General features: G+C 45.4%; 4 protein-coding genes across 12 annotated transcripts; 2 read left to right on the forward strand and 2 right to left on the reverse strand.

Moving 5' to 3' along the window:
- The first annotated feature begins 1,403 nt into the window (after positions 1-1,403).
- HAS3 (hyaluronan synthase 3) lies at positions 1,404-13,638 on the forward strand. The gene is made up of 4 exons (XM_069497765.1): positions 1,404-2,160; positions 5,845-6,480; positions 9,499-9,600; positions 10,548-13,638. Exons 2-4 carry the CDS (start codon positions 5,845-5,847, stop codon positions 11,469-11,471), a joined length of 1,662 nt encoding a protein of 553 aa, XP_069353866.1. The 5' UTR covers positions 1,404-2,160; the 3' UTR covers positions 11,472-13,638.
- Positions 13,639-14,231: 593 nt separating this feature from the next.
- Positions 14,232-26,157, reverse strand: DERPC (DERPC proline and glycine rich nuclear protein). Of its 7 annotated transcripts, XM_069497770.1 has the most exons (5): positions 26,056-26,157; positions 17,714-17,771; positions 17,331-17,448; positions 16,384-16,926; positions 14,232-14,734 (listed from the first exon to the last, which is right to left on the reverse strand). In XM_069497770.1, the coding sequence occupies exons 4-5, from the start codon at positions 16,703-16,705 to the stop codon at positions 14,658-14,660; spliced, it is 399 nt and encodes a 132-aa protein (XP_069353871.1). In that variant the 5' UTR covers positions 16,706-16,926; positions 17,331-17,448; positions 17,714-17,771; positions 26,056-26,157; the 3' UTR covers positions 14,232-14,657. The 7 variants fall into 7 exon arrangements, with proteins under 7 accessions (XP_069353871.1, XP_069353868.1, XP_069353872.1 ...); XM_069497767.1 differs by lacking the exon at positions 17,714-17,771 and having other exon boundaries at positions 14,232-15,933; positions 15,973-16,926; XM_069497771.1 differs by lacking the exon at positions 17,331-17,448.
- On the reverse strand, positions 16,702-17,764 carry CHTF8 (chromosome transmission fidelity factor 8). Its single transcript, XM_069497773.1, has 3 exons — positions 17,714-17,764; positions 17,331-17,448; positions 16,702-16,926 (listed from the first exon to the last, which is right to left on the reverse strand). Exons 1-3 carry the CDS (start codon positions 17,734-17,736, stop codon positions 16,702-16,704), a joined length of 366 nt encoding a protein of 121 aa, XP_069353874.1. The 5' UTR covers positions 17,737-17,764.
- Positions 26,158-26,202: 45 nt separating the features above from the next.
- On the forward strand, positions 26,203-57,036 carry UTP4 (UTP4 small subunit processome component). Of its 3 annotated transcripts, none has more exons than XM_069497800.1 (17): positions 26,203-26,244; positions 27,038-27,198; positions 29,903-30,094; positions 31,316-31,400; positions 32,853-32,942; positions 36,323-36,534; positions 42,755-42,926; positions 43,033-43,124; positions 45,139-45,235; positions 45,960-46,024; positions 47,130-47,252; positions 47,721-47,877; positions 50,009-50,115; positions 51,806-51,901; positions 54,013-54,198; positions 55,604-55,714; positions 56,837-56,998. In XM_069497800.1, exons 2-17 carry the CDS (start codon positions 27,040-27,042, stop codon positions 56,951-56,953), a joined length of 2,061 nt encoding a protein of 686 aa, XP_069353901.1. In that variant the 5' UTR covers positions 26,203-26,244; positions 27,038-27,039; the 3' UTR covers positions 56,954-56,998. The 3 variants fall into 3 exon arrangements, with proteins under 3 accessions (XP_069353901.1, XP_069353902.1, XP_069353903.1); XM_069497801.1 differs by having other exon boundaries at positions 26,221-26,262; positions 56,837-57,036; XM_069497802.1 differs by having other exon boundaries at positions 26,221-26,262; positions 27,092-27,198; positions 56,837-57,036.
- Positions 57,037-59,473: the final 2,437 nt, after the last annotated feature.

A 59,473-nucleotide genomic window follows, 5' to 3' on the forward strand; every position in this document is an offset into this window, starting at 1 on the left:
GATGCTAATTACGGGCAAATCCTCCCTGGCATAGACTGCCACAAAGGTAAAGACTCTCTTATCTGCCTGATAACACCAGGTCCCTGGCCCTGCAGATCAGAAAGAGAGAGTTTGCTCCCCAGGGGAAGCCATTTAGGGAGCAAAGCCAATTGGCATGGGCAGAGCGCTTATTGTCCTGATGTTGCATCTGGACCTACTGTTCATTTCAGAGGTTCTAATTGACTAGCGAGGTTGTGCTGAACCAGCCCCGCCTGGGAAACTTCCTGGAGGCAGCAGAGTAGGACGAGCAATAAGCCTATGGGACACTAGAGCCTTAGAAACTAAGCATGAGATGATCCTGGACCAGCCCCAGGGAAATAAACAGGCTCCCAGAGAAGTCATGTTGCTCTTGTGCTGAGGGCAGAAAGGATCTTTCCAAACTGGCTGCTCCATTCCTTGAGCTTCTAAACAGGTCACTTATAAGCAGCCAGTTGGCTGGATATGACTCACCAGACGCATTTTGCCTGGCCCACAGAGGGAGTTTTTTTCCCTTCAACATTTGACTTAATTGCCAACACTTAAAATTAGGAGATTTCCCATAAAAAATCTGGATTTCTGGCTTCTCTTAACAACAGAGCACCTGGCCATGCTGGGCCCTCCCTCCACAGGGACATGGTCCTCTAAGTGGGCCATTTGCTCCCCACCAGATACATGCATTCATTTTTGCCCCTGCCCAGCCCTTGGTTGTTTTCCCTATTCTAAAATTTTGCAGATTGCAAATGTGGGGGGGAGGTAGGATCAGATAGATCCTCAAGTCTCCAGCAACTCTAGGCTCTGTGATACCTCTGGATGTGGAGGAAGTGGTCCAGGGCTTTGGGAGTCCCTAATGCAATAGGGACAAGGCATTTTTCATATATTCAGACTCTGCTCTCTGAACTTCTTGTCACTGAGTGCTCTGCAGCAGTCCCCAACCTTTTTGGCACCAGGGACGGGTTTCATGGGGGGCTCTAGAGGGGAGGCAGAGCTGGGCACCGCGGTTCTAGAAGGGTGGGCGTGTAGAATCCATAGCATGGGCAAACGATGCCACTCTCTGGTTGAGATTAACTGCAGCTAACATTTACTGAGCACTCACTCTCAGCCACCCTCTTCAAACCTCGTAACAATCCTCCTAACAACCCCATTTCTGGGATGATGACACTGAGGCTCACTGCCACACTAGTGGCAGAACTGGCTGGCTGACTGCAGAGGCCCTCTCTCTCCATCTCTGTGTACTTTTATGAAGGAGGGGCTCTCGTAGGGCCCCTCAGGCGGTCTCAAGGTCAAAACACATTCCCATTGTGGATTCAATACTAGTTTGAAAAAAAACACTTAAACCCTATAGCGCATGAATGATTTTCTCAAGCAAAAGTGTGAAATAATTTGATTTTTGTAATGCAAGATGGGAGTGGGTGGAGTAGGTGTGCCTGGGGTCTTTGCTTGCCTAGGACTGAGGAGTGAGCTCAGTGGCCCAGAGTGAGTGAGGGTGGGCAGTCCGTAAGTCCTCTTGAGAGGAGCAACTTATAGATTGCAACCCAGGTGCGTATAGATTCGTTGCAACTTGGGAAGTAATGGAAATGATCTCAGGTGTGTTTGGAGGACATGTAAATTCACTTTTTACCAGTCTTTAATTAGAGTTTCTCTTAAAGTTTTTTTGAGATGTAAAAAGTCAGTGTCTTCAGCTGGTTCTACACTTCCTTCCTCTAATAGCAACTCCCCGGTCTCAACGACCCCACCCCACCTCACTGCGGTCTAGAACCATGTTTCAGGTACCTGGAATCTACTGGAGATAAGGTCAGTTGGGAATCTAGGGGTCATGAATGTCGGCAATAAAGGTGCAAAAAAGGGGAGGAGGATTCGTTTTGGCTTTAAGATACCGGAACCTCCAAGGTTCCTGCAAAACCATTTGCAGCTTTTGCAAACAGCCTTAAAGTCATCAGCGCCCCACTGCGGAATTCAAAGCTAAGCTGTCACAATTGTTAACACCTTCTTTGACCAGCCTTTTTATATTTGACAATTATTCTCTTCTGCTCCTTGCCAGCAGGAAGGTTCCGCTGTGTTGGTTTTAGGGAACCCCGTACAGCGAACAGCTCCTTGGCGTGCAGAAGTCGGGGAAGATTTCTGTCGGCTCGCCCGCTTTGCAGGGTGAGTACGTTTTGGGGCTTAGAAAGCGGGGCGTGGGGGCGGGGACGGAGAGTAAGAATTTTGGAAGTCCCAACGTGTTATCTTTAAAGTTAACCACGCTTCGGGTTCTAGGTTGGGCACAATGACCACCTCCCCTGGGCAGCTGGCCCCGGGGCGAGCGCTGAGCAGCTCGGCCTTCGGCCCCATTGGCGGAACCCAGTTTCCAAGAGGGAGCAGAGAATGCGAATGTCTGCGAGCCAGAGGAGCCGCGTCCACGCGGGACCCGGCGTCCCCGCCGAGCGCTGGCCCTGGGAGCTCCTGGGACCGAGCTGGTTAGGGGATGCGCCCTCGGGGAGCCCTCCCACTCTTGCCAACTTTCCCGGTCCCAGGGCCGGAGGAGGGCGCCTCTCCCGGCGGGGACGCGCTCGGTACTTAAAGGCGGCTCGGCGGGGCCGGCGCTCGTCAGTCTGAGCGCGCGGCGGCGGCGACCGAGGCGGGAGGCGCGGCGGCGACCGAGACGCGGGAGGAGGGGCATGGAGCCGCCGCGGGCCTGCTGAGCACCGGAGCGCGGGCAGCCGGCGGCACGGTGAGCGCGGGCCCGGCTCGCCGGCCGCCACCTCGGAGGGGCGGGCTGCACGGGGGCCGCGCTGGGCTCCGGGGTGCCTCTGGCCGAGCCCCGGGACCCCCACCAGCTCCCCGCCCTGCGGGCGCCGCGTGCGGCGCTGGGAGGCGGGCTGGGGCTGCGGCAGCTTCAGGCTTCCCGGCGCGGTTCCTGCAGCCCCCTCCCCACTGACCCCTCCTCCCTTTCTTCCTCCATCCTCTCCCCCTCTGGCCTCTCCTCCCCTCCTCCCCTGCAGCTCCCGGTTAGTGAATGAATTAGGAGGCGGACAGTGCGGGGCACAGGGCTGCTGGAGTACCCCTCCCCCCCACCTTCCACGCTCGCCCAGGGGTGGCACCTGTCGGGGCACCGAGATACTTGGCGTCCCGGTTCCTGCGGGTCAGCCGGGCCACGGCAGGCTGTTCTGCGGGCGTGGGCTCCCCTCCCTTGCCGGCTCGGAGGGACCGGAGGGCTGCCGGGCGCTAGAGAAGGGGCCCCCGCCTCGCGCACAAGTTTCCATTCCGCCGCTTGTGGGCCCCGCGGCAGGGCGCACCTGTCAGCTAGAGAGACGCTGCAGACCAGGCGGCCCCTCAAAGTTGGGGGTGTGTGTGGACAGAGAGGCGTGCGTCCTTGGCGGGTTTTCTCCTTTCGTCGTCCGGGGGGCCGGTCTTGAGGAGCGCCCCCAACCTCGTGCCCTTGAATCGCGACTGCGTGTTAGCCTGCCTGGGCCGCGTTCCCCAGGATGAGCAAAGCGTGTGGGGACGAAAGGCAGTCCACGTTTTAAGATCAGCCCCCCACCTCCGCCGGCTTGGGGTGACACATCCCCTGTCTGGGGAGGGGGACCCTCAACCGGAGCCCAAACCAGCGCCTGACTGCACGTGGGGTATCCTGCTGCGGGACTTTCTTGGGTCCTCTAGCGGATAGGCTGGGGAAGCAGGGTAGTGCCTCTGATTTCTGCGGGGGAGGGGTCCCGCCCGGGGAAGGAGGGGACCGGCGACACCGGGGATGCTGCCTTTGTCTGCAGGCACACTTTGCCAAGGTAGCTGGGGCCCCGGAAAGATAAGCAAGGCCTTTTCCGACAGTGATTTCTTGGGTTTTCCGTTCCTTCCCCACTGGGTCGTGGGAAACCGGCGCGTGGGTGTGGCCGGCGCCGCCTTTGCCAAAAGGTGAGGCTCAAGTGGGGGCGAGAAGCGTGGCGAGAGCCTTCCCAGCTGCTTTGACCTGGTGGGCACCGCCTCCGGCACTGCACCGAGGCGGGGCGCCAGCGCCCGGCAGGTTGCTGGGCTGGCCTCCGCACCGCTGCCCCTTCCCGGAGCGCAGGCGGACAGCGGGGGCCCCGCAGGGCCCCCTCGGCGCGTAAGCCCAAGAGGGGGGACAGGGCGCTCCAGGGCCGTGGACGCAGGCTTGGGGGCGCCTGGGTTGCAGGCGCATGCAGTGGGGGGAGGATGAGGGAGGGCTGGGAGTCCTGCAGAGGAAGCACGCGGCAGGCTCCCGGGGATGGCGGGGCAGAACGCCGGGAGGCCGTGCTTCCCAGAGAGGCCAGGCTGCCAACAGCTCTTTCCGGACCGAAGCTGCTGGAAGGCTGCTGGTGCCTAAGTCTTGCGCTGATTTAGGCAGTGACTGCGTGTTCCTCACTCCTCCTATGTGAGAGGTGTCCCCTGACAGGAAGGCGTGTTTGTGTTGGGGGCTCGATTTCCTGAGACCCGGAGTTGGAGCAAGCTTTGGAAGTGAGATGTTACTGTGTAGACCTGGGCAGAAACGGGGTTCTCCAGATCAGGCAAGTGACAAGGAGAGGAGGTGGGGGCCTGGGTCAGAATGGAGGGCAGGGAGCAGTCCTTGTCAGCCTCTTCTACCTCCCCCCCCACCACCAACGTTCCACCTCCCCACCCGGCTCTGGTGGAAACCACAGTCAGCGTGGCCACTCGGGTAGCTCTTCAGGGCTGAAGTGTTTCCATTTTCAGGAAATGATTTACCTGAGACATGAAGCAAGAAACCATTAGAGCCCCCACTGCACTGATGGGGAGACTAAGTCTCAGAGCACGGGCAAGGTCAGGCAGCCAGGAAGTAGCAGAGCATGTCTCAAGACCGTCTCTGGTGCCAAGTCTTGGGCTCTTCTCATTGAAACACAGCCAGTTCCAACAGGGCAGATGTTAGTAGCCCTGACATGGTTGCGAACAGAAACGTGGCGTCGTTGACAGGAGTTGCCAGGCAGGGGGACGAACACACAGGGGCCGCCCCGCGCTGGGGTTCCCCAGGCAGCCACCCCTCCAGGCTGCTGCAGTGGTGGCTGCAGTTCCCTCTGGTGCTCTAAAGAGCTGGGCTTCCAGGAGAGCTGTCCACACCCCAGCTCTCATTTCCTCCTCTTTCTCCTGTCTGCGTCCCCCCCTTCCTTTCCCTCTTTCCTGCCTCCCACATAAATGAGAAAAAGGTGAGGCAGCAGGGAATGCAGGCGAAGTTTCTCTTACTGATTTTTGCCTTGAGAAAGGGAAGACTTCACTTCTCCCTTCCCTTTGTTTCCTGCTGTTTCTTTTTCTCTCTGACTTTCTTCTTGGGCCTTAGGATAGCTGTGCTTTCCTGGTGACTATCCTGTCGCAGGACAGGTACAGGGTAGGGAGACACTCTTAGGCCCCCGGCTGCCTCCCTGCCCCTCCACTTCCCCTCCCTGGCCACTGCAGCCCAGGTGCACCCCCTGAAGCTTGCCTCTTTAGAGCTTTGAGTCAGGCAGATGCCACTTCCGCCATCTACCTGCCACCAGGTGTCACATAACTCACTTTGGGCTTTGGCTTGTCTCACAATAAGTGCTCCTGTAAGTGCTTTACACATGTCACCCATTTAACCCTCAAAGATGCTGTGAGGTTAGTACTGCAATCCACATTTTACAGATGAAATAACTAAGAGGTCACAGAGATAGCCAGTGGCAGAGCTGGGATTTGAACGCCAATAGTTTGGCTTCTGAGCCTACAGGTCTTAGTCATGCTCAGTAAGTGGTAATGGTTTTTATTAGTGGGTCGTTTCCCCTGTTCCAGGCCTGAGAGAACGCCCATATTCCCATTGACTGGAAATGCTGCCTCCTGCCTGACCCCACATCTCCTGCCTTCTCCCGCCAGATGCCGGTGCAGCTGACAACAGCCCTGCGTGTGGTGGGCACCAGCCTGTTTGCCCTGGCGGTGCTGGGCGGCATCCTGGCAGCCTACGTGACGGGCTACCAGTTCATCCACACAGAAAAGCACTACCTGTCCTTCGGCCTATACGGGGCCATCCTGGGCCTGCACCTGCTCATCCAGAGCCTGTTTGCCTTCCTGGAGCACAGGCGCATGCGGCGGGCCGGCCGGCCACTGAAGCTGCCCTCTCCGCGGCGGGGCTCGGTGGCGCTCTGCATTGCTGCGTACCAGGAGGACCCTGACTACTTGCGCAAGTGCCTGCGCTCTGCCCAGCGCATCGCCTTCCCTGACCTCAAGGTGGTCATGGTGGTGGACGGCAATCGCCAGGAGGACGCCTACATGCTGGACATCTTCCATGAGGTGCTAGGTGGCACTGAGCAAGCTGGCTTCTTTGTGTGGCGCAGCAACTTCCACGAGGCTGGTGAGGGTGAGACGGAGGCCAGCCTGCAGGAGGGCATGGACCGCGTGCGGGATGTGGTGCGGGCCAGCACCTTCTCGTGCATCATGCAGAAGTGGGGAGGCAAGCGCGAGGTCATGTACACGGCCTTCAAGGCCCTTGGTGATTCGGTGGACTACATCCAGGTAAGGCTGTCTCCCTAGGATGTGTGTACATGGGGACATGTCCAGCCAGCCAGGCATACTGTCCTCCAGGAATCTGAGGTCCCCTGTGTTGTTTACACCCTTCCTCTGCACTGAAGGCAACAAGGCATAATGGTTCTGCCCAGCAGTCCTGGGTTGGAATCCTGGTTCTGCTGTTTCGTGGCTCTATGACCCTGGGCAGATCTCTAAGTGCTGTCCCAGTGATAACAAACAGGTGCACGGCATTGGCGTCACACCAGGCACAGACGTAGGCTCTTAAAACATTAGCTCTTTCAAGCCTCATAATACTCCTAGGGGGTAAGTACTGTTATTTCTACTCAAGAAAGGGGAAACCGAAGCACAGGCTAAGTAACTGCCTGATGTCACACTGCTAGTGAGGTGCAGAGCCGGGATGGAGCCCAGGCGGCCTGCGGCAAGGCCACTCTTGTCGGTGGTACCACACTGCCTCGCCACGGACAGCATGGGGTGAACCTCTTCATAAAGAAGCACAGTGAATAGCAAAAGAAGCTAGGCTCAAAAGCACTCAAAATGTTTTTAGTTATGGGCCAAAAAGTCCCACTCTTCCTAGTGTCAAAATCATGTCCGTGAGGTGGAAGATGGCGGGACAAGGCGTGAAAGACCTACCAGCTTCACTTGGCAGCAACACTGGCCGGGCGGGGCCTGTGAACCAACCCTGCCCAGCTTCTGGTCAAGGTGGTCACGGACATGCGCCTGGGCGTTTTGTGAGGCTGACAAGGTTAACGTGGCTTCAGTTTTCAAATAACAAAACTTAGAACTGACAAGATTAAAGCTCACACATTTCAGTACAAAATTCAATAGATATTTCAGCAGAAACTAAGACCCAGGACCCCAGATTTCTGGTCCAGAATTCTTCACAGCATCTGCACAGCCTCTGTCTCTGCCCCTCTCCACACCTGCCAGGGGAGGGTTTTGCCTGTCACTTGATAAATGCTTGAAAGAACAGTGGCTGTTCTGGTCGCCCACCTGTGTACCAACTCGGTCTTGCTAACATCGTGTCGAGTCCTCTAATGCCACGTACAGTTTCTATAGTGTGCCCACCGAATGTTAGCTTGCGTAGACTTAGGAGGTGGTGGCTTTTTTGAAAGTTGTATTCGCGTGAGAGTTGATGCCTTACCTTTTTCTGTCTTCCTAGGCCCAAGGACCTCCTCAGCCACGTAGGGAGGGATGAGAGCCGAGAGGGCTGTTTGATTCTGCGGTTCACTTGGGGTCGTGGGGCCTTTGTGAAACTTTCCTGGGGACCCAAACGCTTAGGAAAAAAAGCCCTTTGAGCCCTGGCACATGCTCAAGCCTTGAAATGAGCATGTGACTTTGTCATCTATTCCCTTGAAGCACAGGATCCCCCACACCCTGCTCCGCCACACATCTCCCTTTCCATGTCACCTCCTGTGTGCGCTGGTGGAGCAGCAGATAGGCTCACACACCTGAGCCAGGCCTTTCTCTTTATGGCCCTGGGATCCTGCCTGAGGCAGCCCTGGGCTACAGCCAGCGAACGCTTGATGGCTTTCAGCCCGTCTTCCAACAGCCCTGCTGAGGGTGTGTGGCCTTCCCTGTCTGGGAGAGGACCTTGCTCTAGCCAGCGGGGGGACCCAGGCAGCACAAGAGCACCCCCTTCCCCAGCCCTCCTCAGCTAGAAAGGCCTCCCTGGGGTGAAGGAACCTAAGCTGCATATGAAGAGTGGGTGAGGGTTGGGACAGGAAGTGGCAGTGAGACCAGAGCACTGGGAAGCTTGGCCTGTAAGCTGAGGAGGCTCCCTGGGCCCTTCCCAGGCATGGACCGGGACATGAAGACATGTCTGGTGAGGCGATAGGGAGCACGTGTGAGGGACCCAGCCTGGTAGGTCCCGAAGCCGCCTTCTGCAGCTCGTCTGTGACTACCCTGTCTTCTAACATGGAGAGAGAAAACTGGGTAGAGTTGGAGGCAGTCTCCTTCCTGCAGGCTGATGGGCTCTCACTCAGCAACTTTAGTAAAAGGATTTAGGCTTTTGCAGAACAGGGTTTTGGTTCATCTCTGGATGATGTCCTCTGCTCTGAGAATAGTGACCACAGAGCTCAATCAGGGGTCGGTAAACTGCCCGGCCCCTGTGGTTATCTAGATTCTTTGTACTACTTCAAGTAATTTTTTAGAAAACAGACAAGGTTCATCAACAAAGACAAAGTCAGCCACCAGGGTAAGCATTCATAGCCCAGGTTCAACTGATGGTGGGATCACTGTTGGAATCGGACTGTGAGCCTTGAGGCCGACTGGAGGCAGCTGCTGCCAGTGTCCGTGCCATTCAGGGTAGATTCCAGGCCAGCGCAGCGCTGGGCACGCTGTGCTCTGGCCTTAGAGAGTCGGCCAAGGGAGTGTGTGGAGAGCGCACAGGCGGCCTGGCAGCCGTGCTGTGGTCTCACAGAGGTGCCTGTGAGGAGGCAGAGCCTCACCGCTGGGGCTGCAGATTGTCCAAGAGGCCAGAGGCTGAAATGGGGACCCTGCTGTTAACAACCCTACGGGACAGCCTCAGGCAGTGGCCTCTGACAGGAGCCATTTGTTGGCCTTCTGAGGAATGTCTGCTGGCCCTGGTCTAGCCTGCTGTGCCTGTCATCTGATTTCAGTGACTTGTTCCCCTCTGCCCCGGGACCCCAGAGAAATACTGAGATCATTTCTGTGGAGCCCGGCTCTGTAGAGGCTAAACACTTGCCCAGTGCTAAGCACCTTTCCGTTTCCAGGCCCAGCATCTCTCTTCTGGGTTTCTCTCTCCGAGCCTAGTGGCCGTCAAGCCTGGTGTTGGAACTCTTCTTTTCCTTACTTTCCTGTTTTTCTTCTGGCCCCTTCTATTTGGCATAGATCTTCTGCTAGTGGCCAGAAGTGAGTCATGTAAGGGGGTTTATGTCACTTAGGCAGTGCACAGCCTGGGGGTGGGGTGGGGCATAGAAGTGCACAGGTGTGCATGGACGTCCAGGCCCGAGGTCAAAATGGACCGACAGTGCATTCCCTCTGCAGGTGTGCGACTCCGACACTGTGCTGGATCCAGCCTGCACCATCGAGATGCTTCGAGTCCTGGAGGAGGATCCCCAAGTAGGGGGAGTCGGGGGAGATGTCCAAGTAAGAAGTAACCAGGGATTCCTGGGGGTGGGGGTCTGGACTCTTCCTGCTTCCTAATCCAACAGCAATATGCTTGGGAAATGGGTGTCTTGTTTTCCTAGTATTTGGGGGAAGGTTTCCCTTGGACAGTTTTCACTGGTATCAAAGGGCTCACCTCATTTGCCAGCCAACCTCTTCCTACGTTTTCCGGATGCGGGGACAGGGGTATCAGTAGGTATGGAGAGAGCCTATAGTGCACGGAGGGGCAGAGCATTTTAAGGCCATAGATCCTAGAGGGTACTTCCTTTCTGGCCGGTCTTCCATCTGAACACAACCAGAGGTGGTGAGAGAAGTTCTACTGACAGGTCTGGGCCAACTAGCGTCCTTCCCCACCTCACACCCCCTGCAACTAGTCATCAATGCAACAAGATTGTGCCTGAGCTACAAGACAACAGTAGCTCCAAACTTAGACCCTTGGGAAGCCCTTGCTCTTAGGGGATGGGCCGAAGAGCTGTGGGCAGTATGGTAAGAATAAGGGGCCAGGTCTTCCAGAGGATACTGCAGACAAGGTTCCGTGTCTTCCCTAGAAGCTTTCCAACTGTACGGGGCTCAGGACACGTGCCTGGGGTAGTGTTTTCCATCTTTCTCAAGCCCTTTTCTCTGCCACCACCATTAGCTGCCTCCTGAAACTGAAGATGGCTTTGACTGCTAGAGCAACTCAGCTGGGAAAATCAGTGCAGACGACACAGTAGGGAAGTGGAACGGGTGCTGGGGACAGTGAGTACGTGTGTCGTTGGCTCCTCTGAGCCTCAGGTTTCCCAGCTCCAGCAGGGCTAGCACTGATGGTCAGGAATTTGAGCAATGGGCCACAGAACCCAGGGCAGGGAGGCCTCAAGGTCTCTGGCATCTGTCTCCTCTGGGGCTTACATCCTCAGGTAAGGAGGCCCAGCATCTCTATTCCCTTGCAGATCCTCAACAAGTATGATTCGTGGATCTCCTTCCTGAGCAGTGTGCGGTACTGGATGGCCTTCAACGTGGAGCGGGCCTGCCAGTCCTACTTTGGCTGTGTGCAGTGTATTAGTGGGCCCTTGGGCATGTACCGCAACAGCCTCCTCCAGCAATTCCTGGAGGACTGGTACCATCAGAAGTTCCTCGGCAGCAAGTGCAGCTTTGGGGATGACCGGCACCTCACCAACCGAGTCCTGAGCCTTGGCTACCGAACTAAGTATACAGCACGCTCCAAGTGCCTCACAGAGACCCCCACTAAGTATCTCCGGTGGCTCAACCAGCAGACCCGCTGGAGCAAGTCTTACTTCCGGGAGTGGCTCTACAACTCTCTCTGGTTCCATAAGCATCACCTCTGGATGACCTACGAATCGGTGGTCACAGGTTTCTTCCCCTTCTTCCTCATTGCCACGGTCATACAGCTCTTCTACCGTGGCCGCATCTGGAACATCCTCCTCTTCCTGCTGACGGTGCAGCTGGTAGGCATTATCAAGGCTACCTATGCCTGCTTCCTGCGAGGCAATGCAGAGATGATCTTCATGTCCCTCTACTCCCTTCTCTACATGTCCAGCCTCCTGCCAGCCAAGATCTTTGCCATTGCTACTATCAACAAGTCTGGCTGGGGCACCTCTGGCCGGAAAACCATTGTGGTGAACTTCATTGGCCTCATCCCTGTGTCCATATGGGTGGCAGTTCTTCTGGGGGGGCTGGCCTATACAGCTTACTGCCAGGACCTGTTCAGTGAGACGGAGCTAGCCTTCCTTGTCTCCGGGGCCATCCTGTATGGCTGCTACTGGGTGGCCCTCCTCATGTTGTATCTGGCCATCATTGCCCGGAGATGCGGGAAGAAGCCAGAGCAGTATAGCTTGGCTTTTGCTGAGGTGTGACACAGCCCCCAAGCAGAGCGGGAAAAGTGCAATGGGTAAGGGAGGGAAGGGGAAAGAAAGAGAAAAGATGGGGGAGGGAGGGAGGAGGGAGTGTTGTGTTTTAATTTAATGGTCCAAAGGACAAATCTAAAAACGCAAAGAATGGTGACTGTAGTATGGCCTGGGCAGCTCTACTTAGAGGAGGCAACACTGAATTCTCAGGCTCAGGGTAGAGGGGGCTTGTGTGGTTTCAGGCTGCCTGTCTGCCTGCATCTGCACATAAGCAGTGGCCTCTGGGAAAGACCCTACTTCTCCTGGGATCCAGAGGGAACTCAGAAGTGTGCTAAACCAAATAAGTTCAATTCAGTGTCAACTTCTCACTGGTGCGTGAGCAATGGCAGCCTGTGGGAAGAGGTTCTCCTAACCAATCTGAATGCAACCAGAGGTGGTGAGAGAATTTCTCCTGAGAGGTCTGGGCCAGCTATTGTCCCCCCACCCCCCAGTCATCAATGCAATAAGACTGCGCCTGAGATACAAGGCTCCAAAGCCTGATCTTTGGGCATCAGGAAACAGGGTCCAGGAATGGTGCTTTATGTGATGTACCCCACTCCACATCTCAACATCCCAGGGATGAACCAAACCAGCAGGCAGTTAGCATTGAACTGCTTTCAAAAGTATGTATTAAAAAGGAAAGTTTGCCAGGAAGAACAAAGAGGTGGTGCTAAAGGCCATGGGCTATATGAAGGCCTTGGGTGTTCCACCTGAAAATTGCTCGACTTCTAGATGGATTCTTAGCTTGTCTGTGGTCTCTGCTGGGGAGATAAACTGTTTTAGCCATCCATCAGGAAGATTAAACCCCAACATGTTTAAAAAGGAAGTGTGAGGTCTTAAGTATTTTAACCTGTATACTCCTGAATTCCTCTCAAATTCAGCTCTGATTGGAGGCAAAGAGATCTTCCTCACTTCACTTTCTTCAAAGGCACATTTTTTTTTTTTTTTTTTTTGGTATAACTGCAGTCACCTCTTCCACCCTTGTCGTCATGGGTAAATTTTTCAAGGTGGCAACTGGAGCAGAGCCTGGGCTCTTACAAGACCCTCTGCTCTCAGCGCATATGGGAACTGCTAAGAGCTTCTGATCAAATTGGCTACGGTCTTGGAGCTGTTTGGACAGACTCCTTGGCAGCCGGGTTAGCATGCATGACTTTCAGGCTACTGTTCTTGACAATCATCTCCAATGGAAAGCTTTTCAGTGCTTCCAGATTGAACCCTCAAATTCAAGCTAGTTATCTTTGAGACTGTCCATTCTCCTCGGTAGTTTCTCCAGGGAATTCTGTACCCAGGTTGCAGACAGTCACTCCTTTTTCAAGCTTCTTTCCAGAAACCAAACTAGGAGATGGAATTGGTTCCTACAGCCTAAGGTTCTTGCTTTTTCATGTTTGTTGAAGCTGTTTGATTGAGGGGAAAAGCCATTTTCTAGTGACTTGCAACCCACAGACTTCTCAGCATTCGAGTTTAAAACCTGGGATCTTGACTAAGCCTCTGACTTAAGGATTGCTTGCTCCGTCTCTCGAAACGTCCATTTTCAGAGGGGCCAGCCAACTCCTCAGAACCAGCACCAAGGTGGAGAGCAGCTGAGGGGGGCAAGCCTCCAGTGTACCCAGGTGCTTCCAACAAAGAAACAAGGTGTGCTCTGAGCCACAGATGGGCAAACCCTGGTGCTTTCCTTCATCTCCCGGGAACTCGAGGGTTTTCCAGGTGTAGCCAGCAGCTGCCGTATCACACAGGCCTGGAGTTGCTTTTAAGACTGATGGCTGATGTCAGACCCAACCCATAAAGGCTGGGAGACAACAGGCATTGGCTAAAGGCAGTTCTGCTGGCCAAGAAGTAAACTATTTTGAGCACTACAACGGAGGAAATCCTGTCAGCCAACTGCAGAGCTCAGACTTAACTAAGGGCTTGTTTTTCTTCAGCTTTTACTTGAACGTTAATGTAGGATTATGGACGCTGGAGGGAGAACTGCTGGCTGTCCTACCACCAGCTCTGCCTTGCACTGCGGTCATCAACTTTCCTCTCGGATCAAAAGCAGGCAGGTACAGGCAGTGGGCTCACAACGTTTGACCTCGACTGGTTTTTCTAAGTTATTTTGTACATTTTTCAGCAGCAAAACCAAACTGGGTCTTCAGCTTTATCCCCGTTTCTTGCAAGGGAAGAGCCTTTATACAATTGGACGCATTTTGGTTTTTCCTCATTGAGGATTTTAATCCTCTTTTGTATTGTTTCTACAATTTGTAAACATATTTATTTTTACCTGCCTTTTTTTTTTTTTTTTTTTACTTTTCAGGTCAAATTTTTTATACTGCACTTATTTGTCAAAATAAAGATTCTCACATAACATTGGTATCTGAGCTACGTCCTTTGTGCTTAATGAAAGCTAGCTCTTTATTCCAGTTCCAAAAGAGAGACTTGAGGTAGAAACAGTCTTGTCAGTGGGACTCGAAAGTACAAAAGGTTGTCACAGCTGGACGGGGGGATACAGTAGGCCCACCCCGATACCTGCATACTCATGGTGGTTTAACTTTTATTATACAGGCAGAGTCTTTGGTGAAATAACTGGCAGATGAGAGCGCCCTTGCTAAGGCTAAACACCAAAGCTTGCTTCCTCCTGGAGTAAAAGCATTTGAACTGGCAGGTAACGTAATACTGCGGCCAAGCTGAAACAATGAAAAGCAGAGTAAACTTCCTCCCCTACAGAACAGGTAACAAAATGGAGTGACATCAGCAGCCCTCTCATCCCGTTTATTAAAGAAACAGTAAGAAAAGATACAATGCAGGAAAACCACCAATCATCCTTTTATGTCAGGCTGAACGAAGCACAGTGATTTCTTCCCTTCATCCCCCACCCCCACCCCAGTTCTCGTATTCCCATCCACATCAGTTTAAATTTTGAGGTTCTTTGATTGGGAGTACCAGTGGAGAGGGATGAGTAGAGGAGCCTTAAATCTGGCCGTCTCTTAAGTCCCAGGAGAAGGGAGCTGCAGGCCCAGTCAGTCAAGCAGAAACTGCATCTGGTGGGTCTTTAAAGTGGTTGTCCACCTCCCTGTTCTGTGTGTAGGCCCCCAGGGAAAGGTATGGCAGTAGAGGATGACCAGGTCCAAGCTGCCCAGGTCAGAGCTACCGAAGCATGGTCCGTTCACCAATGCAACATTTCTAGAGAGCAGTGAGCTGATTCTCCAGTGCCGAGCAGGGGACTACATATGAACTGGGACCTGCAGGCCCATGTATCCCTGAGGAAAAGTCCACAAGAACAATTCAAGAAACTAGTAAGAAACAAGGGGCAGAAAGCTGTGGGACAAAAGCACAGCAGGCTTCTGGAAGGCTGGAGAGCCTTTCTCTCAAGGCTAGGATTATTCCCACCTGCCGCAGTCCACGTCCCACAAATAACATTTCACCTTCAGTCAAGAAAAAAGCCGAGGAAAAAGATGGCTCATTTTAACTTGAGCCCCAGGTATGTTGTTCAGACTGTAGCTCCGTATCTACCCTTTTATCTAACAGACAGCCCCTGCCCAGAACCACAGTGCCTGGAAACCAAGGTGGTCCTGGAGGGAAAACAGTGTTTAAGGGGGTAACATTCCATTTGGGTACATTGCAGCCATTGGACCCCCTGGTCTGGGAAAAGCAGCTGGATTTGTGCCAGGGAGGCTCCCCACTCTAGGAAATGGGACCAAACTCTTGCCTGCAGGGCCATTCATCCTTGGAAAGGAAGATGGGTTGAGACCCAGGGTCCCAGCTGGCCTTGCAAAAGGAGCCGGGTTGATACCCACAGGGCCTGCTGGAGAAGAGCCCAGGTGCCCAGCAGCTGACCTAGGGAAAGCGACTTGACCAGGGCCTAATGGGCCAGTAGACCTTGGGAAAGTAGCTGGACTTGGACCCTGCAAGCCAGCGGCCCTTGGGAAGTTAGTTGGGTTGGGGCCTAGTGGTCCAGAGGCTCTTGGGAAAACTGCTGGACTTGAGCCCTGGAGGCTAGCAGACCTTTGGAAGGTAGCTGGGTTTGATGCCAACGTGCCAGAAGACTGAGAGAAGGCAGTTGGGTTCAGTCCCCCAGAACCTACGCCCCTCGGAAAGGGATTGGCATTTACCCCCATGGGGCCAGCTGGCCTTGAGAAATGACCTGAATTAGGGCCTATAGGGCCAGGGGCCCTTGACATGGGAGAGGGATTTGGCCCTGGAAGGCCAATTCCCCGAGAGCCTGGACCCGAGTTTGGGCCCATGGGGCCAGGTACTCTTGCCATGGAAGATGGGTTTGTGCCCATGTTTCCAGAAGCCTGTGAGAAAGAAGCTGAATTTGCTCCTAAAAGACCTGCTGCTCTTAGAATGGGGGCAAGATCTAGGCCTTGAGGTCCAGCCATTCTTAAATTAAGACCAGATCCTGTACCCAAGAGGCCACCTCCTCTGGCATCCAGATTAGGGCCTGGGCCCAGGCCACCTGCCCTTGGGTTGGGCCCAAGACCTGGACCTAGGCCACCTGATCTTGGGTTGGGCCCAAGGCCTGGGCCTGGAAACATACCTGACCTGGGGGCAGGGTTTGTACCTAAAAATCCTGATCTCATATTGGGACTTGGTCCGGGGCCCAGGCCAACTGGCCTAGGATTGGGAGGACCATTCCCAGAGGTCAGTAGGACACCTGTTCTCAGGTTGGGTCCAGATCCAGGGCCCATAGGCCCGCCACTTCGGGGGTCAGGACCTGCTCCCAGGAGACCACCTGCCCGTGGATTGGGCATAGGGCCTGGGCCTGGGAGACCTCCTAACCTGGGGTTAGACAGAGGCCCTGGACCTGGAAGAGCCCCAGTTCTAGGGTTTAGAGCTGGAGCTGGAGCTGGGCCTGGGCCTGGGCCTGGGCCCAAAAGGCCACCTGGCCTTGAGAAAGAAACTGCACCTGTGCCAGAGGGGTTCATCCCTCTTGGAAAAGAAGCCATGCCTGGGTCACGAGCACCAGCAGGGAAAGGTGCTGGATTTGAAGCCAATGAGCCTGATGACGTTGGAAAAGGAGATGGGTTCCTTGGAAATGGGGCCAGATTTCCACCAAGAGAACCGGCTGCCATGAGAAAGGGATCCGAGTTCACACCCAGTGGGTGGCCTGTGTTCAGAACAGGACCCCCCTGTGGTCCCAGGGAACTGTCGAGCCGTCCTCGAGGTGGCAGTGGAGCACGAGTCCAAGGAGTAGGCCGCTCTCTAGGGAAAATCCGGGGTTCTTTCATACTTTCTTGGGGACGTTGGTGATAATGGGCTTGGGGCGGGTTTTGAAAAGGATCTTGTTTTTGATGAGTGCTGTCACCAGGTAGCGGGTGCCAGTCTCTCGGCCAAGCTCATCACAGTCCTGCTCCCCAGGAGTGTGTTTGACAAGAACTGCAAAAGGTTTCTCCAGGTGGATGATTTTCCCATACAGGATATGATGCCCCACGATCAGCACAGGGATTCCCTTTGGCAGAACAAGAACGAGATGCCTGAGGTTCAGGGCAAGGCCGTAACACTCACGTGCCTTATAAAGCTGCTCTTGGCAGGCAATGCTGGCACCTCCACTCCCTGGTCTGGCTCTAACCTTTCAGAGCAGCCACACTGGACAACCCACCCATGTGTCCTTTTTACTCTTTCTAGCCCCATGTAAGAGAATTTCCACTTTCAGAAATGTGACCTTTCCAGATTTCTCAAAGCTCAATTTCCCTGTTATTGCAGAGGTAGGGGAGAACAAGCAGATAGCTTCGCAGATTAGCTAGACCTTGAATAACAAACCTGAGGGCAGTCCTCACTCTGGGTCCTGGGAGCACCACCTTGGTGTAGCTTGCTTTTCTGAGGCATTAGGCAGGGAAAGAAAAGCCCCCTCACCTCAGTGGTGTAATGTAGGTCTCCCAGGAGGTTTCCAGCTAATCCGGTGCTGTAGCGAGCCTCGATCTCCCCCTGTAGCTCCATCAGCACCCATTCTGCCAGGCCTCCAGCCCCCGCACTGCAAGCAAAGGGCTGGTGGTTACAATATTTTTGAGGGGTGAAGGATGAGTAGTGTCCTACACCACCATTCAAGGCCCAAAGGAACTTTGTGTTGAATGTAAGTTCTTGGAAAACTGGGCAGTGCTAGGCACTGAACTAGAGATCAAAATGCAAGGATTTGTGCAAGATGCACCTGAGGACCCTGATGCTTCCAAGAAAATGTCAAACCTATATATCCCTAATTATTTCACACTAAATTTAAAAAAATCTCAAAATGTACTCACCTAGAAATAACAATCTGCACCATGAGCTTTCTGTCTTTAAAAAGCAACTGAAAATAAGCTGTAGAGAAAAAAGAAAAACACGATTTAGGATAATCATAATGACAACTAATATTTATCACTTCCTGAGTGCTAAGTACTTTTCTCAGTGCTTTATTCCCCTAACACCACCATATGGTGAAAGTTTTCTTTTACAGATGTTATAAGGTTAAGGTTTCTTAAGATCATCTTAGTTGCTTAAAATCAACTGTAGCATAGAAAAGGAACAGGTGTCGTTATTGTGTTCAAGGTCACACAGCTACTAAGTCAAAGAGGATGTGAACCCAAGACTTACACTGCGGAGACCATACTCTTTAACTTGCCTTTCTGAAGGATATCCCATTTTCTGTTCTGCATATGACTAAAAAACTAAGGAATTCTTTTAGATTTTACTTTTTTCTTTGTTCATGACTTCAAGTCCACCACTTTGGTTATCTTGTATCTATCTCTTGGTTCAAAGGGCCTCCCTTTAACCTAAAAAAAGGCCAAGTGAACTACAAAAGTCCTTCAGACAACTTTAGCAAATGGCAAGCTGACTTTTGATGTGACTCTCATTAAAAGTTCTGATGATCTTTCACTTCAATAATACCCCAACACTTCAAATACTTTCGTTTGGTATAACAGCACCACCTGGTGGCAAGTTTGGAGTACTTTACAAGAAGGGACTAGAGTGGGACATTTTTGCCTGAAGACAACTGGCTCCCTTATACTTGTGTCTTCCTGGGAAAGATAGTTTTGGGGGAGTTTAGGGGATAGCAGACCAAACTATAATTTCTGGCTAAGTCTTTCCAATGTATATATGGAGTTTAGTGGAAGGTTATTAGTCCAGTGTTTACCAACTGTATAGTATGGAAAGTATAATTGTGCTCAAGCTTAGCAAACACCTGATTAAAATATTAAACAGGTTTCTTTATTGGTATATTGGTCTTCATTTTAGATGTCCAGGGAGAAGTACAGTGCCAGCAGCCTTATGGTATGGCAGAAAAGTAGAGTAGAAAGTAGAGTACCAAACACACTTTGGGAACGTCACGTTGACTGGTCAACTTAACTGGACTACAAATTAAAATGTAAGTAGCAGCTAACATGTTTTGAATTTTTACTATGGAGTGGATGCTGTGAGGTATTGGTGGCATTTCACTGCTCTATCATGACAACTCTATGATACAGGTACTTATCCCTATTTCGCAGATGAGGTTACTGAGGTACGCACAGATTAAGTCACTTGCTTGTATGTGGTACACACACAGCTAGTATGTGGTAGAGCCAGGACAGGGACATAGGCAACCTGACTTTATGTACATTCACAGTCAGTACACAATTCTGCCTTCCCAAAGAAGAAAACCAAGTGCCAAGGTGAATGAAAAGGAATCAAGGCATGAGGCAGGCACTGAGTACATGCAAGAGCAGAAGGGCAACGGGAAATCAAGTAGCCCGGAATAAGCCAGACTTTCTGGAGCAGCAAAGGTTGTGGTACCACCAGAGAAGGGGTAATATACTAGTTCAGAGGCCAAAGATCTTCAAATAGATAGAGAGGCCCCACCACTACCATTAACAGAACCAGAAGCACTTTTAAAACCCTTCTAAGGTTTCTTGAAGAAGAAAGGATAACAATTTAAAATCAGAAGGCCCAAATTTAGGTTCCTGCCTATAAGTGTGTACTCTTAAGGTGTGTTTCACACACAAGTCACTTAATGACTATGGGGCTGAGACCAAGATTATGACTTAGTAAACTATTGTGAAGACCAAATGTAACATATGCAAAATTGCTTTAAAGACTCTAAGTTCTGGCCAGGCGCGGTGGCTCACGCCTGTAATCCTAGCACTCTGGGAGGCCAAGGCGGGTGGATTGCTCGAGGTCAGGAGTTCGAGACCAGCCTGAACAAGAGCTAGACCCCGTCTCTACTAAAAATAGAAAGCAATTATCTGGCCAACTAAAATATATATATAGAAAAAATTAGCTGGGCATGGTGGCGCATGCCTGTAGTCCCAGCTACTCGGGAGGCTGAGGCAGGAGGATTGCTCGAGTCCAGGAGTTTGAGGTTGCTGTGAGCTAGGCTGACGCCACGGCACTCACTCTAGCCCGGGCAACAGAGTGAGACTCTGTCTCAAAAAAAAAAAAAAGACTCTAAGTTCTATTGAGATGAAGAGCTAATTTTTTACAGGGTGGGATAAGCAAATCAGTATTTCAACACCATAATTTTGACTGTAATTTAAAGAATGGTAGGTATATTTTAGCCGTGAATCTAAAACAACTCAGTATTGTAGAGATTGAGAAGTAGTTCTTGCAAATAAGCTTTTGATGATGACCGATGATGTAGTTTATTTTCCTGGATGACTATAAGTCATAGTAAAATACAGGTGGCTTTATAAAGGCAATAAGGTGTTCTCATAGGTATGCAATGTGTTTTAGGAAGATAAGGACAGAGAAAGAGATAGAGCCTATTTCCTGACAACCAAAATCAATCTTTAAGCCTTTCTGACCAAATGCTTGAAATGGGTATGTGTGTGGACCATTCAGGAAAAGAGGATGCAGAAATATTTCCAGTGTATTCCTCATTTCTTGGACAGTCTCCTGCTAGAACGGGAATTCAGAACAGTAGCCTAAGTGGGCAAAGGAAAACAGCTATCTGGTTACTAGGACAAAGCAGCTACACTTGCACACCAATCGCTGGCTTCAATGACCACACACACCTTTACACATGGATGCAGGAAACCCTGCCTGCCTATTGATACTGGCAGACATCTAGCCATGCTCCTGAAAGTAAGAATTCTGTGGCCTACAGCCTCACCATCCTGCTCTATACCTGTCAGGCTGGTAAAAACTTGTCTTGTGCTAGACTTTTTGGGATGCTGTAAACCTATCTACAAATGAAGCTCAAACCCAGAGGGGTGGGGAACCTGTGGCCTTCTGATTTCAAGATTGTTCTTTTTTAAGCACTGGAGGAGGCAAGAAAAGCTTCATCTTTCTCTTCGGCATCCCTTTTAATAAAAGGATTTGTTCTGTAAAATTTAGATTCAGTCAAAAGGCCGCACTTAAGGACCTAGAAGACCCCATGTGGCCTTAAGACCGCAGGTTCCCCACCCCTAGGTGGTCTGATCTAGCTACATTTATGTAATTTATGTACATGAGGGTGTATTTACCAGATAGTAAGAATTGTAGGGGAGGGCATCCCTTTGGTGAATTTAAAAATTCTACTTTAGCCCAGGCATAGTGGCTCATGCCTGTAATTCCAGCACTTTGGGAGGCTGAGGTGGGAAGATGGCTTGATGCCAGGAGTTTAAGACCAGCCTGGATAACATAGCAAGACCCATCTCTACAAAAAAATAAGAAAAATTAGCCAGGTGTGGTGGTGCACACCTATAGTCATAGCTACTTGGGAGGAGGCTAAGACAGGACTATCACTTGAGCCCAGATCAAGGTTACAGTGCGCTATGATCATGCCACTGCACTCTAGCCTGGGCAACAGAGCAAGACTCTGTCTTAAAATAAAAAAATTCTATGTTAACACTTTATAATGCCCTATAATACCTGAATTCCATTATTCCTTTTCTTGCTCCTTGAGATTTCTACTCTAAACAACTGTTCTTAGGGCCAGGGTAGGTAGGGACACCTGGATCCTTCACTGAGGACACACGTGATGGAGGTTGCAGGGAATGTGTATTTCCACTGATGTGGAGTTGATTAAAAAGCATATGAGAACATGCAGCCCAATCTGTCCCCATCCCCTTGAGAGTAGGCAGAAAGAGCAGGAAAACATAGAAGTGGAGGAAAAGTATAACACAAGTCATAAAAAATATAGTAACATTACAATGAAAATTCTCTGTATAAGAAAAAGATTTCTAAGTCTTCAGTTTCAACTCATTCCAACAACACTACAAGATGGCTAAAGCAATTTCTAGTTGTTTGTTCTAACACTGGCTTTAGAAACAAACTGCAGCTCTATCAAGAGCAACATTTAGGCCGGGCGCGGTGGCTCACGCCTGTAATCCTAGCACTCTGGGAGGCCGAGGTGGGCGGATCGTTTGAGCTCAGGAGTTCGAGACCAGCCTGAGCAAGAGCGAGACCCCATCTCTACTAAAAATAGAAAGAAATTATATGGACAGCTAAAAATATATATAGAAAAAATTAGCCGGGCATGGTGGCGCATGCCTGTAGTCCCAGCTACTCGGGAGGCTGAGACAGGAGGATCGCTTGAGCCCAGGAGTTTGAGGTTGCTGTGAGCTAGGCTGATGCCACGGCACTCACTCTAGCCTGGGCAACAGAGTGAGACTCTGTCTCAAAAAAAAAAAAAAAAAAAAAAAGAGCAACATTTAAAGGCAGTTTGATAAATACACTATACATCAAATCACAAAACCAAAAGGAAGTCAGTGGAAGAGCTCTCCTAGCAACTCTCTTAAGAGCCAAGTTCAATCCCAGATTTGGCTGGGACTAACATGTCTTTAGTTAGGAACAATACCAGGTTGACAATATAACTGTAGAGCAAGGGAGAACCTTCTGTGATGTAGCTTTTCAAAAAGGTTAAATTCATTATATTTTAGAGTGGTACCAGTCTCATAGGCTACAACTAGTATGTATCCTTGGAGAGATGGGAAGGGGTAAGAAAACCAAACTTTTTTCCCCTGCAATAAATTATTATGTCCCCCATCCCTAATCTCATAAGGGGGAGGAAAAGGCCCATCTTTCTGGGCCTTTACACAGCTAAATGTACTAAACAATTTTACATTATATAATTAGTCAAATGACTTGAAATCTGTAAACTTTTTTTTTTAAAGTACTTCATACATTTTAACTCCCATTTTTCAAAAAAAAAAAAAAAAGCCTTTCTTTTTTTGGCTTGTAATTTCCCAGAAATGTTACTTATCTAGGCTTACCCAGATCATCCCTAGTCTTAAGCCCTGGGATTGGTTTGGGGGACCCAAGTTAAGTCAAGACAGTTGCTTCTCAGGACAGTGGTATAGATGATTTCAAGGCCCCTGAACAAATCATAGAGCAGCAAAGGAACCAGTGTTCAAAGAACCAATCCAGACCCATAAGGGGAACCCTAACAAAACCCAAAAAGCTTTGGCTGGAATCGGACCAACTGGGGATATACTTTATTGAACTGTCATTTGGCTTCTCTCTACTTTGAAGTTAATAACTGTTACAATCATTACAAAGAACCTGACAAATCAAAGCACCACTTGATTTCTTAAGACAAGTCCAGGGAGCCTTAACTTTACAATACAAAAAGCTTCATTTCTCAGAGCTAACCTCTTCTGAATACTTATCTGGATTCTCTCACTATATCCTGACAACCACCCTATGATGTATGTAGGCATGGTCTTCTCACTCATTTCACAGATGAGGAAACAGGCTTAGAGGTTAAACGTTAAGTAACTGGTCACACAACTAGTTAAGTGGTAGAGCTGGGATGTGAACCCTAATCCTTCCACAATATGGCCTCTCTTGCAGTTCTCTTACACAGCCCCCAGTCACAGAGCATTTCAGTATGAGAACTTCCCTGTGCTCTGCCTCATTCTCACATTATCTCTTATAATATGGCACATAAGTAATCTATTAAGATTTTATGCCACCAAAGTAGCTATCACGTGTGGTAGGCAGTTAAAAACAAACAATAAGCTTACTTTGTATCATATCCAATTGATGATACTAAGGTTTTAAAAAACTTTTAGAAATCTACTCAAAGCCACCTCCAGGATTCACTTTATCCTAAACCTCTGCTCCTTAGGTGTGAGAAAAAATAAGCTATTAGAATAGAGGACATTCTTTGTCATAGGTTCATTTTAATCTTCAACAAAATTTAAGTATCTTATCCTATAGTCTCTGAATTGTTAAAAATTAAGTTGCTAAAAGATTACTGATCTCTTATGGAGAACAGAGTGAGCAATGATCCTTATAATGGTAACAGTTTACCAAAAAAAAAAAAAAAAAAAGTGCCAGAAGTGTGATACATATCCAGTTAAACAGAACATATAGCTTGTAACAAAACAAGGAGCTTTGACTCAATGCTTTAACCTCACTACAAAAAATGAAACTTCAATAAAGCTAAACAATAGTTCATAAATTGTTTTCATTAAAACCTTTCCTTGCATTTTGTTATTTTCTTTTTTCTTTAAAGAAATCAAGGCTTTAATTGACCAATCCCTAATTTAAAAAATTCATTATTTTTTATATTGGGGTGAAATTACTTAACAACCATGTTAAAGTGTAAGATTTTTTATTTTTAAAAATTAAATACATGACACAAAATACATCCACAAGATTCTAGGCCAACAGGTGGCATTAATTGAGCTTTTGTTTTGTGCCAGGGTCTATATTTTGTTTAGGGATGCAGTGAACGCTCAGGTCAGACCTGGACCGTGGGATTCTCCCACCTATGCTATGTGTGACAGTGGGTAGTTTAACCTCGTAAGTTTGTTTTCCTACAGATAAGTTAGGCATAAAAACAGCTATCTCAAAAGGTTGTTCTAAAATGAAGTAATGAATGTAAAGCTTTCAGCATAGCATTTGACACATGGTAAGAATTCAGGGTCAAGCTATTGATTACCCAGAGGAACGTGGCATTTTCTCAGTATACCTCCAACGGAATGTCTTAATACCACACTATTATTTTAATGCTTATAGTGGACTAAAACATCCTATTAAAGCAGCAAGTCATCAGAATAAAATCAAGTTTACATAATGGGAGAAGAATTCAAACATGGCAGTCATGGTTCACCAAACTGCTTCTGGGATTAAGTTCTGGAAGGTCATTTCTCTAAATATGATGACTATTTCTCTATGTGCCTTTCCACCAAATAAACAACTCAGAACATTTTATATGCAACTGAATACAGATTATTTTTATTTGCAGTGTTATTGTGGTTTTGTGACTGAAAGGGATGGTCTTAGTTTCAAAGGGGATCTTGTCTCTTGACAGTCTTATGTCACTAAGTCTAAAATTCTGTTTCTAAATGAGAACCTTGCTCCCCTCCAAAAAGGGGCTTATGGAGAGTCAGTGGAACTGAATGCTTCCAAACTTTTCATTAGTGAAGTGTGTTCAAAAACGTATGTAGATGCTATGCATACACGTGGTACTTCCCATCACATTTTAGGATTCCCAAGTCGGAGGGAATCAATTACTGGTATTTGTAGACAATGGGTGGAAAAGATGGCTTCAGTCGATCTGAATTACTGCAGTTTTCTCCATCTTCTGCTACTCTGCAGCCCCATCTAAACCTTTCTTCCTCTCGTTGCTATGGCCCTCTATCTTCCCCAAACCCCCTCCCTTTCTAGCCCAGCTTGGGGTCTCCCTCTATAAGGAATTCTCCTCCCACCGGCCCCCATCTTCTCCACCCTCTCCCTTGGCCCCCCTCCCACCCTTTCAGCTAGAGCCACTTCCTATTTCTAGTTCCGCCCACTTTCTGGGACTTCTCCATCCTCTTACCCTCTTCTTCTCCAACCCTCTCCAGATTACAAGCTGTTTAACCCCGCCTCCTATCTCCCAAGGAAACTATTCTTTAAACTACCCTTCCTCCACACCCCCTACGGAAGTGATCTTCCAAACCATTCACCCTCCTCCCAAAGATTAAATGTCCTTTCCCTACCACCCTCATTCTCCAAATTGTTCCCGGTTCTTAAGTACTTCGCTCCTGCAGGACCCCACCCTACTCACTCTCGGCTTCACCCACAAAAGAACCTGGAATCACTCTCTAATCACCCTCCAAATTACCTCTTCCAGAAGCCTTCCCCCCTTGATTTAAAACGTTCTTTGGAACAAACCTCGTAGTCCCACCCTCACCCCCGCCAAAGTCCCCTTCTACTATTCCTGCTACTTCGTTGGTTCCAGTTCTACTCCGCTCCCGCAACCCTCGCGGGCTGGGCTCCCTCCCAACCCGGGGAAGAGCCCCTTCCCACACGTACCTCGAGGTTTCGGCCCGCGCCGCCCCCTTCTCCGTCCTCCGCCCGAACTCGGCCACCCTTTCCGCCCTTCTCCCACTCCGCCCCGCTCGCTCGCTCCCTTCCTTCCCTCCGCCTTCCGTCTTCACACCGCTCCCTTCCCCCACAATTCCCAGCCCTCCCACCCCGGGGGCCCCCAATGGGTTCGCCCCCACCTCTGCGCCGCTCTCTCCACCTCCTTCCCCCTTCCCGGCCGCCCCTCCCCCGCCCCACCGCTCCCCGCCCCTCGCTCGCCATTCTTCTCCGCGAGCCGCGCGCCCCGCCCGGCCCCAGCTCCCTAGCTTCCCGCTCCCTCGCGCCCTCGCCCCCATCCTCGGCTCGCCCCTCGCTCCCCGCGGCCTCCCGAGCCCCCCGCCCGCGGCCTGACCTGCAATGGCGGCCGCCGAACGCGGCGCCGCGCGGCCAACGGGCGACAACCGAACCTCCCGCCGCCGTCGCCGCCGCCGCGAGCACTGCCTGCGCACTTCCGGCCGTGCGCCAGGAGCACTTCCGGGGCAGAGCATGAGAGCGCGCGCGCACGTGTGGCCGGGGCGGAGAGAGGCTGGCGTCTGGAGAGGTAAGTGTGGGGCCGCGGGTGAACTGGGGAAGGGGCATGGGAAGCGTGTGTGAGGGAGGGGTGTCTGAAGGTGTGCGGACCCCCAAAGTCGGCGACCCGCGGAGCTCATCCATCCCCTTGTCCCGAGGCCAGGTAGGGGCTAGTCCTTAGACCCCGGGAGAGGGAAGGGGTGGCAAAGACCTCGCGCGCGCTGCAGTATGCCCTCTTAGTGGGGCCGCGCCGGGCCAGGTCAGGCCGAACGCCCGCAGCTTCCTAACCTTGAAGGTGAATGAGTGGGCGGGTGAGCCTGACCTGGTCTCTACCCTCGCCCAGCATGTGTTGGCGGGTGGGGAGGAGAGCGGTAGGGTAGGTGACAGACGCCAGACCAGGCAGCCAGAGTAAGCCACCAAGTCCTGTTGCTTCCTCATCTGGAGGAGTTCGGTTCTGCCTGCCCCATCAGCCCCACTGTCACAACCGTAGTTTAGGTCTGTGATTTGCAAACTTAGCATGCAGTAGAGCAGGGAAGAGGTGCTTGCTAAAATGCAGATTCCTAGGCCCCCTGCGATTGGAATTCTTGAGCTACGGAGAAGGACGCTTTTTGATTTTTTGCTGAAGCCTCCTTACTGTTCAAACCATCCTGAGCTCCTGGAAATTGATAGATTTTTGTATGGTGTATCATTAGTTAGATATTTAGAAGTGGACTTCACTGCGGTAATAGTTGGAGCCTTCCATCCAGAGCAGTGATAATGAGGAAATGAATACTGCATGTGACATACTTCTGACGTTTAACGGTAAAACTCTTCTTTCCCCCTAGGAATGGGAGAATTTAAGGTCCACCGAGTACGTTTCTTTAATTACGTTCCATCAGGGATCCGCTGCGTGGCTTACAATAACCAGTCAAACAGATTGGCTGTTTCACGAACAGATGGGACTGTGGAAATTTATAACTTGTCAGCAAACTACTTTCAGGAAAAAGTAAGTCTTTTGGGAGCCTCTTGTGCTGTTTCTGATGTGAATTTCTTCTTCAGTTCAATTCTACAGAAACTTGTATGTCTTTTGTATTCAAAGTGATGAAATGACTCCCCACCCCCTATGGAGTTGTTTGGTACTGCCAAACTTCTGTAGCATATATGAGATCACTCATCTGACTGATGAGAAGAGCTCAGAGTTTTGATCTGTGTAATGTTGGTTGGAAGGATCCTACATAGGAATTGTGGCATCTCACTGCCAATCATTTGGAAACAGGTTTGCTGGATCATTTGGTCACAATAAGAAGGGAAATTGATGGGACTATTTGCTACCCATATTATCAGTCTCAAAACCTTTGTAGCTTTCATAAGGTGACATTTCCTGTTGGGAGTATCAGTATCCATTTCATTGTCAATTCAGAAAAAATGATGACACATTTTAATATCAGAAACTTTTTGATGATGTCATGGCAGGAGGATGGATTCTTAAGTGCATCTGTCTGAGAGAATGTAGACATATGTGCCTATATTTGGGAGGAAAAGAGATTTTTAAATTTGGTAAAATATCCTTTTGGTGTACATGGAGGGCTCTTAGGCAGCACTCCCCCCCCACCTTCTACCCCTGCCACTGATTACTGATTTTCTTCAGGTGCAACATCTAATTCAATTCACGATTATTGATTGCCTGATACATCTTAGGCACTGTGATATAAATGCATAGATGGGTAAATGAGCAAATTTAGTGCCCTGCAGCCTGGTATCTGGGATTTAGGCATGCTGTCAATGTTTCTAAATGAATAAGTGGCAAATACTGGGCATTAAAACAAATGTCAGAGGCCCTGCCTTCACAGAACTCAAAGACCAGTGGCAGAAAGGTAAGTATACAGTTTCCAGCCAGTATAATAAATTTTATGATAAAGCTAAGCACATGGGCTGGGCAAGGTGGCTCACGCCTGTAATTCTAACACTCTGGAAGGCCTAGGAGGGTGGATTGTTTGCGCTCAGGAGTTTGAGACCAGCCTGAGCAAGAGCGAGACCCTGTCTCTACTAAAAATAGAAAGAAATTATCTGGACAACTAAAAATGTATAGAAAAAATTAGCTGGGCATGGTGGCACATGCCTGTAGTCCCAGCTACTCGGGAGGCTGAGGCAGAAGGATCGCTGTGAGCTAGGCTGACACCACGGCACTCTAGCCCCGGCAACAGAGTGAGACTCTGTCTCAAAAAAAAAAAAAAAAAAAAAAGCTTAGTACATGGATAGAACCTTAGTGGAGAAGTACCTCACCTGAGATGTGGGTTTAGTAAACTTGGAAAGGGATGACTTACTGAGCTGGCCCCTGGAGAACTAATAGGAGTTTAAAAATCACAGGTCATTGCTTACCAGAAACAAGTTACCTTCTGTAGTATGAAAAACATGCTCTGCTTCATCCTGTGATTTTTCTGTTTGTCATTTATAACAATTGTAATTATATAAGTTGTGTATTTGTTCCATGTCTTTCTTCCATGCTGAACTTCAAATTTTATGAGAACAAGAACCATGTCAGTGATGTTTATACCTGTATTCCCACCGTTTAGCAAGTGCATAGTCCAAAGCCACTGCCGAGTTAATACTTGTTGAATGAATAAGTCAACCATTCTTCACCTTATCTTCATCTCTTTTCTTTATTCTTCAACAGTTAATTAAGTTGGTCTAATCGTCTGCCTTCTCTCTGTTCCCTTCCCTACTAGTTAACATTGCTCAGCTCTGTTAATTTCTCTCAGAGCAAGAAAAAAATTAGTATGTTAGGGTGAAAAGGGTAGGGGATAGGAATAAGGAGACTTACATTCTCCTCATACCATTGACTGGTAATTTGGGGAAACCACTGAATTCGTATATGTCTCAGTCTTTTCACATTCAAAGAGGAAAAATGATACCTACTTAGTCCCTTTTGTGTTAAGCAGGTATAAGAATAAAATATCTTGATAGATAGGAAAACTTTTTGAGTGCTAGGAAATTTTTACACAGAAAATTTACACATAAAATGCATAGGAAGGTCCATGTATTTAAAGTATACACATTAATAACATTTGACATGTTTGTATACATGTGAAAGCATCACCCAATCAAGATAGTTGCATTAATTTTTAGAAAACTAGATGCAACAAATACAGTTGGATACATCAAACTGAACTTGAATATATACTTTATTCAGCAGTAAAGATTTTGCTGAACTAGTCCTGGTAAAAGAAACAAAACCAGGTAAATCCCAGCAACTCAGGAGGCTAAGGCAGGAGGATAGCTTGAGGCCAGGAGTTCGAGACCAGCCTGGGCAACCTAGGTAGACCCTCTCTCTAAAAAAAAAAAAAATGAAAAAAATTATCCAGACATAGTGACACGTCCCTGTAGTCCCAGCTACTTGGGAGGCTGAAGTGGGAGGATCCCTTGAGCCCAGGAGTTCGAGGCTACAGTGAGCTATGGTCATGCCACTGCACTTCAGCCTGGGCAACAGAGCAAGGCCTCGTCCCTTAAAATAACAAAACAAAAAACCTGTATAAAAGTAACTAAAATTTGAGCCTGAAAGAAAGGAAATATCGGTAGACATGATGTTCTGATAGCCCCAAATCGTATACTAGTTATTTATGGGGAAGTAATTTTCACCGTGTTGCATGTGACCCTCAGTACTGGCAGCTGATGAATTCATGGTAGGGTGAGAAGTTGTGGTGTTTCTGTAGTTTTTCCCAGGTCATGAATCTCGGGCTACAGAAGCTCTGTGTTGGGCAGCAGGACAGCGACTCTTCAGTGCCGGGCTCAATGGAGAGATTATCGAGTATGACTTACAGGCGCTAAACGTCAAGTATGCCGTGGATGCCTTTGGAGGACCTATTTGGAGCATGACTGCCAGCCCCAGTGGCTCTCAACTTTTGGTCAGTAATCAACTGTTGGTAATTCATACTGAGATTTCTCCTGTGCCCATTCAGACTTCCTTCCCTGTGTTCATAGAAGAAAGTTGTGGCCGGGCGCGGTGGCTCACGCCTGTAATCCTAGCTCTCTGGGAGGCCGAGGTGGGCGGATCGTTTGAGCTCAGGAGTTCGAGACCAGCAAGAGCGAGACCCCACCTCTAAAAATAGAAAGAAATTATATGGACAGCTAAAAATATATATAGAAAAAATTAGCCGGGCATGGTGGTGCATGCCTGTAGTCCCAGCTACTCGGGAGGCTGAGACAGGAGGATCGCTTGAGCCCAGGAGTTTGAGGTTGCTGTGAGCTAGGCTGACGCCACGGCACTCATTCTAGCCTGGGCAACAGAGTGAGACTCTGTCTCAAAAAAAAAAAAAAAGAAAGTTGTGTTATGTCATGTAGCAACCTCAACTACAAGATTGGAATTGATATTGAAGATTTAAAAATCCCTTGTCCTTTTATATCCTTTTTGCTGCTAGTTTGGGCTTTCTTTCATATAGGAAATGAAAGGGTTAGTTCAGTTCAGCATTGCCCAAACTATGTTCTTTGGAATTGGAAGATGTAGAGACTGTTTTTTGTTTTGATATTCTTTTTGTTTTGTGATAAATTTCATTTCAGAAATATGGCATATGAAATTCTTCTGTAGATTCATCATGCACAGTAGTATATTAAAACTGTTTCAGCAGAATGTCTCTCAAAAAACGTTTTGAGCACAGGCTGGGACTTTTTCCCCCTACAATTTCCATTAGAATGGGTGCTTTCAGAGATTTAATTTTCTGTGATGTGTCTGTGATTCTTTTTAAATTTGCACTAATTTGTATAATATCTTAAGATGTTGCCAATTAGGTTATAAGGTTAATAGGTCTTCTATTTAGGCCATATCCGGGAGAGGTGTGCTGTGAAATCCTGCTTCTATTCATGTCATATGCAGGAACTGGGCCACTAATTGGTACTCCTAATATCTGCCTGTTTTCTGGGTAGGATATGATATCAAAAGTACTGTTGATATCAGTACTTTTTTCCCTGTCACAAACTATTTTCGCTTTTCAGGGCAAGTGGTAGCTTTAGGGGAGAAATGTATTTGTGCGTGTGTGTGTGTGTGTGTGTGTGTGTGTGTTGAGTCCTGTTAGTCTTATAAAATGTTTATTGTTTACCTTCTCTGTTTTCTATCTCTTTTTCACTAACAGGTTGGCTGTGAAGATGGATCTGTGAAGCTATTTCAAATCACCCCAGACAAAATCCAGTTTGAAAGAAATTTTGATCGGCAGAAAAGTAAGGGTTGTTTTTGGTGGGGCAGTATTTAATAAGAAGTTATATTTCTGGGGATGGGATTTTTCCCATGGGTCCAGGTAATATTTCTGACTGTATGCTAATTTTATCTGAGTACAGGGTATGTGCTAGAAGCCATCCCTAGCCCAGGCTTTGCCCATTGTGTAGGATAGTTGTGACTGTCTGGTTAAGTAATTATGCACAAAACCAAAAATCCAAAATAGGAAAGCTAGTGTTCTGTGGACGTCAATTCGTTATCACTTATTTTTGTGAAGTTCTAACAAGTGTAGCTAAAGTCTTGAAACTAGAATTTCATCATTAGGAGCTATGATTCTTAATCCTTTAGGTGTGTTCCGATTGAGTGGGGGAGTTTTATAAACAATTGTCCGTACCTGGGCTCCACCTGAACTGAATTGGCACTGACCCTCCAGAGCAGGGGTTGGCAGACTGTTTCTGTAAGGACCAGGCAGTAACTAATTTAGGCTTTTCAGGCCACACAGTCTGCTGGTTCTGTCACTGTAGTGCAAAAGCAACCAAAGACAATACTTAAGCTAACGGGCATGGCTGTGCTTCAGTGAAACTACTTACAAAAACAGGCAGTAGGCCTTATTTGGCCTGTGGGCCATAGTTTTCTGACCTCACTTCTAGAGAATAGTAACTGTCCTGTGTGTTCCCTGTGTCCATGAATAATATTTATACCTTGCTAATCGGATTCTTGTTTGTTTTTAGTATCCTTTGCATATTCTTTTTTAATTACAAAGGTGATAATGATACTTTTAAGTTTTCATACATGTAGCCAACGAGATAAAAATAGAAAATAAGTATCTCTTTCTACCCCATAGGCAACATTTTGAAACTAATCTTCTAGGGGTTTTTTGTACATTCATGTAAACAAATAACGGAGGAATTCTTGTGCCTTGTTTTTCAGCTTGTTTCTTCACTTGATCCATTCCAGACACCTTTCTGTGTCATTGCTAGTCTGCATGGCATTCCCTTTTATGGTGTTCCATAATTTACATAATTCTAATTCCTATTGATAATAATTTTGATTTTACTGCTGTAACCAGTGCTGCAGTGAATATTTGTATATACATATTTTTGGGCATTCATGCAAGTATTTTTCTTTGATCAATTCCCAGTGCAATTACTGGGCCAAAATATATAGACATTTAAATTTGATTAGATTACTGCCAGATCATCCTCAAAAGGTTGTATTTATTTACATTCCCTTCAACTATTTGTATGTTATGAAAGTGAATACCAAATGCTTCATTATGGATCTCAGGGTAAAGTTGATCATCTGTTAAAAAACATTGCATCACAGGAGTCAGTAGGTGAGAGAGCCCAGACTGTAGAACACTAGCCCTGAGGATAATTGGTGGGAGGACGGCTCAGTTACCCTTTGCTGTATATTTATGTGTATGTCACTTTCTTTTTTGTTGTACAACCCCCAAGGTCGCATCCTGAGTCTCAGCTGGCATCCCTCTGGTACCCACATTGCAGCTGGCTCCATAGACTACATTAGTGTGTTTGATGTCAAATCAGGTGACTGTTTTTCTCAGTTCATTTGGGGTGTGGGTCTTGTTTGTCAGATTCTCATTTCTGGGTTTTCAAAAGCTTGAGCCCTTGTCATGCTTTCAGTGACCCATAGGGCCTGATCTCTCATTAACCTTCTGAGATGTCTGCGATGAATTTCACTTCTTTCTTGGATTGCTACTGCTGCTTTTAGGGGAATTTTGGTTCTTCCCTGGGATGTGGTATTTTTCCTCATGATAAGAATTCACAATAAAATTTGCGCTCGACCAGTACTATGTTTACTATGAATGATCAGTAGAATAGCTATTTATATATCCTAGTCCTTGATAAAAATGAGCTTCTTTCACTGAGGAACATAATATCTTGGTAACATAATTGGTGAGATAAGAGATCAGAAAAATAGAGAACCATGACTTTTTCTGTTCTTAGCCTGGAAAATTGGCTAATAAAATCCTTCATTGGTGAAGTTCATCTCAACTTGTTAGGTGGACATGTCTTTACTCCCATCTAAGATACAGAGGTAAGGAGTTTGAGGAATCTGACACGTCCCTCCTTTTTTTAATTTAATTTTTATTTTATTTGTTACATATGCACATAGTCAAAGAGAAAGAATTCCTTAAGGCTTATTACAGAAAAGCAGGATTCCCTCTGTCCCTTCCCCCGCTCCTCAAAGACAGCCTTTTGTGATTCTTAGCTGATTCTTTTGGTATTTAACTCTATATAGTACCTAGCATGGTTATAATTGTACATTTTGATTTTTCAGCTTCAGACCGTTATTTACTAACTTCTGTCACTTAACTTTCTTATTCACGCTTTCTCCTGATCCTCGCAGTATGGTTATGTTGTAACTAGTCAATGTTTTTATTATTAAGATTGTATAAATACTACTCACATAGTAAATTGCCTTTTCTTTCCCGTAGACTTACTGTTTTTTGTTTTTGTTTGTTTTTTTTTTTTGAGGCAGAGTCTCACTCTGTTGCCCTGAGTAGAGTGCCGTGGCGTCAGCCTAGCTCATAGCAACCTCAAACTCCTGGGCTCAAGCGATCCTCCTGCCTCAGCCTCCCGAGTAGCTGGGACTACAGGCACACGCCACGACGCCTGGCTAATTTTTCTATTTTTAGTAGAGACAGGGTCTTGCTCTTACTCAGGCTGGTTTCGAACTCCTGACCACAAGCAATCCTCCTGCCTCGGCCTCCCAGAGTGCTAGGATTATAGGTGTGAGCCACCGGCCGCCCCCCCCCCCCCCCACCGCCCCCGGCCTAGACTTACCCTTTAAAACTGTCTCTATGTCTGTCTCTCTCTGTCTCACTGATTTATCCCCAAATTCTTCCAGTTGTATAAATAAGGTTCGAATCCATCTGGTTTTCTTTCTGCCACTTTTATCTTCTTGAGTCAGTCTCTCCCATCTAGTCAGCCTTCTGTTCTGCTCCCATCTAGCTTAGCCACTCTGGGCTGCTGCACTACTGTGTGATCTGAAACGTTGATTTTTCAGTCATTCTGGGATCCTCCTTTGCTTCTCTGTTGGATTTCTCATTTCTGTTATTCGTTTTATTAGTTTATTCCTTTGGTGGATTCTCAGAAAGAGTGCACGAGAAAGAATTCTAGGTTGGGAATTAATTTCCCTTAGAGTCAATTCTTTGTATAGGACCTGGGGTTTTTGATTTTTGGTTTTTTGTTTTTTTCTGGGAACTTTTGGGATGTTCCCTTTATCCTTACTGTTCTCAAATTTAGTAATTGTGTTTCTTGGTTTGTGGATCAATTGTTCCGAACACCTGGTAGATTCTTTTCATCTAACACTCACATCCTCCAGTTCTAAGGCAAGTTCTTATAATTATTTTGTAGATAAGTTTCTCTCCATTTTCTCTTTCTGGAATTTTATTACTTGGATGTTGGCTCTTCTAATTTTCTTTCCTTTTTTCACTCTCATATTTTGTCTCTTTTGCTTTTTACTATGCCTCTGGAAGAGTCTGCATGTTTACCTTTCAGCTTTTGCTTCTATTGAGTTTTTCATTCTGACATTTCCAGAGGTTATTTTTGTTGTTGTTTCCTGAATATTCTTTTTTATAGCATTATCTTTTGTTTCATTTTACACAAACTCTTCTTCTCTTTCTGAGGCAACCAATATTTTTCAAGCGTTCCTCACCCTGCCTCTTTCCTCCCTGTTACTCATTGATTTGTTTCTGTTCGACTGCTTGGCCTCTGCCTTTCCTGTTAAAGGCTTTCCTCACATGTCTGGTGATCACTCATGACTCCCTCAGTGGAGCTTATTGAGCTTGGGTGTCGCTGAAGAATGATCTGGCTAGACTGCATATCTGGGGAACCTCTGAAGCCAGGGTATTTAGATCTTTTCTCTTTGCCAGTTATGTACCCTCAAAAGGCTTTTTCATTTCCCTGCTTGGTGAGTATAAGCTTGGCTATCAGCATTCTAAGGAAAAGAAAACTGGTGTTCTCAGCATTCAGTTAGAAAGTTGCACTTAATTCTCTTATTCATATCACATTCCCACCCTCGGTTGTGCCCGGTTGCCCTACTCAGAGAGTAAGTCCCAGCCTTCTGTGGAGACGGGTTTTGGGGAGCTGCCCAGTTTCTTAGGGTGTGGGCATCTGAGGGGTCTAACGGTTTCTTAAACTTATTTTCAACTGATCCCTCCTTTGAAGCCCCACTTTTCCCTTTCTTGCTAGAGTATCTGGTGTCCCCAATTCCTGAGTCATCTGAGGATTCCATAGTATAAATCAGGTGGCTTCTTGGCTTTCTTCACTGCTGACTTGGGACTTAGTTTTTAGGGCTCTGCTGAGTCAGTTACCACTTCATGTCAGCTTTCCAGTTCCCAAAATTTTGTCACTATGGTCTTCTCTCCCTTTCCTGTGGGGTTTTGGGAAAGAGCAGAGTGTAGTGTGTATGTGTGGTTGGCCAGCTTTAAGGGAATGTCCCAAATGTCTCTTTCCATTTCACCTCCCCCAAAGGGGTGTCTGTTCTCGTTCTCTCCTTCTCTCCCTTCCTCCCTCCCTCTCTGTCCCTCCTCCCCACTTCCCCCTCTTGCTGTCACCTCGCTTCCACTTTTTTTTTTTTTTTTTTTGAGACAGAGCCTCACTCTTTTGCCCTGAGTAGAGTGCAGTGGTGTGATCATAGCTCACTGCAACCTCAAACTCCTGGGCTCAAGTAATCCTCCTGCCTCAGCCTCCCAGAGTGCTAGGATTACAGGTGTGCCCAGCTCTACCTCCATTTTTATTCAGGTAACCATTTTGGAGATCTGAGTTCACCAGAACTACCTTTTTACTGGCTGGCTGTGTTCAGTCAGCTAACTTACCATATCATGCACACCACAGGCAATGTTTAAGAGACTAAAGGAGAAATGGGTACCATCCAAATGTGTGTTTTTCTTATTTTTCAGGGAGCACTATTCATAAGATGATTGTGGATAGGCAGTATATGGGTGTGTCTAAGCGGAAGTGTATCGTGTGGGGTGTTGCCTTCTTGTCCGATGGCACCGTCATAAGTGTGGACTCTGCTGGGAAAGTGCAGTTCTGGGACTCAGCTACGGGGACGCTGGTGAAGAGCCACCTCATCGCAAATGCTGATGTGCAGTCCATTGCCGTAGCCGATGTGAGTACAGTCCCTGTTTTCAGTGGTCAGTGTACAGCTGGGTGGTGAGTAGAGAAAGCAGGGTTAGTGACATGCCCTGTAAAAATATTTATATGTCACATCGTGACATTATACTGGAGGAAGATGAGTTTAGGAAAATGCATCTGAAACCCATGTCATTTCTATGGTATCTACCAACTGGTTAGAGAATACAGGATTCTCTAAAAGACTAGTTAGCAGAGAGATTTTCTTCAGATACTCCTCACCCAGAGTTCATCCAGTCTGATTGTAGATAAGTAGCCTAGAAGAATCTTGAAAAGCCCCGTTTCCCTCTCTGTACAACTGTTCTTCTGCTTCCTATCTATCTTGGGAGATTAGAGGATAACTTTATAGTGATTTTGGAAATGTTCCTTCTCTCCTGTTTGAAAAAGCCTCAGGTAGCTTTGTGTTGAACAAGTATGCCTCTTTCCTTTTGGTAGCATGAATTCTAATTCAGAAACCTTTGGGTATTTTAGCCGTGAGCCATGGAAAGTGACATTGAGATTTGTTAACTAGATCCTTTATTCTTTACCTACATAGTTTGAGAATTATGTGCCATCCTAAGTGTGGACATTAATTTTCTAGTACAGAGTTCATTCATGCCTGCTTTTCTTGCCTGTAAGTATTTCTACCCCATTTCACAGATTTTCTGTGAGAACAATTTGATGTATGTTAAAGCCCTGTAAAAATGTTTAGATGTCACATATAGTGATCTAAGTTGAACTGAGTGGGAGAAATTCCTCTTTAAAGGAGTTTTAATCCAAAGCAGGTGTAATTATACGTAAGACTTAGTTAATTAGTTAATAAAGTGTACCTCCTGAAATATTATGTATGCAGCTGCTTCAAAGAACATGGAAGATGTATGTTTACTGCTATGGAACAATTTCTGGGATATATTGTTAAGGGGAAAAAGTAAAAGAGTATTATAGTGTATTAATATAGCACATGATAGTGTATAAGAAAAGGAGGGGCAGATTCATAGAAACAGTTTTGCTGGTATATACATAGAATTTTTTTTTTTTTTTTTTTTTTTTTTTTTGAGACAGAGTCTCACTCTGTTGCCTGGGCTAGGGTGAGTGCTGTGGCATCAACCTAGCTCACAGCAACCTCAAACTCCTGGGCTCAAGCAATCCTCCTGCCTCAGCCTCCCGAGTAGCTGGGACTACAGGCATGTGCCACTATGCCCAGCTAATTTTTTCTATATATATTTTTGGCCAGATAATTTCTTTCTGTAGAATATCTTTGAAAAGATAGAATTGCTAATGATGATAATTTCCAGAGAAGGAATTTGGGAGTTCAGGCTTAATTTGTACTGTGTACCATTTTATGCTGTTTGATTTTTTTCCTACAATGTCCCTACATTACTGTATTGCATTGAATCTTAGAAACAAATAATTGTAAGACATGACATTATTTTGTCATCATGGGAAAGAAAAAACACTGCCAATTGAATTATGACACTGTGCTTTTTTAAATATAAAATTTATATTTTGTAAACATGTGAACTGACTGGTTTGGTTTTGTTTTGCGACAGAGTCTTGCTCTGTCCCCCAGGCTAGAGTGCAGTGGTGTGATCATAGCTCTCTGCAGCCTCAAACTCCTGGGCTCAAGCGATCCCCCTGCCTCAGCCTCCCAAGTAGCTGGGACTACAGGTGCCCGCCACCACGCCCAGCTAATTTTTCTTTTTTTTTTTTTTTTGTGGAGACAGGGTCTTGCTTGCTCAGGCTCATCTTGAACTCCTGGCCTCAAGCAGTCCTCTCCCACCTCAGCCTCCGAGAGTGCTAGGATTACAGATGTGAGCCACGCGCCCAGCCTGACAATGTTTTTTTTAAACGTAGAATTTGTATTCTACTTATTGAAAGAGTACTTTGAGACTGAAATTTTGTCATGCCACTCTTGTGCGTATACAAAAAGGAAAATACAAGCAAAATATACTGACGAATATAGTCCTAAAACTTCGTTACGTTCAGAATTGGACTCTCTGAGTCACTTTTCAACTCAGTCCTCAAGGTCCTTGTTTTCCCACACATTGCCTCCATGCCATCGGTAGTGTGGTAGTGTGAAGCTCCGCAGTACTCTCCTACCCACGTTCTCTTTAGGCTTTTGACAGCCATTCTGCAAGTGTCGATGGTGGCTGTTTATCTGCAGATGCCACACACGCAGACTGACAGACACTTTAAGATATCCTGATTTCGGAGATGTTAAAACATGGGAAAATGTTTGCCTCAGAATCAATGAATTATGGTACTTATTTTTTTTTTTAATTGAAAAATACAGTTGTATAAATACCAGCCGTCAGAAGTGCTTATCACAGATTGTGGAATTAGGCAGGCTTGGGTTTCAGTCCCAGTGGTACCACTTAGCTGCATGTCTTGCTTGCTTAAGTTACTTATTTCTAAGCCTCAGTTTCCTCTTCTTTAAAAAAAAAAAAAAATACAGAACTTATAGAGTTTGGGGCAGGATTTAATGGATAGCGCATGTCAAGTGTTAAGTGTTGTCTGGCCCAGAGAGAGTGTGCTGTTGTCATTATCATTTTCACATCTTTTTTGAAGCTGATTCTAATTTCAAGGCTTTTCTCCATTATATTCTCTTGCCAGAACAGCTGATTATTTTTTAGATTTATTTTTAATGGATTTTCATGGGCTAAAGAGTGAATTGTGGCAAATACTCGATCCTTTGATCTTCTTAGATGTCTTTCACCTTCATCTAGGAGGTGAGTACAGATTCCTGCAGGGAGTTGTAGGAAATATTTGCTTTCATTTAGAGGTAATTTGAAAGGTAAAATGAAAGAGATAATTTTTTTTCTTTGTGTAAAATGGTTACTCTTTGATTAATTTGGGAAACTCCCCACCCCACTTCCAGGTTTGATTTTTCCTTTGTTTCCTTCCTGCTATGTCCTAAGATAGCCCTTTTCTTTTGTTTCCTTTTCAATTTTTTTATGATCACACCTATAGAGGTCTTCCAAATCCCTCTCTGTGGGTGGGACTTTAAACAAACTGCCTTTTTTTTTTTTTATTTTTTTTTATTTCTTGTAAATTAAATGAACCTAACAGTTGGAGGTGGGGGAGAGTGAGTTCCTAAGCTTCTTTGTATCTCCACTTTCATCTTGGGCTAATGGTTTTCAAATAGAATCTTTAGAGTTGAGGGACAGGCTGGTCAGGGCCGCCTTATGTGCTGTCCTTCAGATACGGTTACCTTTCTTCTCCACCATCATGTACCTGCAGGTGACCTCAAGAGAGCTGGCACAAGGTTGGGGCAGTGTGGTGTGCCCAGAGCACAGGCTTTGGAAGCAGATGGGTTTATGTCTTTGTCATGTTTCTAAACCTGTGTAGCTCCAGTTTCCTTATCTGTGAAAAGGGCTATTAAATGATGATTAGGGGAAAGAAAGTTAAAAAGCTGACTCATACAAACATAAATGAAAATGTCTCAGAGATCTTCTATAATTCATTAATGAGGGAACCAGTAAGATATTTCAGGCAGTTCAAAAGAGAATTCAAAGAACGTGCTTATGTAAGGCCATCAGGAGTGCTGAAATGAGTTTACACATTGTTGCAAAACTCTGTGTCCATAGGGCAATAATCAGTTGCTTTCTACCAGGCAAAATTCTATGGATTTCTGTGGAAAAGAATCTTTTGCATCCTCTAAATTTTCTATAACTTGTGCAACAGTTATATTAATCACATAGCTCCAAGACAATCAAAAGGCTCACTAGGCAAGGACACCTTTTTTTTTTTTTTCTTTGCTCGTTTCAAAGTCTCTCTCAATTTTTCCTGGTAGGGCAAATTATATTTACTTGTAACTTATTGAAGGATTAGAGATGATATGGCATATATAAAGTTCCTAGTCCACAGTAAGTGTGTAGTCAGTTGGCAGCTACATGCTCAACCACGTTCACACTTCTCATCTCTCTCGACTAGTTGACCTAGTGTTTTCATTGTTTGGTTGGTTAACTGCTCGTCCAGGTTGCTGAATTTTTTTCACTACCCTATCAAAAACCCTATAATTTGTTTATTTTTTGGGGACAGGGTTTTATTCTGTCTCCCAGGCTAGAGTGTGACGGAGTCATCATAGCTCACTGTTGCAGCAATTGCTCAACTCGAGCAATCCTCCTGCCTCGGCCTCCCAAGTTCCTGCCGTGCCCAGCTAATTTTTCTATTTTTTAATAGAGATGGGGTCTCGCTGTTGCTCTGGCTGGTCTTGAGAACTCCTGGCCTCAAGCAATCCTCCCACGTTGGCCTCCCAAAGTGCTAGGATTACAGGCGTGTGCCACCGTGCCAGGCCTAATTTTTTCCCCGTACTCAAAGTTATGTGCATTTATAAAAACTAGAGTTAAAATGAAAATAGTTTTGAGAATATAGGGGAATTTTTAAAAAATTGTAAACACTCTGAGACCTTTAAAACTAGCGTTAGAAATCACAGTGCTCAACATACTGGTGAGAGAGTGCCTTTAGTCTGGAAACCAGGTAACCTGAGTCTTTTTATATCGGTCAGGCTACTTACTTCCCCTCCTTGGCCCTCCCTCTCTTTGCCTGTTTAAAAAAAAAAAGACAACATGTGGATTTCAGATCAACATAAGATAAATAAATAAATGACAATAAATTAGCTCAAGATTTTCCAAATTTTGGTCTTTTGACTACCAGAGATCAAAAGATCTCTCCCTCACCCCCCACCCCATATTCATAATACTTTAAATAAAGTAAATACTTTTCTTTAAAAAATATTTTTTATTTTCTTAAAGTATACATAATAAAATTTATTTAGCCATTGTTAAATGTACTATTTAGTGGCATTAAGTACATTCACACTGCTGTGCAACCACCACCATCCCCTTTCCAAATTTTTTCATCACCCCAAACAAAAACTCTGTACCCATTAAACCATAATTCCTTATTTCTCCCTTCCCCAGGCCCTGGTAACCTCTGTTCTACTTTCTGTCCTTGTGAATTTGCCTATGCTAGATATCTCATATAAGTGGAGTCATATAGTATTTGCCTTTTTGTATTTAGCTTATTTTACTTAGCATAGTGTTTTCAAGGTTCATACATGTTGTCAGAATTTCATTTCTTTTAAAGGCTGAATGATATTCCTGTATGTGTGTATACACCACGTTTTGCTTATCCGTTTGTCTGTTGGTGGACATTTGGGTTATTTCCATCTTTTGGCTGTTGTGAATAATGCTACAGCAGTTGTTAAATAGCTCCAAGACAATGAAAAGACTGTATTTGTACATTGATGTACAAGTACAGTTGAATGTCCCTTATCTGAAATGCTTGGGACCATAAGTATTTCAGATTTTGGATTTTTTTCCAGTTTTGGAATATTTGCGTGTACGTAATGAGATGTCTTGGGGATTGGACCCAAGTCTAAACGTGAAATTCACTTAGGTTTCGTATACACCCTATACACATAGCTTGAATGTAATTTTATGGGATGTTTTATTAATTTTGAAACAAAATTTTTGACTGTGTGGTCCACTGTGGAATTTTCCACTCGAGGTGTCATGTTGGGGCTCAGAAAGTTTCAGATTTTGGCGCATTTTGGGTTTCAGATCAGGGATGCTCACTCCGTATCTGTTTGAGTTCCTGCTTTCAATACCTTCATTACTATTCTTGTTGGGGGTTTTTTGTTTGTGTTGTGGGTTTGGGTTTGTTTTGTTTTCTTTATTTTTCTATATGAATTCAAGAAACACCTTTCCTAGTTCCAAATAAAAGACTATCAGCATTTTTATTGGATTTGTGTAAAACACACATTTCCTTAGTGATAATATCTTTGTCATGTTAAATATTCCTGTTAAATAACGTGGTGTGGGTTTCTTTGATTATGTCATTTCTTATATTCTTTAGGAGGGTTTAAATTTTTTCTCAGGTGGGTCTAGTACATTTCTTTTTAAGTTTATTCCTAGTATTTTATCTCTTTGTTTGCTATTCTAATGAGGTCTAGTTTGTATATATGAAGTTTAACAGTGGGAGTTATGTATTGTTATTAATAATTTTGTCAGTAGAGGGCGCCTTGTCATCTATATCTGAACTTGCTTGGCTGATGGAATTGTTAGCTTGTGGAGGGAAAAGACCCCTGTCACCTCTTTTCTAATCCTGGGCATAGGTTTTCCCGTAAGCTGCCCAGACAGAAAAGCCCAGGGAATATTTTTCCAGCTGGACCCTGTTTTGATCACATGTACCTCCCTTATGATTTAATTCCTCAGCAAGAAGACAGTTTCGTGGTGGGCACAGCCGAGGGGACAATATTCCATTTTCAGCTGGTCCCTGTGACTTCTAACAGCAACGAGAAGCAGTGGGTGCGGACAAAACCGTTCCAGCATCACACTCACGACGTGCGCGCTGTGGCCCACAGCCCGACAGCTCTGATATCTGGAGGTTGGTTCCACTTCCGGTGAGGCTGCCCCTCTGCTCTGTCCATCCCTGGTTATTTTCATGCAGGACTTGTAATTCTGCATGCCTTCTCCCCTTCCCCGTGCCCTAGGCACCGATACCCATCTAGTCATTCGTCCTCTCATGGAGAAGGTAGAAGTAAAGAATTATGATGCTGCTCTCCGAAAAATCACCTTTCCCCATGTAAGTATCACCTCCCCCCCCCCCCGACCCGCCAACCCCTCATCTCCCATTCCCCATCCCTCTGTCCCACGAGACTGTGAACACAGCTCACACTTCCTGGGCAAATTTGTGAGACTTTCCGTAGCCACCTTCTTCCTTCTGTTTCCAAGGCAAGCCTCTTGCAGAGACATTTCTGGGGGCATGAGATCTGCAGCAGCATCCTAAGTTCATTCTCTGGGGAAATCATTCCCTTTTCCACATAGTTGTGCTTTATGGGAAGTTTGTTTGTTTTTAAGGGTGAGTTCTGTGATTCTGGGTGGGAGCAGGAAAATCCAGGGTTCCAGTGTTCCATTCTAAGTAAGTGGTACCATCTTGCCAAGGTAGTAAACCTTGTCCCCTACACCTACTTCATATTCCATTCAACCAGTAAACCTTACTGAGCCTGCCTCCTCATTATCTCATATATATTTATACACATACATATATTTCAACAGCTTTATTGAGTTATATTTGATATATAAAAACTGTACATATTTAATGTATATACTTTGATAAGGTTGGACATAGCCCTCATCTCTGGAATTGGGTAATTTTTCTGTCTGTACTGCCATTGTCTTTGTTTTATTTTGTTTTGTTGTTTTTGTTTCTTTTGCTCCTAAGACAGGGTCTCACCCTGTTGCCCAGGCTAGAGTGCAGTGGCATCATCATAGCTCACTGCACCCACAAACTGCTGGGCTCAAGCAATCCTCCTGCCTCAGCCTCCTGAGTAGCTGGCATTACAGGTGCATGGCACCAAGCCCAGCTAATTTTTTAAAATTTTTATTTATTTTTATTTGTAGAGATGAGATGCTGTGTTGCTCAGGCTGGTCTTGAACTCCTGGCCTCAAGCAATTCTCTCACCTCAGCCTTCCAAAGTGCTAGGATTACAGGCATGAGCCACCATGCCTGGCTGTTGCTTTTTGAGATGGGATCTCATTGTATTGCCCAGGCTGCTCTCGAACTCCTGGGCTCAAGGCATCCTCCACCTCAGCCTCCCAAGTAGCTGAGACTATAGGCGTGCACCACTGTGCCTGGCTTTGTTGTCCCAGTTGGATCAGTGTCTTTTCTCGTCTGAATTCCTTTACAGTAGCTTCTTACTGATCTTCTTTTATTTTATTTCCATTTGTGTCATTGTAGCCTATTCTCTATTGATCTGTTTAAAAAGCGACTTTGGGGCTGGGCATGGTGGTGGTGCACGCCTATAGTCCCAGCTACTCACGAGGCTGAGGCAGGAAGATTGCTTGAGCCCAGGAGTTTGAGGTTGCAGGGAACTTTGATGATGCCATTTTACTCTACCCAGGGCAATAGAGACAGAGCAAGACCCTGTCTCAAAAAAAAAAAAAAAAAAAAAGGCAGCTTTGTTCATCACTCCATGCTTCAAAGCCTCTGGTTATCCCTGTTGCCTGCAACATACACTGTTTCCTTCATGTGGCTTGTAGAGCCTGTCTCATTCTATCCCTGGCCCTTCAGCTGCTTCTCTCCCCTCTCCTTTCACACACTTGCGGCACCCCACCCAGGCTAGCCGTTCTGAAAGACTTTTTTATTGCCTCGAATGCTCTTTGACCTTTGAGCTATTTCACATGCCATTTCTCTCCTTGAAACATCCTGCTCTGTCTTCTTTGCCTGATTAGTCTTTACTAGTGAACCTCATCTGAGCTTCTGTCTTGACCCCAAAAAGCTAGATGTCCTTTCTGCTTTTTTTCATTACATATAATGTTTTGCCATATTAAAATTCTTGGCATACTGAAGTGTAATTGATATTTGATTCCGTGTCACCCTTTAGACTGGATGCGTCTTGAGAGCAGTAGCTATGTTTTTATTTACCATTGTGTTCTTAGATCCTAGCATTGTGCTTGGCATATAGTAGTACTTAGGAGATATTTATCAAAGAACTAGATTTCAACAGGAAAAAATGTACTAAGATGTTGCTGGTGTATCTGGTACTGAGGCAATAGGTGACACTGGCTTATTTTCAACTTTTCATTCTTGGATACAGCGACGTCTCATTTCTTGTTCCAAGAAAAGGCAGCTTCTCCTCTTCCAGTTTGCTCATCACTTGGAACTTTGGCGATTGGGATCGACAGTTGCAACAGGTAATGTGGGAGAAAGTTTTTTCCCAATCAGAAGACTGGAGAGAGAAGCCCCAAGTCAGAATTGCAGTTAAAGTTCTGCTTACAGAAAAATTGAAGTAGATTTTTCTGTGTCCATTGTAACTTATGGTTTTCCCACCCACTAGATAAAACAAGTTCTTTAGAGTGTTAGGATCTTCAGCAGGATGCTGCATCATCTTGTAAAAGTTTACGATTCTATGTGGTGTCCTGCAGGATGTAGTTGAAGTGAGGGTTGAAGAATCATAGTTTGCCCTAGGTTGGCTGAGGTGCAAACAGGTTGTTGAAAAGTGACAAGATTTAATGATGGGGAGTGATGATCCTATATGAGAAAGGTGGTCACATGGATCTTACTGAATGACAGCCTAGTGGCATTTTATGTGACCTGTTAAGGAAATGTTTGTATCCTCTCGTTTGTAGTGGAATAAAACTGAGGCCATGCAAACTCTATTTCCATCCACCTGCATGCCTGGCTGTGGGGTAGAGCTTCAGAGAATTCATGATGTATCGTAGGACAGAAGTGAAGGGAGAACTCATTGCTTTCTTCTTCATATACCCCCTCAAAAATTATGAGCTTTCTAAGTAAAGCCATTTTTCTGATTTCCCACGGTAGTGATCCATTCTACCAAGGCGTGACTTTTTAGAAGAAAAAAATGTGCAAATAATCTTTCTTTGATAAGAAAAAACTAAGGGAACTTTCTTGTTTTAGGCAAAAACGGGGATACCCTTCCACTCTCTAAAAATGCAGATCATTTACTGCACCTCAAGACAAAGGTAAGGATGTTTAACTGTGTGTTCAGACTCTGAAATCCAGAACATTTTTCCCATTCTGAATTTTCAGGGTTACTTCACATCATAAACTGCATAAATTCTAAAACTATTTGAATGAAGGGCTTGTGTCACCAGAACTGGGTTTCCTGTGATTACAAATTGGGCATTCAGAGTTTATTAGAATTTATTATGAATGCATACAGGAAATTGGTTTTTCTTCTTTTGATATTATTATGAAAATAACATGCATATTTTTAAGAACTCAAATGGTACAAAAGAGTATAAATGAAAAATTCGTCTCCTCCACTCCCTATACCCCCTCCTCTCTTCTCTCTAGATATAATTGCTGCCAATAGTTTCTTATATAGAAACTTCCAGGAAAAAATTTCCAACCATGTGTGCATGTGTCTATACTTTTTTACATTAATACTATACAATTTATTATTTACAGTTATCTTCCTTTAAAAAATTTATTTTAATTACCCAAATATTTGTGAATACAGTCTTCGCCATAAAGAATTTAAACAATATTGATAGCTTATTTACTTGACCACCTCTTTAATTCTAGTCTCCTCTCTTGAAATTACCTAATGGTAATTAATTAGCTGTATAGCTTCCTCTATGAGAGAGAGAGTTGTATATATACATATATTGAGAAATCATCATTTTCTGAGTTTTTTAAATTATATAAATGTTACATTGAACTTTTCTTCTCCTTTATATTCTCCAAATGTTTCTCACTTACTATTTCTTTAAAGAAGGTTATCATAAGCAAAACAGCACTCCAAATCACCTAGCCTCCTAAGCTTTCCTGCATTAAGTGCCTCCCTGCTCAGGTTTCCAAAGTTGGAGTTTGGTATGAGGCTATCTGTAAAGTACCAAAAGGGCCAAGATAAGGTAGACCTTCATTCTTGGATTCCAAAGCCCCACACCATTTAGGTGCTCTGCCTCTGAAATAATCGTAGCAACACAGCATATGAGTGTCGGGATCATGTATAGGTATTTGTGGATAGGTCCAGAGTGGTAAGAGCTTGAGGAGTCGTGTCACAGTGAGCCTCGTCATATGAAGTTTTACTTGAACATTCATCGTGACTCCTAATCTTGCCAGGGTCCTGAGAACATTATTTGCAGCTCTATCTCCCCATGTGGAAGTTGGATAGCCTATTCTACAGCTTCTCGGTTTTTTCTCTGTCGGTTGAATTATGAACATGACAACATAAGCCTCAAAAGGGTGAGTGATAGCCCATTGTCTGGTCACATAAGAAGAAACTTCCTAAATGTGTGATTGTGTGTGTGTGTGTGTGTGTGTGTGTGTGAAGTAGAAATGAACTGGATGCGAATCCTTGCTCAGTGGAAAGCTATTTGGAGACAGTTGTTACAAAACGGTCTTATATTTCCATCTTGAATTGATTAACATAAACAATTTGGGGGGAGTGGGCAGGGGATGCCCTAGAGGCAGTAAAGTTTAGGTTTTTCTGCTCAGTGGTTTCATATGTGTCTTAGTCATTTCCATGATAGGGCATTTAGTATTTACTGAAGAGATGAAAGGGGGATATATAGGTTACTGTGGGCATGCCAGTGTTCCGTGCCCTGGGGCATTTGGCTTGCTTAGGGACAGGAAGCATTAATGTAGTTTGAACCTGGTTGGGATTATTTTTGACTCCTCTCTCACTAGCTTCTACCGTTGTTCCACCCAAAGGTTTCCAAAATGCCAGCGTTCCTTCGCTCTGCCCTTCAGATCTTGTTTTCTGAAGATTCAACAAAGCTATTTGTGGCATCAAATCAAGGGCCTCTACATATCATGCAGCTGTTGGAAGGAAGCTTCAAGCACCTGCATGCTTTCCAGCCTCTGTCAGGTGGGAATTTGGTAACTGGCCCCAGGGAGAGTTGTCTGTGTCTAAGATGTGACTTTTCCCCTTTTAAACCTCACTGTCGGGGGTTCCCTCATGTTCTTCCCACTCTGCAAATACATTCACTCACACGTTTGCAATTTGAAGTAGGAGGACATATCTGGCAGATGAAGACACTAGATGAGATCTGAAATGTTCCTCACACCTACTCTTTTCTCACTGGGTTTTTGATTCCTTATTTGGGACCAGAGAAGTTTCATCATTCTTCTTAGAGTTTTGTTAGCAGAACACGAAGAAAGTTAAAATGATCTGTGATCCTGCCACCCAGAAATAGCTGCCATTAATATTTTGCTATTTTCCAATATGTGTTTGTAGGTATTTTGTGGGCATGTTACTTTTTTGGTTGTTTATTTATATAAAGGTGAAAGTGTCTTTATACATATAACAATTTCTCATTTACATTTAAAAGATTTTTTTCCATAGGCCTACCTGTTCTGTAACATACATTCAGTTTCATCACCTGTGTTCATTTAATTTCATTATCTGTGTTCATTTAGTATTCATGATGCTTTCTCAGTGTTCTTTGAGAACATGAGTGTGCATGAACGAATGTGACTGTGTGTGGCTGACTTGCTTATTGATGGGGACTGAGACTTAGTATCCAGCTTAGGCTGGTAGTTCTTTGGATACTTCCCATGGCCCTTGCCTTCTTTCTCGTCCTGGATTTTATCTGCTTCCCTGTCATTTAGACTCTGTCAGCCTGGAAAGTCAATGCTTTTTTTTTTTTTTTTTTTTTAAGACAGAGTCTCACTCTGTTGTCTGGGCTAGAGCTAGAGTGCTGTGGCATCACCCTAGCTCACAGCAACCTCAAACTCCTGGGCTCAAGCAATCCTCCTGCCTTAGCCTCCCGAGTAGCTGGTACTGCAGGCATACGCCACCATGCCCGGCTAATTTTTCTATTTTTAATAGAGACGGGGGGTCTCGCTCTTGCTCAGGCTGGTCTCGAACTCCTGACCTTGAGCGATCCTCCCGCCTTGGCCTCCCAGAGTGCTAGGATGACAGGCGTGAGCCTCTGCTCCCAGCCTGGAAAGTCAGCTCTTTAACTTCAACTCTCACTGTTCATAAGCTGCACCAGAAGCATAAAGAAGAAACCCACAAGTTAGGGGTCAGGTAAATTAAACTGACAATATTTAATGAGTACCTGTAAATGTTTTTATTTAAGACTGTTTATCTTCCAGTTAGTACTTGTTAAAATTCAGCTCTGCATTATGGATTTGACTTTATTTCTTCCTCCTTTCTCATCTCATTTGCCCTTGAAGTCAAGCTGGTTTCTTCACAGCCTCTAAACTTGTATATTCCAGTCCTTTTTACTTAGCTCACCCTGTTTTCCATCCTTTTCTACCCATCCCCGCCCAGCCTTTAGCAGCCTTTTCGGTGTTCGGGGGCGTTATATGCAGCGTGTATTTTGGCACATAGCATCAGTGTCCAAGTTTTATCCCACACTAGTCTTCACGTTGCCAGACTGATCTAAAGTCCCTAGATGACAAAGATGGTTCATATGTGCCCATCCTCCCTTAGTGCTAAGTATACAACCTACACCTAGTAAATCAAAGATATGTTTCAAGTCTGTTGAACTTGCTGTCCATAGCTTTGATTAAAAACCATTTAGGGATGGCTATGCTATTAATAATTACCCTGATCTAATCACTATACATTATATGTATTCAAGCATCTCTGTGTACCCCATGAATATGTACAATTATGATAAGTCAATTTATAAAAATAAAATTTTAAAAAAATCTGGTAGGAAAGGAGTTTGAAACAATTAAAGTATAGATTTTAGTGGTGGCTGTGCCCTGATTCTGCGTTACCATAGTGGGTACCGTCTTATTCCGGCCTGAGCAAGTGACACCTTCACTTTTACTTCTGGATTCTCTTTACATGAGGGGGTGGCTAATTAAATGAAAAAGGTAGACAGGTTACCATCTCAAACTAACTTGCAAAAGTATCAGCAAATTATCCTGTCAGTGATTTAAAACTCTGAGGGTCTCACTTGCTTTCGCCATCATCTGCGGGGCGGGGGTGGCTGTGGACACTGAATGAATTGAGAGACCTGACTGTTCTTCCGTCCTCACAGGGACAGTGGAGGCCATGTGTCTCTTGGCAGTGAGTCCGGATGGGAACTGGCTGGCTGCATCGGGTACCAGTGCTGGAGTCCGCGTCTACAATGTCAAACAGCTAAAGGTGAGCTTCGGCTTTCACAGAAGTTTGAATCATTGTACAGGAGGCAGTTGCCCTGCAGTTACACGATTCAGGGCAGATTGGCATGACCTGGAAATTTCCTGGACTTTGTTCTTTTTAACCAAGAATTTTTCCGGTTTTAGAATCCTGTTTTACATTTTTGTAACCCAAAAGGTATATAGTCTGTAACATTAAAATCAGTCAGTGAAAACAATGAAACCATTGTGCCTATAAATTTGAAATTAAGGATTTGTGGATGATGAATCCACATCTAGGTTATTTTTATATTTTGGGTAGGAAAATGCACAGATAAATAGTTGTAGATAATACGTGTTTCTTTCATGGCTCGCCTTCACTTTAGGTGTTTTTAAATTAAACAGAAGTAGACATTCGAAAAAGGACTACTGGGAAAACTTTTTACTAATCAGTAATGATGCTGTCATTCATACATTGAGTCACTAATGATCTTTTACAAGTCCCGATCTTCATCATAAAAATCAGATGTGAACTGCCCAAAACTTGCAGTCAGCGTTAAAATTTTACAGAACAATCCCGAACCGCAACACTTAATGGGTTTGCCTGTTACTGTTTAACTTAATCTTTATTACACCGTTGCAGGAGCATGTGCTGAGCTCTTGTCTTTGAGCCTTGCCTAGCATTTGAAGAGTGTTTGTTGCTGGGCGCGGTGGCTCACGCCTATAATCCTAGTACTCTGGGAGGCTTGAGGTAGTGGGAGGATCGCTTTAGCTTGGAGTTCAAGACCAGCCTGAGCAAGAGTGAGACCCCCATCTCTACTAAAAATAGAAAAATTAGCTGGGCATTGTAGCAGGAGCCTGTAGTCCCAGCTACTCGGGAGGCTGAGGCAAGAGGATCACTTGAGCCCAGGAGTTTGAGGTTGCAGTGAGCTACAATGACACCACTGCACTCTACCTGGGGTGACAGGGTGAGAGTGTCTCAAAAAATAAAATAAAATAAAAAAATACAGAGTATTTGTGTGTAATTTGCATATGTCTTGCAATTGTACATAAATATCCATGCTTAGGCCTTAATTTCTTTTAAACCCAGTGTAGAGCTGTAGGTTCCCTGTTCAATGATGTATTTATGAGCAATTCATAGAGGTGGATTTGTTCTGAGGGAAGGGCTTTACTCTGAGTTTTCTGCAAATGCTCTCGGTATTGTAAGCAAATACACATTTTAAAAAGAAAATGAAATTAAAGTTTATTGTTTGAAGAAATGCTTGAAGTTTATGAGAATGTCCATACCACTCTTTGGAGTTCCAAGATTTTATTTTATTTTATTTATTTTTTTTTTTTTTTGAGACATAGTCTCATTCTGTTCCCTGGGCTACAGTGCCGTGGCGTCAGCCTCACTCACAGCAACGGCAAACTCCTGGGCTCAAGCGATCCTCCTGCCTCAGCCTCCCGAATACATGGGACTACAGGCATATATCACCACACCTGGCTAATTTTTTCTATTTTTAGTAGAGATGGAGTCTCACTCCTGCTCAGGCTGCTCTCCAACTCCTGAGTTCAAGGGATCCTCCTGCCTTGGCTTCCCAGAGTGCTAGGATTATAGGCGTGAACCACCACGCCCGGCCAAGAAATGCTATTTGCAAACTACTGACCTAGACCATTCAGTCTTTCAAGGAAGGTATCATATAGAGTTGCCTCTTGTGTCTGTTATTTGTTCCCAGCTTCACTGCACAGTGCCTGCTTACAACTTCCCAGTGACTGCTCTGGCCATTGCCCCTGATACCAACAACCTTGTCATCGCTCATTCGGACCAGCAGGTAAGAGAGGTTCTGGTGTTTTCTAATTTCTTCTTGCCAGATTGTAACTTGAGATAATGAACACCTTGGGAGGAACTTTTCTCTGAAGGTGCTGGAGGATATAAAGGTAGTTTTCTCCTGTGTGAAGCAAAGCTTTATACATAGCATGGGCTCATTGTAGTCCAGCGATAGCCATTGGTTTGATGGGGCACAGTTTGAATGGGGAAGCATTGAAGTTCTAGAGTAAAGAAGCACAAGAGGATAGAGGAATTTTGACCTCCCAAGCTTAAAACAGGAAGAAATGGAAATCCTGAACAGACCAATATCAATTAGCAAGATTGAATCTGTAAAAAAAACCTCCCAACAACAACAAAAAGAATCCAGTACCAGACCAATTCACAGACAAATTCTACCAGACCTACCAAGAAGAACTGGTACCTGTCCTACTGAAACTGTTCCGTAACGTCCTCCCTAACTCATGCTACAACAAAGCCAGTATCAGCCTGATACCAAGGCCAAGAAAGGATACAACAACAACAAAAGAATAATTTTGAAATACTCCTTTTACTGAGTGCTTTAGATGGGAGATGACCTGGGCTCAGGTGTTAAGCCTGGATGTGGTGTGGAATAAGATTTTGAGAGTTGAAAGTGACTAAAAGGTCAAATAATTCACTTTCACTTTTGCAGATGAGGAAATCAGGCCCTAGTGAAATCAGGTACCTAATCTCAGCCAAAATTAGAGCCTTGTCAGCTTTTTTCCACACCAAGTTGTAAGAAGAAGATCTTTAAAATACCTGTGCATCGGGACACATTATGAAGTTATCAATAGTGATACATCTTCATCTGTAAAGTGAAGATGATAACGCCTACCTCACTGAGCCACTGAAAAAATTAAGTGTGATCTAGGAAGCACTTCTAAGTTGACTGCTAGATAAATGATGCTTACTACTTTTATGAGCAGTTTTTACACTTACATGCACACTCTGTCCAAAAAAGGAAATCTCATTTTGGTTTTATAGATTTAAGTCCTTGACCAAGGACGGAAAGATTAGTAAAGCCATCCCCTTGCCCTTATCATACACAATGATAATGTGCACCTGACATCTTTTACTGTCAGGTGGTCCCTCAAGTGCTTCTGTCATTAAAACGGGGGGGAAATTTTTGTACCTCACTAGCAAAAATGAAAGAGTGGATAATACACAGTGTTGTGGGGGTGTAAGGAAGCAGCACTCCCACACATTGTGTAAATCGGTATAAGCCTTTTGGAGGACTTTTTTGCAATACATTTAAAAATTTAAAACCACATAGTCTTTGATTTAGAAGTTTCGATTCTAAGAGTTCACCTCCATGTATGCTTTCAGTTGTACAGAAAGACATTTATACAGAGATGATTCATTGTAGCCTTGTTTGTAGTAGCAAAGATTGGAAACAGTGTAATGTGCATTAAGCAGTATGATACATCCATAAAAGGAATGGATTATTATGTGTTCTTGAAAAGGTGTGTGATTGAGCTATTTATATTTATTGATAAGGGTCAATCTCTGTGATATAACAAAATGAAAAAAATGCAAGATACAGAATAGTATGTATTGTCTGTATATTTCTGAAAAGATGCGAACAGGCCAGGCATGGTGGCTCACACCTCTAATCCCAGCACTTTAGGAGGCAGAGGCAGGAAGATCACTTGAGCCCAGGAGTTCAAGACCAGCCTGAACAACATAGCAAGACCCTGTCTCTAAAAAAAATAAGAAAAATCTGCCTAAGTGTGGCGGCGTGTACCTGTAGTCCCCGTTACCCGGGAGGCTGAGGCAAGAGGATTGCCTGAGCCCAGGAGTTCGAGGCTGCAGTGAACTCTGAGTGTGCCACTGCACTCTAGCCTGGATGACATAATGAGACCCTGTCTCTAAAAAAAAAAAAAACAATAACAACAACAGAAAAAAACTTGGGGAAGAGGGATGTCAAGATTGTGGGGTGACTTCTCTTGCTCTATAATTTCCATTTAAAACTTTTTTAGTTTTTAAGAAAATGGTGGGAATGCATAAGTCTGAATGAGATACAGCCAGGGTTTGTTGAGGAATACTCCTCTTTCTGGGTACCAGCCTGCACTTTTACTGCGTCATATCCCTTCTCAGGTATTTGAGTACAGCATCCCGGACAAGCAGTATACAGAGTGGAGCCGGACTGTCCAGAAGCAGGGGTTCCACCACCTTTGGCTCCAAAGGGACACGCCCATCACACACATCAGTTTTCATCCCAAGAGACCAATGCACATACTCCTCCACGATGCTTACATGTTCTGCATCATTGACAAGTCCTTGGTGAGTTCTTCCCTGCTACCTCACTGAATCTTTTCTACTTTGGAATCTTTAAGTTCTAAAAGCAACAAGTACAAGGAGATTGAGGAAGGAGAATCAGAGTAAAGGTTCCTAGTATACTCTTTGGAGTAGAGGAGCTTTTGTTTTACAGATTTCCTCATTTGTGTTCCCAAGCTCAAGAGGATCTTGGGGAAGGGGCTGGCGTTTGTGTACTGGTTTTTTGTTGATTTGACTGTTACTGAATACATAAGCTTAAGTAGGAAAGTGATTCGTTCAGTATGTAGAAGGTGACCCTTGTCAGGGAACAGCGCTGATTTGGCTGACTCACTTTCATCTTGGAACTCTGGAATGTCTCAATAACATGGCTTCGTTAAAGGAGGTACAGGCTGATGTGTTGACCACCGCGCTTCTTGACTGAAGATACTGAAACACTATTTGTGGGCTTGAGGAAGTTGGTCTTAATGTCTTGACGGAAGTGCAGCTAGGAAAATTCCATTCCTCATGGCTGGGATTTAGATGGGATGTGAGCGTTTTCTTCAGTTTTAGATCCCAGCCTCTTTGCCAGCCGCTGTTTTGATTCACCGAGAATTTATGTCTTTTCTGGGCAGGCGGTTTCTTTCCTAAAAGCATTGTGGCCGTGCCTGGAGTGCACTTTGGGCCTCGATTACAACCAACACACCGTACTGTGCGTCTGTGAAGGTGGGGGTGGAAGGAACACGGGGAGAGCGGCAGATGGCTCCAAAGAGGTGTGCATGGGGATGTGTCATTGGAATCGTCTCATGGGCCCTACGTCCTCTGGGTGTGGGAAGCAGAGCTGGCTGACAAGTGCCTTCTGCGTGACGAGCGATACAGGAAGGGCCCCTCCCACTCGCTTGCCTCTTTGTAACTCAGCCCAGATCGTTTTCCCAAGCGTTGCTTTGAAGTCCATCACTTCTTTATACTGAGCAGAGCTATTTCCCAAGGAAGTCAGAGATAAAGTATCATTTGTTTAGCCAGAGACCATCTTCTCAAGGTGTCAGTGACATCAGCGGGGGTGGTTTGTGTTGAGGTTTTGCCTGGGGAGAACTTCGGTCACTTAGCCAGCCTGCGAGCTGCTTGGGGGAGAGTCTAGAAAGCACAGAGCCTGCGTGGGCTGACCTGCACATGCCATTTTTTCCTTTCTGACAAAGTGTGACTGATGAGACTGTCCAGAAGCCCCCGCCGGGCCCTTTGATCTTGCCAGGACGGAGCACCAAGCTCTCCTCCTGCCTTGTACTCCTGCCCGCTGCAGTAGCTCTCGTCCCGAAGGTAGTGAATATGTAATATGATGGTTGGAAGATGGTGTTGGCCTGAAAAACCACCACAGCCCTTTGGTCTATAGAAGGCCAATGAAAGTTATGATTTAAACAGTATATCTTTGTCTTTTTAGCCCCTTCCAAGTGACAAAACCTTACTCTACAATCCACTTCCTCCCATGAATGAATCAGATGTCGTCCGGAGGCGCACGGCCCATGCTTTTAAAATTTCTAAGATATATAAGGTAAAACATGTTGTGTTGTATTCTGGACAGTTGGTTCCTTTGTGATATTATGAAAATGTAATGAGCTCCATAATAGGAAGACAAGAGCACCTTGATTTTACATATGGAGAACTTGGTTTGGGGGAGACAAGTGACCTTTCTGAGGCTATCTGTCCCTTGTGTGTATTGTTCTTGCCTCACTAGGTTAGAGGCAGGTGCATTATACTTAATGAGAAATGATGAAGTTCAAGTGGGGCCTTTGTTTGTGTGAAAACTGGCTCTTAAATTTGACTTCCAGTTGGAGAATATTCCATACCATAAATTTCCAGCAAACAGAAGACATTGAATTTATTATGACTTTCTTCTTTCTGGGCTAGGCTTTTCATTGTGTATAAAACAATTATCCATTGAGCTTATGATATTTTAGCTATTTGGGCCAACTAGGAGAGAAGCCTCCATAGTCATGCTTCTCACATTGAAGTTCCTTTTGGGTCCTGGAACATTTTCTCAGGGGTCTACAGGAATTTTTTTAAGAAGAATCTGTAAATTATTCAAGTATGATTAGCTTCTTGATGCGTTTGTAACCTGACAGTTGTCAAGAATTTAGGTCTTAAAGTCCTTGATTAACATCAGTTCCTTAGATAGTAAGAGAATGATAGATTTTCTGTCCAAAGAAACATATGAAAAATCTTGCTGAATACTTCTATGAATGAACTCAGTTAAAAGCTCCCAACCTTGAGCCAGGTGCACTTGTAGTCCTGGCTACTCAGGAGGCTGAGGCGAGATGATCACTTGAGCCCAGGAGTTTGAGGCTGTAGCATGCACTGATCGAGCCTAAGGCCTGTGAATGGCCACTGTACTCCACCCTGGGCAGTATACCAAGACCCGATCTCTGAATGAATGAATGAATGCATCTATGCATCCTCCAACCTTTCTGGCTATTTTGAGTTCTAGGGCAGGAAAGATTGTCAGATATTTAGATCACTACTTCAGCCTTGAACTAGGCTAAATTTTTTTTTTTTTTCTTTTTTGATGAGTAGTTCAGCTTCTGATGAACTAGGCTAAACCTTTAGCTCTAGTTATTCTATTTCAGACTAGCCCTGGAGCCTAACTCCTGGTGTAATCATTATCATCTCTCTGCAGCCTCTGCTTTTCTTGGATCTTTTGGATGAAAGAACACTGGTAGCAGTAGAACGACCCCTGGATGACATCATCGCCCAGCTCCCACCTCCCATCAAAAAGAAGAAATTTGGAACCTAAAACAGAGCACTGGCTGTGTCCTTCCTTGAACTGTCCACCTTGTTACTTTTCACAAATCATGATAATAAAACAGTTATTCTTGAGAACTAGTCATTATAAATGTCACCTTCCAAAATAACACAGTAATTTCCCTTCATTGAATGAAAGTGAATGGAAATGCTGAGGTATTTGCAGTTGGGACAACGTTTTAAGTAGCTACAAACTCATCCCACGTTTATAGGATCCTGTTTGTTCTGTAGACCACGATTTCAGAAAAAAAGATCTTTGCCCTCTATTCCCTAACACTCAACTAAGGCTTCAGAAGACTGATGACCTTCACTATCTGCCAGCCTGCAGCCCATGCAAAGGCACAGGAACCTGCCCAGTGTCGGCCCTAGAGGACAAGTGACTATGATTACATACTCAAGACCACCTGACCACTAACAGCCATGGTCAGACTCAGGGTTCAAGGAAGAATCAACTGCAGCGTTGTAAGGGAGGGAGTGCTCCATCTAACAAATAGATGCTTTTGACCTTTGGCAGTCAGCAGTTAATTTTTTTTAAAAGAAAAAAAGCCTTGAGTTAACCAGTTCCATTAGCAGTCTTTTTTTTTTTTTTTTTTCTTTCTTTTAGTGTTGGATTGTTTTTTAAAAGTTAGTCTTTGAGGAATCCAAATCAGAAAATCAACTCAGTCAACTCAGCAGTTGTCTATAGGATTCTGGATGGATAATAGCTGACTCCACTGGGTGTAGTGGCTCACATCTGTAATCCTAGCACTTTGGGAGGCTGAGGTTGGAGGATTGCTTGAGGCCAGGAGTTCGAGACTAGCCTGAGCAAGAGTGAGACCTGGTCTCTACAAAACTAGAAAAATTAGCAAGGCATGGTGGCACATGCCTGTAGTCCCAGCTTCTTGGGAAGCTGAGGCAGGAGGATCACTTGAGCGCAGGAGTTTGAGGCTGCAGTGAGCTACGCTGTGGTTGCATCTGTGAATAGCCACTGTACTCCAGCCTGGGCAACATAGCAAGACCCAGTCTCTAAAAAAATAAGTAAGGAGACTTTGGGTAGGATTTTGTTAGGGAGTAGGAGTGGATGGAGGAAAGGACCTGTGAGCTGATCATACATCACTTTTCCTATTTTCTTTTACCTGCTTTAACATTGTTATTCCCATGAGTGTTATTAACTAACCAGTTTTAATGTGATCTTTAAATTGGAAAGTGCAGAACTATAGTTATCCTGAACTAAGCTGTTAGATTTCTAGATTTCTTTCCCATCTCGGTGGATGTATTCTGTTGTATGCCTGTGCAATCCGAGTATGTGTGGTTCTGTTTGTTTTTTTGGATGGCAGGCTTGGGTATGGACAGAGAATTACGTGGGTTCTGATGACATCGTGTGTGAAGTACTGTTGAAAAACATTTTTGTTAGGATGAACCCCACCCTTCAATCTGGAAAGGGGAACTAAATGAGAATTTAAGGTAGATGTATGGGAGAAGAATGAACAGAGAGGTTATAAGAGAAACACAGCAATTTAAAACGTAAGGACGGACTGTTTCAGGTTTGATCAGAGGGAACAGATACAACAAGGTTTCTAATGAATGCTACCTCTGTCCCACCTGTTTAGGTTTTACCCTTATAGGAGTAATTTAAACAAATAGCTACAATTTTTAGGTCATCTGTGTAAAATAACTTTCCTTGTATTAGATAAATTTCCATTTGTAAGTCAGGCATATTTTTGCAGTCTGTATTCAACTGGACTATGAACAACCTTTTTTTTTCAATGAGCTGGAATATCCTGCCCTTTCTAAGAAGTGTTTTAGGTCTTTTGTGTCTTTGAAACCAAGGTTTAAGTCATTAGTTTACATTGAGTGTTTTGTGAACAGATGGAGGCCAGGATGCCTTAAATATTAACTCACTTGCTTTGCACTGGTTGTAGAGCTATAAATTCAGAGAGTCCTTATTAATTGGAATCTAGTTCACAGCGTGACTTACTTATCTTTAAACATACTGTAAAACCTTGTGGGTTGTGGAGGATGTAATTCTTACAGAGAGGGCCTGTCTGAATAAAGAAGTAAAACTTCTGAAAGTAGAAAGCATTCCTTTGCCATATTTCCAGCCAGTGATTTGAACTTCCTTAAATGGTATGGGAAGTAAGTACTTGGGCCTTGAAATTCTTCCTAAGTAGAAAACCTTGCATATAAATGAAACAGAAACTGATTAGGACAAGTTAGAGAATTGGTAGAAGGGAAGGCAAACAAATATCAAGTAACACTTTAAGTACATGTGTTTCAGGGTGTTGTTATTTTGGAGATTTTTGTAAGCTGGACATTTATTTATTTTTCTTTTTTTGAGACAGGGTCTTGCTGTGTCACCCAGGCTGAAGTGCAGTGGCAGAATTCATAGCTCACTGCAGCCTCAAACTTTTGGGCTCAAGTGGTCCATTCGCCTCAGCCTCCCTAATAGCTGGGACTATAGGTTTGTGCCACCACGCCTGGCTAATTTTTCCTATTTTTTGTAGAGACAGAGTCCTACTATGTTGCCCAGGCT

This window comes from Eulemur rufifrons, chromosome 23 (genome assembly GCF_041146395.1).
Source record: "Eulemur rufifrons isolate Redbay chromosome 23, OSU_ERuf_1, whole genome shotgun sequence".
Classification (NCBI taxonomy): Eukaryota; Metazoa; Chordata; class Mammalia; order Primates; family Lemuridae; genus Eulemur; species Eulemur rufifrons.

Coding starts and splice junctions, on each gene's coding strand:
- CHTF8 (XM_069497773.1), bottom strand. CDS start 17,736: ATGGTGCAGATTGTTATTTCTAG. Junction 17,449..17,713: donor GTGCAGATTGTTATTTCTAG/GTGAGTACATTT, acceptor CTTTGCTTGCAG/TGCGGGGGCTGGAGGCCTGG. Junction 16,927..17,330: donor ACCTACATTACACCACTGAG/GTGAGGGGGCTT, acceptor GTTCTGCCAAAG/GGAATCCCTGTGCTGATCGT.
- DERPC (XM_069497769.1), bottom strand. CDS start 16,705: ATGAAAGAACCCCGGATTTTCCCTAGAGAGCGGCCTACTCCTTGGACT. Junction 15,934..15,972: donor TGGGCCCAACCCAAGATCAG/GTGGCCTAGGTC, acceptor ACCCAAGGGCAG/GTGGCCTGGGCCCAGGCCCT.
- UTP4 (XM_069497800.1), top strand. CDS start 27,040: ATGGGAGAATTTAAGGTCCACCGAGTACGTTTCTTTAATTACGTTCCA. Junction 46,025..47,129: donor TACTGCACCTCAAGACAAAG/GTAAGGATGTTT, acceptor TAATCTTGCCAG/GGTCCTGAGAACATTATTTG. Junction 47,253..47,720: donor ACAACATAAGCCTCAAAAGG/GTGAGTGATAGC, acceptor TTCCACCCAAAG/GTTTCCAAAATGCCAGCGTT.
- HAS3 (XM_069497765.1), top strand. CDS start 5,845: ATGCCGGTGCAGCTGACAACAGCCCTGCGTGTGGTGGGCACCAGCCTG. Junction 6,481..9,498: donor ATTCGGTGGACTACATCCAG/GTAAGGCTGTCT, acceptor TTCCCTCTGCAG/GTGTGCGACTCCGACACTGT. Junction 9,601..10,547: donor GAGTCGGGGGAGATGTCCAA/GTAAGAAGTAAC, acceptor ATTCCCTTGCAG/ATCCTCAACAAGTATGATTC.